Raw genomic sequence first — 72,089 nt, forward strand, 5'->3', positions numbered from 1 at the left:
GTAAGTGAAATATATTTGTGTAATACAGATGAAATTTAGATTACTTGTAGTAAAATATATCGTGGATAGAGTAAACACAGGAATGTTGAGGGCAAAGCGTTTGATGCGGTTGGCTCGGGTTGGCGCTCGCCCTTTATCAATTACGGCTAAACAAGAAAAATGACCGCCCGTAAACCTACACGAGGCTAATTAAAGCAAGTAGGTAAATTTCGGCGGAGCGGTCGTCGGTGTCCCTCTGATCCTGTCTCACCCCTCGAGTCGTGTTTTGTTCCCTCGGAACAGGTGGTTATGTTATATTATATCGATATTCATATTATATATTTGATCAAGTAAAGCATATAATTTATAACCTCAAATACAAATACTTATTTCAGTGCAAATGGCGCCGTCGAAAAAAAATTACATCTTCAAAATCTCATGACGATTTTACACAATTTCATTGAATAGAAACGAATAAATACTTAAGTTTCAAAACCGAATTCTCCTTACCTAGTGTATTTCAAAACATCGATAAATCATTCACGGTAGATTAAATAGTAGTTGACCTCTCCCTTCGCGAAGCAAACACCATTACAAGTAGTTTAGGGGCATTCGCTTGAAAAACTTCACACTCACCTACCGACCTACGTATAGCTATATAGTACCTATATCCCTTGCATATAATAATAAAATGGGCACTGATAAACTTATAGCAAAATACGCCACCCGACTATTTGTCGTACATAAGTTTGCAAACAATGTAATTTGGCCTTTATCAAAATAACCACGCTATCGAAAAGCATATCAAATATTGAATCTGCGGCGTCGGTATACCAAATGATAATCTGATACGGGTCGCTATTTTCGAATCATCTTTTTTATTGAATTCAGGTATTATTCGTTTTCAATTTATATTAATGCAGTAGACTTAGAGTATTCAGGAGATCGCGTTGTGAATATAATAAATAAATAACAAATAATTTCACAAAATCTTTATTATGAGTAAACACAAATATATTGCAATAATTCATTTCGATAAACCAAATGTCACGCGCTTAGAAATACGATATGTTTATCTTAAATTTAAAAGTAATTCAAATGCATCGCTTCACTAATATATTTAAATAAGAAGATTCATTACTAAAAAAACACACTGTAATAAGTTTTCCGTAAATAGCATAATGATTTTCATATACTTAAAGTCCAAAACTGCATAACTATCTAATCGCATGCTAATGCACAAGTACTTACGTCAAACAGCGTACTTCTAATTTAAATGTCCATCATATGAATTTTCATAACAAATTACGTGACATTTTAGCGCGAGTCAAACTAAGTAGGTACTACGAGCACGAGGCTGGCTGGAGCGGATTAAAACTTTCTCATAATGGATTTCACACCGAAAGTAATAAAATATTAAGTTACAAAATTTATCTCTAACTAAATCATAGAATTATCTTTGCGGCTCGGCCCGCTTGGGTGTTTAAGAAGTATCTACATGTAGGTAATGTTTGTTTGCAGAAAAGGAACAAAGCACGCGACAACGATCCTCGTAGGCAGTCATACGCCAGTCTCAACAACGTCACCTACTTTGCATCATAATCGAATTTCCACAAAGTAAAACAAAATCTCGTCATCACATTAATATTCAGTGATAGGGCTCAACGCATCGCCGCCGGATTGACGTTTAACATGCAAATTGCAATCTGAAAATCTAGCAAAATTGTGTGCCACTAAATATTTTCGACATTATTAATTCAGGACACAGTTGTTTGAATCGGCGGCTAGAATATAATTTAAATGTTAAACGAATTTGTGCCACTAACGCTAAATTAGGCTGGGGTGGCGGCCGCCGGGAATTTAATCGGACAGGTGAATCTACAAACCATATACACTCGTTGGGTGACTAATTTATAGACGTGCCAAGCCGGTCAATCATACATTCTGATTGCGCCTGTTAATACCATAAACGATAATAATAACATACTAATATCAGCTCTGTATTATATACCGCTCTACTACAGGGAACGGACCTTCGCTACTACTGGAAGTGATTAGGCCTTAGTCCACCACGCTGGCATAGTGCGAATTGGTAGACTAAACACACCCGAAATTGTTTTATAGAGAACTTCTCAGGTATGCAGGTTTCGTCTCGATGTTTTTCTTCGCCTTTAAAGTAAGTGACAATTCACAAAAAATAAACACATAATTTTTTAAAAAGTCGGTGGCGTAAGCCTTTGACATTTAATCCGGCGGGCATTCGTCTCGGGGCAGTTTATTCCACAACCAAATATGCATCGCCGCTTTTTTTTTACCAAAAACGTTAACTAAATAATATTAATTGTCTTACCCAACATATGAAAGTAGACATAAATAATTATGGTTTCTTATTTAAAAGTTAGTTTTCTTATTAAGGATGTGTTCTTAAAAAAACTCCTCTCACAAAAATATAATTTTAATCAGCAATAACTGTCTTCATTAAAACACAATAGCTCCTGTCGATATAAAGAATGTATGAGCTACGTTTATTACTACATTATTAACATTGTCTCTTGAGTTTGTTGTCTTTGTGAAACTTGAACCTCGTCTCGTCTGGACTACTCGAGACGACTCCCTATATATTTTTGTGGTGATATGCGTTTAAAACAACTTATACCACGTTATTTATATCCACAAATTTCCCACAAAATAAGTTATGATATTAAAAAAAGTTTTGGTCGAGCCGAAACTGCGAAACGATTATTATGAAAAAGGGGAGACAGAACGTCTCAGCTGGGCACCGCGGAGTGATGGATACAGAAAATAAATCAGGTGACTAGCACTCCTCTGCGACGACCAGATGTGCCCCTTGACTAATATATAGCTGGGGTCAAGCCATTTTTGCAAATTTTACAAGATTCGTTTATTAACATTATAGTTACCTCAGATATATGTAAAGCAAAAAACAGTTCTCTTCGATTACCAACAATATTTTACATGTAAATATCTGGAAAACAACTACACAAAATAATACCATAATAATTATAAATTAACCATACAAAGTGCAGATGACTAGACTTAAATGACGAGACGGACATGCCACTCGCCTGATACACAGTATCAACACGATACAATACTGAATTATATAGTAATGTGTAACAAATACTCCACTGTGCTCGCCACCCTGACACATAAAATCTTGAGAATATGAATGAATGTTTAATATATTCAATGATATATTTTGTAATTTTCTGAGGTCTAGTGATCACAAAACACCAGTTGGCTATCTGCATCTCAAATAGGTCACAAACGTAACCGACTTTATTTGCTTACTAAAGCTACTTGTAACCGATTTGTCCAAGCTGCAAACTATTGAGATACGATATACCTCTACCTGAGTCCAATATAATGAATTTAACTAAACGTTTTCGTATTACTTTAACAAAACAAAAATTAAAATCTAGAAAATTATAGTCCATAATATTTGGTTTCAAAGTATGTTCGCGTGTTATTTTTTAAAATTAAACATATTTATTGATGAAACTTAATCGATTATAACAATATATAACTATAGTAAATACACTTTTGCTTGGCTTAATTTAAAAACTCTTGTTTTACAACATTTTTGCGAGACGTTTCGCAAAAACGACTATATTACAATTATTCATAGAATGCCTGCATGGATTACTTTACGTATCAAGAAAACACTCAGATTTCGATAAACTTCTTCTGTAAATGTAAATATAGTAATAACAAGTGACCGTATTATACAGATCGAAACCAAAAAAATAAAAGATAATAAGTATTCATCGTTTATTACTGCCTACGTCTTATCACTACTTATAAGAGTGACGTGCACTTAGCAAGGCTTAGTATATCTTACACATGTTCCACCGGAGTTCTCCATACACTGTTAAAACTTCAACAAGCCAACAATACATGTATTTTTGCATGTTCCAATTCTTCATCCTCATAAATTCATATAAAGAAAGCTTTTGAAAAAAAAAATATGTTCAATTATTTTTTGGTTATGTGGGTAATATGAAATAATTGTCTTAGAGGCGGTTGTTTTGCATGAGCGGTGCGACAACACATAAGGTTTCGAGTTTAAATCCGGGGTCGGGCAGTGTTTTTCTTCTCTAACAGACCGGAGTCTGGAATAAGACGTCAAGCTCGACTCCTATCTCATTATGGGATCGAATACACAGGCAAAAAGCCAATGCCCTGTTTGCACTTCTGCCTTCTCCTTTGAATAAACAGCCGTGATGTGTGGAGGTAATATAAATCTGGCTTTGAAAACATTTGATTAACCGTCAGACGATAAAAGAAACCATAGTAAAATGACGGGCACAATTTTCATTCATTTAATAACAACGAATACACATAGGACCACAGCAACATACAAATATAAACGGGAAATGATTCATTCCGAATTTCGACATATGCTCGAATTGAAAGGTCGGCTGCGAGTGACGTATTTTTAATTACCTTCTACCGCGTAGTCCGTTCGGATATGTATGTATTGAATTCCTATAGTGGACAATAAATAAGTCGAGATCCACCTCGGTCTCGATTTTCCTGTTAACTAACCGACTCGTGTGTAAACGGTGTGGTAATTAAAATGTCATCTCTTGCTATAATCTCCATTGGTTTCGATACGAGCCAATAAAATTGCGATTAAAGAGCCCCAACTTATTAATAGCAATTTTGAAAACAAATATAACGAATTTCAAACTAAAATTGCTTTCGGGGTTTACCTGCGAAAAATCCGCCTGAGGGTTGAGCTAATACAGGACGGACTGTTTGGATCGTGTTTAGGTAAAAAGTTAGGTATTTTAATTACCCCAATCTTGATCGAATCACCGTGCGAGCTTGATTGAATTTCCGGACGAAGCTATCTCTCGTGTTTGCGGAGCGTTCGTTGTGGGTGCCCACCACGCTCGCCCGCCGCCCGCCGCCCGCTAGCTCGCTACGGCTCACTGGCCTGTGACGTCACACTGTCTATTACTTTTTTTATTATTTGCCACTGTAAACAGCCGCTCATAAAGTATTTTCTTGTGTTCTTTTTATAGTATGGCTTCTGTGGTAAATAGAAATGTTAAATATTATAATGTCAGCTAGAATTTTTTCAATAAATTATAAAGTACAGGAACATTATAGAAACTGTTTGCCAGATTAATTAAAATAACTATTTAATATAACGAGATACGATGAAAGGCATGAAAAGGAAAAGATCTATAACACTCGAAATTTGTGATTGTCCGAGATGAAAAATAAATCCGTATTAAGATTTCAAAAAACCTAGAAGAAAAAGATGAAATTATTGTATATTTTTTTTCTTCTAATTAATGAGTAGGTATATAGATGTACGTTCCGTTTTTCTGCAATCATTCACGTATTACATGACAAATTTATTTCTAATTATAAAACAATCTGTCACCACCATCTAACTCTTCAACCAAATAACTAATCATACAAATCGATACGAAATACTTTCATCAACGTCATTTGCCAATAAATCACATTCACAAATGCATCGGGTGCGGTGAAATTATCCAGACGGCACGTAATCTTACACTTTTGGGGTCCTATGATCGATGTGACGGGTAATAAGGACAACAAGTATTGCAATTTGTTTGCTCTTATCGCTTTAATATGCCTAAGGAAGGCGTAAGGCACACGAGTGAGTCCTCCCATCGTATTTTATACCGATCAACAATACAAACGTCGGCGGCCACCGATAATTGGAGAAACGTCCCCGAGGAGCCAATTTCGCTGATTCTGCTTGAAAAACGTGGCTTTCTGTATCTAGGGATAAATTATAAATGATTGCTCACTTTGAGCTAACGACAGACGGCTCTTGGAATTGTGTAATAGTTTGTAATTATTTACGTTTATTTATTTCAGTTGGTATGACAATAATTAATTTTAGCTAGGTACTGAGAGGGTAATGCCATATTATTTAGAAATTGAACAGAGATTACGATTTGCGTTTCGACTGAATTATTTAATTTTCAAACATATTTGATATTCGATGCAATAACATTACATTATTCTTTTCTAAGCTTCAAAATTAGATTTTATTTTTCTTAATTGAGTGTTACACAAGTTCTATGTAAATTTTATTTTACTATTATGGTTTAAACAGCTAATGTAGATAGTACTTAATGTAATATTTTATTTGTGAGCATAAATTATAGTTTGACTTATGTATTTGTTCAGCTTATACATCGCGTGATATAGCATTTATTATTATAATAAAAGTTAAATAGGTAATTAAAATCGCAAAAATAAGATATTGCCTTGATATCGTGTTAAATATTTTAGACTATAATCAATTCTATTTCGTTAATTTACAAAACAATGATAAATTTTCACTGACGCAATAAAATATATAACGTTTATGTTTAAATCTCAGAATAATAACTAAAGCATTAAAACTTCATTATTTCAACTGACAAGAATGTAAAGAAAAAATGATTAAAAACATCAATCAACCCATATTAAAACCATTGTTCAGTAAAACGACACTTTAAAAATTTACGTGATCATTCCAATTCACCGGCTACACTGGGCATACGCATATAGCATAACCATGTCGGAGTTTTTCGGGATGATCAATATTGTCTGGTGTCTTCGGGGTCGGCACGTGTGCGTCATAAACTTGCTTTACAGGGACTTTCAACCCGCCCTATATGGGTGAGGGCATTGCAGTGAATATCGCCCGCAGTAAAAACTGGTCGACTGTTAAAAACTTTACACATTACAAGTACTTATCAGGTCATGTCCAGGTCAACCTAATAAATTGAGATATAAAGGTGTGTTGTAAAAACCGCATTTACGACATACTTCTAAAGATTTATCACCAGTAGTAATAGCTTTTTTAAATAACACTATAGTTGTTGTAAATAAAAAATACACTAATTCCTAATGGTTGGTAAACAAAAGATTTTTTTTATAATGAACAAGAACAATATCATAATAATATTTTTTCTTGTCTCTTATCTTATTATATTACAAACCTTACAAATCATATTGAAAATGCTAAATAAACGCTTCACGATTTCCATAATACGTGTTACTATTCCTTTCTAGTAATCATCTCTATTCCAACACGATAAGGTAATATTAAACATAAACCTGCCTCATAAGATAACACTGAGGTATCAGGAATTTTCATCGGCGTCGTCTTGCAGCTGCCTCGGCAATATAAACGCGACGCTCACCGAACAGAGACAACAATGTTTTGCCTCTATGCCATCTGACCTTGGTGGGAGAGAAACAACTGAAACTTTCACTCGTACGACTTTAATTTCTGAAGGTTTTATTGCATTCCCCGCAAGCTCAGACGCTTAAACTTTATTGCTCTAGGATTAAAGTAATATTTGCAGCAACTAAATGATGTCGAGGCAGTTTCATGATATTAAAACCTGTCTATATACAGTCTGAGGTCAATAGTTTGGTGTTCCGTGGTAGTTTGTGTGGAAACCTACGGGGAACTTTCTGTCGTTCGCATTCTTGGGCGCCGACGTGCGATAACAATACGTTCAACTCTTCAACTATTCCCCGTAACTGCATAGTTCCATCAAACATTTCTCACTTCGAGTTTCCTACTTGAACGCACGCAATGGATGCGTTGCGTAAAGATGGAATTACTCGGAAGTAGCCAACGTTTCCTATGCGTTGTTTTACTATTTTATTAAAAAAATGTACACAGATTACAAAAACATTTGCCTTGATTGATTATCCGTAAATAAAGATTTGAATATGAAACCTATAAAAGGGGTTTTAGAAATTATCTTCGCCGCACACTTAATTTATCAATGACCCGAAGATAATCCCCATTCAGCTACTTTAAATATTCAAAGTTATCCAAGGACGATCTTGAGTCAAAAATAAATAATTATATTAAATAAGATTGTCGATTAAACAACTTTCGTTAAATTTACACTATATCTTCCAAATTTGATCATATAAATATTGTTATAATAATTTTCAAGGTGCTAAACAAACACTGCTCTTGATTTAATGTTCTAAAAATTATATGTTTTATTTTATGGAAATTATCACACCTATGATAAGTTTCTTCGAAATATTCACATCATTTATTCAGATTGAGCGCAAGTTGGTCTTGCAGTTTGTGTGTAGTGGCAATATTTCCTCCCCTAGGCAGGGCATAGGTAAAATTCGATTGAGATCGCTCACTTTCCGCCATGACTTTACGTCCTAGACGTGACGGATTGCTATTGATTTGCCGCAAACAACATCGTCACAATTTATTAGCATACTTTATGTATATTATATATCTTTTTTCGGTTACTTTGTATGTCAATATAAATAAAAATAATGAGTGAACAGAATGATGTGATGTGTAGATTTGAAGCAAATTCAAAAGTTAATACCATTGCCGATTACTTTACTTTACACCCTCAGTTTATTTGAAGAATTTCCAAAAAAAATTGACGGTGTACCTACATTTACGTACCCAAAACATTTTTACAAAAATCTACATTTGTAAAACTGTTCTAATTTTAAAAATACATTTGTTTTAAAGAAACCAAATATATTAATCCGTTAATGCGACACGCTTTGTTAGAGACAGTGGACTGAATATCAGTGCGTTCCGTAGAAGTTTACAGTTGAATGGCTTGGCAAAATTTTTCAGTGAAGCATCGACAGATAGCTCTGAAAAGCGCCCTGGATGCAAGAGGCGATGGAAAAGGATTGGAAATGTACGCGCATGGTGGAGTGCATTCACTATTGGTGTCGTTTCCGAATGTGATCGCTGTAACAAAGATTCATTTTATGAGCGCCCATACGTTCTGCTATACAAGCCGAGCTGTCGGATTTAAGTCGTATGTTGCTCGTATAAAAACATCGTTGGGACGTTTTTGCTATTTTAGGGGCAGTTAAAATATACAATGTAGTTGTGTCATATAAAACTAAAAGTATAGGTATATTTACATTAACTGCGTGAACGATTCGATATAAAAAATAATTGAAATTGGTCAAATTTCGCAATTTCTATATTCAATGTATTTATAATCACAATAAATAATACGAAGAAGGCGTTAAAAATAGGTATAATACGATCATTAAAAATAACTTCACAAAAAAAAACAAGTAAAAATTAGCGTCATGTACAATTGTCAGGAGCGTTTAAGATGCAAGGAAGGGAACACTCAATCGATCCGCTCACACCCTCCAGATATGATTAACAGCTAATTGAATCCCGGGGTGAGAGCCGTAGTTTAGTTTTCTAATTTACAGGACTCTCCTTTGACTGGCGGGGTAAAGGGTTAAATTTAATTATATCCTTGCTGATAGCCCTCAACTAAAACTCTCAAAAATTGGGATGAAATTGCATCTCAATTTGTGAAAACGCTTCTTTAACCTTCTAGCAGTCATTATTTCGATTTCATAATGCACCTCGGCAGACATCGCTCCGATTTCGCCGAGATGGCAAGCCCCTTGATTCGTTATTGCAAATTGTTATTTGATATAATAAAAAAAGAAAACAACATCATTTTGAACGAAATATTTGCTGGGAGAACTGTAAGGCGCGTTGTAAATTTGTTAAATTTATTTCGCTAGCAAACTTTTTTGTATATAAATAACTATTTTTATTATCGAGTATAACTTTGCTGTATATTTTTATTAAATGGAAAAGAACTAAAGTCTGTCTTCAATGAATTAAATAGATATTTTAAAATATTTACTACCTTATATTTGGTATTCGGTGCATCCACGACATCGTTCATTTAAAAATGATGAACCAGAACCGACCATAATCTTTAGATAGTGTTGTCATTGTAATTAACTTCTAAAGGTAGATTTTATTTAGTTTCGGTTTTAATTAAATTAAAACCAAAAAAATTATTGATCATAAATTTATAATCAGTAATAAATAGCTCACTATATCGTAGCTATATCTCGATGATACAAAAAAATTGATCTCTATCATAGTAACTACTATCAGTCAGATTAAATATTAGTACAGGACAATTCCTTATTATAGAGACATATACTTCTAGTTAACATGGAGAAATACCTTATCGTAATTTAATGATATTTCACCGAGATATGGTGGTTCAAAGCCGTGTTCTCATATACATATAATAAACGTTAATATTATACGTATGCATGTATGTCATACGACAGAATGAGAAATTTAATAAATCGCCTAGCTGAGTCGTGGAACTAAGATATTCTCATTAAGCTCTATTCAAATAGTCAATGTTATCTTTTAATGTTTGAATTGCAAATGTTTAGGAAATTCATTTAACATGTTTCTGCACACATAATAACACTTTTTAAATAATAAATACTCTCGCATTACACGAACTTATTTAAAGTCATTTTTTACTATCCACATTAAACTATTTATGCAAATGCATAGGCTGTAAAGCTTTTGAGACTTTGGAAATGCAGAACAAAGCGTTCCATTTTTTAACACAACGTAACGACATCTTGATAAAAACTTGACAATCATTTTAGCTTTCTTTATAAAATACGACTTGACCATTAATCAGAGAAATTATAATTGTGAATGTTTTTTGCCATCGCCTCATTGATTTAGCGATAACGAATTTGGGTTGTAAACTGTGATGTTTTGGATTCTATTTCCAGGCCGTATAACTAATAAGTATTCGTTTAGAATAAAATTATATAAAATTTCCGGTATTCAAATTTATCCATAAGATGGAATTAAGCCCAAAGAACTGTGTGAGTCCTAGTTGTGTCGCTACCTACCCCTTTTAAGAATAAAGAAATTACGATTGCGTGTTGATTAATAATTAAAAAGATAAATTGATAACCGTGCTATTTAGGATGTACGTACCTACGACATCGGCTATTTAATCTATGCTGCAAGTTACGAGTAAATTTATACAATAAATTTAAATATTTAAATAAGTACAATTTGCAAAGGATTCTTTCTGTCTATCTATATTATCCCAGTCTTAAAACTTTCATAATCAGATCGTATTTTTGCATGGAATCCGTTGATAATCACATTCAACTGTATTCGACGGGCGTGGACCGATCCCCCTGCGCTGTGAATTTGATAATGAAAGGGCTTCACTTGTGTACTGCAGAGATAATGTAAATAAGTATGCAAATTATACACCAAGTTCCATTCAAATGAACCTTTGCGGCTCTTTAAAGTTTTGCTCAAAGCTAACTCTAACAGTGTGATATATCCACCGTCGCAAAGAGTTTCACCCTACATTTGAATATTTTGAAATAAGGAAATGATGTACAAACAGCCGCGGATTCATGTCGGAAAACTTTTCCGTCCAATTCTATTTACGATGTTATGAGTTTCGAGTCTGACGCTGCCAATATTGAACAAAATACATATTATAATTATGTTATGTTTTCAGTTAGGGTGTTTATGTGGGAATTTTGAGATAATAGAACATGTAACTTTCCTTCGTAATATAGTCAATTAATGCGTAAAATTATGGACACTGCACTGTATAAGTAGGATAATCAAGAAAATAATAAAGAGGAAGTCAAGCAACAAAAAACAGCTAATAATAAACATTTTCTATCCAATTCCACACAGAAGTTGCGAGTTGGGAGGAGACTCTATTTCGCTAAAGAGTAAGCAGAGGTACTATGTATACTCTCAGTGCATCAAAAAGTAATAAGTATATTTTTCTGGTATGACAAAGTGAAGTTGTAACTGATGCTAATGTTTTATTCCTCACCTATCACCAATATGCCGGCAATAATCTTATCCTTACACAGTGCATAGCCTGACCACAGGCATAATTAGAATGAGGTTTGACAGCACGTATACATTATTCGTTATCTTGTCGATACTTATTCTATCAGACACATTTCCACCAACAAAATTCCAAAGGAAATGACTAGGCATTTTCAACATGTCATCTGAGTCACGGCATTTTCCACGCTGTGTGTGAATTTTCTTCATTGTTGCTAAGTGAAAGTCGCGCGTGATAGAGTGCTGTGACGTCACTCGGCCATCAATCATTTATCCGAGTCGCTTCCGTCGATACCGAAGAAAGCTTTAAAGCAACGCCACATTTATAACGTATCACGGGTAAAATCAACTTTAAAAGGTACCCCACCGCCTTGTTATCCAGTAAAAGCAAACATAAATAGATTGATACGATCTGGTAAAACGCGTCTTGCGTTTTTTTCTAAAACGTTATTAACCTTCTATTGTGTAGGTACATTGAAATTTGCAACTTGATAACAACTGCCTCCATTTTAATGTATGATGTAGTCGCATAAAGGTTTAACTTTGCAATTTATGTAAAATGTATATGCTTGCAGAAATTTACAGAGGTTTGGGTATTTGCCTAATTTATTGCTTATTTCTAAAATTATTTTCAACGTATCTATTACCTTCCTTAAAAAATAGTTTTGTATGTATATTTTTTTATTTTAGTTATGGTTTGATTTGGTATGATTTACTTAGTTCAGATAATGTCAATAAAGTCAGACAAAAGTGTCATAAACAATGTTTCAAATTATATAACAAATACGTGTTATTTAAATAAAATGTAAAATATTGGAAAAAGTATTTTAATTATATATTGAATTAGAATCAAACTTGAGAGCTTAATACGTTACAATTTAATATATTACAAGTGTAAAAATATATAAAATGATTGTACTGAAACAGTAAAATAATATTCAGAATGTTATACGAATCCATATTATTAAACTTACCAATCTACGCTTATATTGGTACCGTTAAATTCAAAACATTCCTGTCACTCGACATTTTCCAGGACTATTCATATAAAAAGTTATTACTTTAAACGCATCTCATAATTGCATACTACCTCATGCACCAGTCAAGCAAGATCAAAGTAAATAGCTATATCAAGCGAATATGAAGCAAATAAACGTGCGAAATCAAAGACGTGCGATTCTTGCATTGCCGGCTGCTTGCACTTAACTACGATAGGTATTATATTTCTAGTAAATGCGATCCAATTTGTGCAAGTTCAGCGAAACGGGCCATCTCAAACGGCAGCGAGAAGAACATCGTGATATACCATCGTTCGCACCGATACAACGAGCTCTCCCTTCGCATCGATACCGCGTAAATTGGATTATCAATCAATATTACTTTCCCATGTTCAATTTATGTGGAAATTCTTTATGTTTCACAACTTGTTCGCGATCATTGACGTAATAAAACTTTTTGTTACGTACCCTCCGATCTTTTACGGTGTAGATACGTCAATGGGTTCGTAATATAAAATATAATGTTACAATTGACAAATATGCCTTTGTGGTTTATAAAAATCGTATAGTATTAAACTGTACCAAACCATATTTAGTAATTTTAAGATTATGCGTCCCCGGAAAAGTAACATATAAATTTTGATGATCAATAAGTCAATCAAAATTACGCATTACAGCGCCGTATCCTTTATTTACGGAATTTATACAAATATGATTATGCCACTTCATTGGATTTCTTCTTATACTACAAAATAAAATGTCTTATATATTTAATTTAATATAACTTACGATGATAACGTATGCCGATTAGAACAATTTTATATAATATCCTTGCTGTTTCAGGAAGTAGATACATTAAAATCTTATATAACCATCAATGTCCTTGAAATATGGAGTTTTTTACTAATTCGTATCTTAATGATCTCTTATGTTTACGCGAATGTCATTGAAACTAAACTAATTTTCCGGATTCTATCGCGGTTTTTTGTTTTTTATTTTTCTCCCAACGTTTCGAAGACTTTGCAGCCTTCATAGTCAGCCCCCCACGTGACCATGAAGGCTGCAAAGTCTTCGAAACGTCGGGAGAAAAATAAAACACAAAATACCGCGATAGAATCCGGAAAATTAGTTTAATTTCAATGTAATTCGTACCTTATCACCTTTTCCACTAGAATATAATTTGCGCCTTCTATTATTCCGCATTCCGAATGGAGAGGAGATAATATTATCTTCATTGCGTAGGCAAATTTATTAAGTTGAATGTGGCCGGATCGTAATAATGTTATTCGCAATATCAATGACAACATCAACAAAAATATTATTTAATATCATGCATTGTCACAAGTTCAAACTACAAAAGCTACCAAAGACCAACGGAAAAGAGAAATGAGCGATCCCGTAATGAGCTTTTTGCAGTATATTTTACACACGATTAATGTGAACGGGGCGGATCACAGTGGCAAGAACTCGGACATTTTCCAGACGCCCATAGTCCTCCGACTGGACTCATTTTCTTTATTAAAACGCGGAATAAATTGCGAAATAATTGCGTTACGTTGTACTGCGTCGCGTCGGCTTTCAGAGAACAAGATATAATTAAAGGGTGCATTTAAAAACTCCACAGTTATTCATGCAAATACCGTGGAACATTGTTAAACTTACAAGGATTAAAGATTGCTTACTGTTGTACTCAATGTTTCTTTCTTTAACTGCGTAAGTCATTTCTTATTTATAATATTAACATTATTCACTAATATTGTATATTGTGAAGATGTCTGCCTAGGTGGTCTAGTTGTATTGTCTGCCCAATATGACACCGCTGTGTGGTGCTGGATTCGAATACCAGGTTGGGCAAAGTTATATAGGGTTTTTCAACTCAGTATCCCGGAGTCTGGAATGTGTGCCTGATATGGCAATAGGCTCGCCCCCTATCCCCCTATGGGACGGAACAAAGAGGCGAAAAGTAGATGTCTAGGTTGCATCTTTACCTACAGCTTTCGTCTGTGTATATAAAGCTTCCGCAACACTATTTGATTAATTTAATACAGGTAGCTATTTATCATTACTACACATATAAGAGAAAAATCGTATTCTTACCTACATAGCTTAAAAAAATTCTAATTTTTATGATTCATATAAAATATTTTAATAATACAACCGCTACGGATCATACCTCGGATTCTGCTTCTTGTTTACATTTTGAGAACATCATTACAGCTTGATATAATTTCCTGCATTTAATTTTCAACCTTACAAAGTTTTCAAAAACATTTATGATTTCATTATTTGAAGTATTTTCTCATAAATAAATCTTTAACATTTAAAAAATAAATAAACCTTTGTAAACAGTAATAAAATACAAATTATTTCTTGAAGGTGCGATGCATTGAGATCAATACGGACCAAATAAAATGTACGTGTGTACATTATGCGTAGATATATGTGTACGTTCACAGCGCTTCCCCTCGCATTACAAACTTCGTACTCCATCAGTGTGGGCCAATATTGTTTGGGGGACAGACTGATTTTATAAAACTAATTGCCATTCTAGTCGACCCTATGCGTACGTTAATTCACTCTAGAACAAATCGTCTCATGGTCTAGTGGTAGAGGATGAGAATTGCAAACCAAGAAGTGTCAGATTCGGTGCCAAAAATGATTTTTTTTTAGACTAAGTTGTTAATATGATTCAAAATAAAAACTATATGAATTATAAAAAATCTGCTGCGATTCAAATTTGATAAGACCCGTGATTAGAAAGCTTTTATACGTTCGAAGTAATTTGCTAAAAAAACCTTAGTATGTACTAGGCTTTCCAAAACTATGTGAAACACGATAAGTAAAACCATCTATTTTAAGAACATCGTCGCTATTGATATGCAGCTCAAATATAACTGTCATGAGTCGATTTTTTCCCGAGAAAAACTTCCAAATAATCCTGATCCATCGTTACATAAAACTTATAAGTTGTTCGCGTCTCGACGGATAATCGAGTTTATACTTGGAGGGCCTCCATCAATCATTTATCCCGCTCGCTCGGTCCACGAACGGATCCGTACCGCTACGTGGAAAACTTTAAAGTGTTCCTAGTTACTGTGACGTATCGCGAACTTGCTCATACGCTTATACCACTAACATGTTTACATTAGACATTTATTAATGTCGTCATTCTGACAAAAAAAAACGTTCAAAGTTTGTTAAACTACATACATTTAAGTGAAGGGAGTATTTGGTGTCGTATTAAAATAAATTGAGATAAAGTGTCGAATTCAGCGACAATATAACTCGTAATCATATTACAGTATTCTTAATTGCATACCTATTTATAAAGTGCAATTGATATTTTTTGTAGACTATTTCACATGACAAGTAATTGTATTACCAAATGTCGAGAGCATCACACCCACTTACATCGCAAAAAACATATTATCTACAACGAACATTAATTAATTACAATTATTAATTCTACAACGAAATATCAAGGCATGTTCCATTCTATATACGAAGCAAAACGCCCGCTACACGCCACTGCAGGCCAGAATAAAATAAATTAACAAAACCATATTTTTTAGCAAGTCACCGGCAGAAACGCAAATAACACAAAGGAGTGAATCTATATGGATACTCGTATGAGTGTTTTATGAGCACTTAAGTGGCTTCCGGACGAGGGATGTTTAAAACTCGTCTCTCTGCAGCCAGATCGAATAGGTTCCACTCAAAACACGACAATGTCGGATTTGATCGCGAATGGGGTTAGTTTTGTAAGCAAAGTGCTACATTTGTCGGAATATTGTGTTTTTGCAAACGATTTTAATGCATAGTAGTAACTAAATAAAATACTGAAACATTGTCGTAACTACTATAATAGTAAATAAATTATCATTAATTAATTTCATACAAAACATGGAGAAGGAACTCAGTAACGTTCTCACAAAATTTTGTACTGTATAGAAAGTAAAATATATGACTGCCATTTTTATAAATGTCAATCTGAATGATAGAAAAATATGACTATTAGGCATGTAGTCTCATTATCTCTCTTCCACGTTTTAGATTATAGACATTTGACAGCTAGTTCTTAAGTTAAGTAAATACCCTTGTTTATTTATAACTTTCAAAGAAAATGTAGATAAAATTCACAAAATTGACAGCCAATATATAGCAGCAAACAAGAAAAAGAAAATATATTATCATATTCAAACGGTTATTTTCGAATACTGAAAATTAAATATGTATCATAAGTAGTTACCTACTAAGTAAATGATCGTAGATAAAACCCTGTAACACACTTGAATAGTTTCAGGATTCCGTATTCGTCATCATAAGAAATGAAGAGAAACCTTACCGAACCACATCCTTGCTAGGTTATCAGCCCGGCTGCCTGTCCAATGTTCATCGTAAGTCACGTCAAGTTGACTAAATATAGCTTGAATGACCTAATTAATTGTAATCAATGTGAATATTTCTGTCATGTAAATATTGTCGAAATATCCTCTTGCTGTGGAGAATGTTGTAAATGCCTATTATGGGTGTACATATCAGATAATAATATATTGTGTTATGACAACTCTGTCATAAGATATAAGAAATTGTAACTAGTGAGTAAGTAATATGTATACTGTTGGCGTTTCTATAAATAAATAAATAAATATTATTAAAAAAGCCTCTGTCTAGCAGAGGAACAAGTTATATTATGAAGATTGTTTTTTTTTTAATTCCCTAAGTGCAAATCCAGTAAATGTACGCGACAGCCTCCAATAAAGTTTGTTGGTTAAACACATACTTATACATCTACAAAAAAACATGTAAGGGTAAAGTGCCGCCAGGGTGCACGTACTTGACCCGTTTTAAAACATTGACGTTGTTTCAAAACCATGCTTTTAACTCTCGTGTAAACACAAGCAAGTTATTATTTTCTAAAAAATAACATGAAAGGGCGATTTTTTTCTTTTAATCGACCTATATTTTGTCGATGACACGATAAGTTTTAATTATTTTAATATAGAAAGTACTCCCTTACGTTTTTATTGCATTCATATTATATATAGATATGCCAGTCTTAATAGCACAATAAAAACGCGATATAAAACGAAAACACCAGAAGATTGTCCTAAAAAGTCCGCCAAATGAAATAGAAGAGCGGTAACAAAGAATACGCAGAGTTATATCAATTTTACCGCGATGTTAAACGTAGTAATAACATTTTTATTTCACCATAAGGACAAAGAAATAAACAGGACCCCTACCTCCCTCTACCTACGATGCTACTCACGAATCTTTGTTAACGATATCGATTGGAGAATATTGTATGTCAAAATGAAAAAAAATCATATTAATCTTTAATTCATATTATACATAATTGGTCCTTGTTTGAGAGGAAACGGGAAAACTTACTCCTTTCGAGAGCTTCCATTGCGCGCACTGCGTAGAAGATTAAAATTATGCAACGATCATATATGACAAACCTGCGCCTATCTTAAAAAATTCTCTAAAACATAATATTATTATAACACAAAGTCCCCCGCCGCATTTGTCTGCCTGAACGCGATGATTTAAATAACTACTCAAAATTTGGTATGGAGATAGTTAGTGACCCTGGGAAGGACATAGGTTATTTTCTATCCCAGGAAAATATATAGCGGGACGACAGAAAATTTTCACGCGGACAAAGCCGCGAGCAATATTATAACGTTATATCTATATACTCAAAACTCTTAAAGAAATTCTAGCTCAAAACATAAGAGCTTATTTCAGAAAATATATGTATATCTGAGTCTTTTTACTGACTTACATAAAACTACACGGTTTTTGCAGTTGTTTCTCATACTGTCAATGAGGCTTTAGACCTTTTACAAATCGGTCAAAATTGGAAACACTCCCTCAATATTTCAGGCATTGCGTGTCTACACACGTAATGAGTAGTAGACACATGCGTGTTAGCTTGCGGAACCATAGCGTCATGGTCTTCTCTGCTTTGGCTCGGACAAAGAAGTTTTAAATTTGTTAACTTTGCCGTAAATTATAGCTTTAAGTGCAACTTTCCCGCGCATTTTCCTTCCTTTTTATAAAAGTGTCCCTAAACGGACAGCAAAGAACCAATGTGACAGGCAGGCGTCATTGTGTCGATTTACAAAAACTTCATATTTATGATCAAAAATTACTTCAGGATTATTAGTAGTGATGTTGCCATGTGTGAATAAAGACGCACACAAAACATATACCATATTTTAGAGCTGTGTAAAATACAATTGAGTATCTCCTTTATAATTTCGACAGGTAAGCGAGATTGTTGTTATTTCAAACAAAGAATGTTATTATAATGGACAATGACAACTGCTTTTTGAGTTTAACAGCAAACAACATTTCTTGCGAGCTCCAAGAATACGGCATCGTAAAAAATAAATTACGGTGAATCTCCAGGGAAGTTTCAATTTGCAAGCAAGTGGCCGGTGAGACAAACCTCCAAGCGCCGAAATAATATTGCATCTGCAAATAAATACAAATCTTTCACGCTTCCTGCTCAGTTTTCAAATGTAATTCGCTACAAATTAGCGTAAACAAATAAATAAACACAAATTTCACGATGTAAAATTACGGCTCACCTGAAATTTGTTTTAATAAGAGAAATGTAGTAAAAAGCTCACAGCGACGGCGAGAGGAGGTAGGGTAAATTAGAGGGAATGGAATATAGTTTACTTTAAGTTAAACTTATTACGGTCCTCGAGAAACAAGCACAGGGAGGCTCGGTCGGTGCGCGGGTCAAGTGCCCAATTTGTCACCCGCGCAAACTTCCGACTACTCGGGCCAGGCCCTGTTCGATTCCATTAAACTTTCAAGACCTTTTGAAGCTATTTTCTTGTTTGACTCAAGATTTGTCTAATTCATTTCCATAGGAACTAACTTTAAAAAACTTATTCGTGATATTTGAAGTTTTGTCGACGACTCTCAACGTAAAACTAAATATTGGTTGATTTGTAAATCATAAAGTTATTTACGACTTTATTGGCGTCTGCGCTGTGTAATGAAACAAATCAAAATAAAAGTCTCCCCGGGACACTCACAATGCGCTATCATAAAAATTAAATTACGGTAAGAGTTTCTCTGTAAGTGCGCGCCATTTTAACGGCACCAGGGCTCGATGGGGAGCAAGGGGCAGCCACATCAAAGCGACTCATCCTGCGTCGGGCTATAGTCCAAATCAAATTTAGCAGCTTTCTTCTACCGCCACAATTCAGATATACGCAACACGCTTTTTTATACCATTTTATGCAAACTAAACCATATTTTGCCGAAAAGAAATGAAAAAATATAAAAATCTTTAAAATTACATAAAACCTAATGCGAGATCGAATGGCTAATTCGTCAGCGCGAACAAACTTTGTAGTACTTGGATTGCCGCGGACGATGCGATTCGATTAAACTTCAAGCGAAGTATATACGAAAATAAGATCTATTTAACGCGTTTGTATATTTAAGATGGAAGCTTAATTAGATAAGTTCGCGGGAGAAACGAATCAAATCAACTCGTGATATACTCAATGATATCACTTGAGAGAGCTCTGAAGCCTTATTTACTATAAAATAAACTTGAGTGTTATGTTTATTATATTTTCTTAGAACCTAAGTGAAGTTTTTCCTTTACTTTTAAATCAACGGTGCGAGTCGTGTCTAGTTATTATAGCCTTGAACTTATTTTAAAATTTGCAAGGATTTGTTGACAGCTCGGCCCGCGTTCCAGAGCTTGTTTTCACGTGATAAAAATATATTTTGTCATTTATCTAGAAAATAATGTAATGGTAGTCTATCTATCCCAAATTTCATTAAAATCCATTTAACTTATGCGTTAATGACACATCTTAATAAATTTAAAGATTCACATTTATTAAATTTGTAATAACCTAGAAGTGAGTGATTTTCCTTACTTCCCAAGATCAATACGTTTAAATAAACAAATGTTATGAGATTGAAGCTATTTGCAGGACCATAATAATCCACTTAGACCTTAATTCTTATCAACTTAAGTATTAACGTATTACACATACACTGTTATAAGTATTAACAATCATCAGAAAATCAGATTATAATTGAACACATCAAATCTTATTTTGTGAAAATCGTTAGCTAAATTATACAAAGCAAAAACATACGCTTTATCACATTATGCTAAAAATTAATAGCTGTCTGCCCTTCAGTCACCTCTTGGGCTCTTTAATAACCATAAAACGATACTAAATATATCTTCTCAGCATTTTAGCTCGAATAAGCTGCGTAACTAAAATCAAAACTGTTTCGCTTGATATATATTAGAATTTGTTGAATACATATCAGAATTAGTTCTATAGAGGCCTATGTTCAGCTGTGGACAGTTGTAGGCTGATGAGATGAGATGCGATGAGATCAGAATTAGTTACAGTTTAAAAATATATAATGTTTTAGAAACAATCTCTTAAATTATCTTACACCTTTACAGGAAATGGCCCAATGGAAAATAGATTTACAACAGAGCAAAACATTTATTTATATATTTTTCGTGATCAAAAGTCCCGCTATATATGTTTCCGGTATCGATAAAATCTGTCGAGTTTTTTTTTGAGTTCATAACATTCAGACAGGCCGACCGATGCAAGGTTTATAATATATATTTTTAGAACGTTTTAAGGGGGGTAATTCCGTAATATATATTTGTTGCGTAATTTCAACCGTTTATTCAGTGCACACGCGGAAGCTCTGAAAAAGAATTTATTTTCCCGTTTTTGCAACATTTTTTATTAATGCTCGTCTCCTATTGGTCATAGCGTGATGTTATATAGCCTTCCTCAATAAATGAGCTACCCACCACTAAAATAATTTTAAATTTCGATCAAGTAGTTTCTGAAATTAGCGCGTTCAAACAAATAAACAAACCGTTCGGCTTTATATAATAGTATGAATAGATTAAAATATTTTCTTCCTAAAATAATATAATCCGTATTTAATATTATTATTGGGTCGGTCGTGATGAGTTCTATTGGATTATCAGTTCGAACGTTAGCGGCGCTCACATTTAAAACTCATTAACAAAGTTTCCGTTATCAGACATCTGACGAAGACAATTATCGATTTATATTGAACACTTTTCACGTTATATAATGAAAGCCCGAGTATTTAATGACGTATTGGAATTAGTTTTACTTAACGACAAAAGAATTAAATAAGTATATGATTTATCCTATTTGAGCGAAAGTCGGAACGCATACATAAAACAGCAATAAACAATTGTTTTGAAAAACAATTATTATCACTTTCTAGTGTATGTGGAATTTTGCAGATAGAATTAAATGTTTCAGCAACAGATATTTATTACATACCATAATACAATTCTGTTTTAAAAAGACCTTTGCCTTTAATATTAGCTATAATATTAAAAAAAAATACTGAATAAAAATTCGAAACAGTAAAGCATTCCATTACGTTCCAATTAGTAATAATATCTCAATTTACATATCAATAAGACTTACCTTCAGACAAGTAGAGTCGATCAGCATCGTTGTTCTGTTCGCAGGGGCGGTGTCGCAGGGTGACGTGGAGCGAAGGTCCACGAGGCGGCACCTCTGGTGGGGCCGGCTCTGGTGGCGACTCACATTCACGTTCGCTCGTCTGCCCACTCACAGATGTTGGATTACCTATGGCATTTTAAAAAATCTTCGAAATCCATTTTTTTATTATAATCATAATCTTTTATTTGCATTGAATGTAGGTACAAAAACATAGGAATGAAACACCAATGGGTGACGGAACTAGCCGGTTTACCTAACGTTAAGCGAAACGACGAGTAGCAACTCCATACGGATATTTTATAATAAACCACTCTCTGGCATTAGACTGCGCTCGTCACCCCGATACATACATACATACATAACATCACGCATTTATCCCCGAAGGGGTATGCAGAGGCGCAACTAGGGCACCCACTTTTCGCCAAGTATGTTCCGTCCCATGATGTGATAGGGGGCGAGCCTATCGCCATATCGGGCACAAATTCCAGACTCCGGGCTGATACTGAGCAGAAAAACCCAAATATCACTTTGCCCGACCCGGGATTCGAACCCAGGACCTCAGAGCGCTATTGTACCGGACATGCAATACAACTACGCCACCGAGGCAGTCCCGATACATTCTATGTTGAATCTAATAATGCCCGGTATTTATGCTGGCTACAATGTCTTTCAAACCGGAACACATCGGTGTTTGTACATTGCACAAAGTTACTTGACGGTAGAAACAGACATTCCAGCGGCCTACTTATCTCCCTACCGGTTCTTGTATATGAAACAGTTACTACCCTGTAAACTGGAAGGTTAAATCTTTACTTTTTGTGCATATTAATGTAGACTGCCTTTACAAGAGCTCCAGTGCAAGCGCCAAGCAGTTTAAATGTAATTTTGTATTGCAAATGGAACGTCAAAAGTGTCTTAACAGGTGCCCAGGACATGATCCTGTCACCCACCGGTCCTTTACGACTTTGTGTTATCAAAGTTCTATTAGACAATCTTTTATTCTGTGTTTAGTTAAAAATGTGTACTGAAATCACTAGCACCCGTTAATTCCAAACATGTTTGTAAAATTTAGTCAAATTATGTGAACGGCATTTCAAAAATGGATACACATGAAATACCATTCCAATGCAAACCATTGGAATGTTAATCTGATTATTGGGTAGCACATTTCTGATATATATTAAATTGCTAACATAATTCACAGTAAGTAGATTATGGTAAATTACGTGAATATAATATAATATTGTGTAGATCTATATAAAACATATTATATTATACTTGTCTTTATATAATCTTCAAACTATAACTTTGTAATATTTTTTTATAGTCGCTCCTTCTTTCTTTCTCTTAACCCTATTATGGCTGGATACTAGACTGCTATACAATATAGTTTTGTATTGTTTATTAAATTTCATGGAACCCGATACAGTACTCTCTCTATTTGGGTAATAAACCTACCAAAGAGAGATGACCTTATATTTCCGATACTAATGGAATTAAATTGTAGGTGTATCTTATCGATGAATGTAAGAAAATTCTAAAACAGTAAGACATTACTGTAATTACTTAAAACATAATGAATAGCTGGAGATGTTCAATACTCCAAATTATTTTTTGAGATTAAGAGTTCATATCAGCAATGTAATCATTTATGTGACTATGGGTCTCTTTCACAACTTCTTAGTAAATTTAACTCTTCAGATAAATGTTTAAGCCGGTAAAATACAAAAACCAAGCTCCGATCTATAATCCGTAATGTATGGTAATAAAATGGGTACTACCTACATTAGCGGTTTAATGCGATAGCTGAGAAATAAAATTTACTTGAAACTTGTGAAAGAAGCACTAAATTTATCTAAAAAAAACGCGGTTCCACATAACATTTTAAGCCAAGTTGACCTCGCAGGTAAAGATTATAATATTCGAACGTTAAAGGATATCAGGAGTGTTTCTAGACGAGTGAATAGCTACGTACCACTCACGTGCGTCAGGGAAACAATGCCAAACATCCTTATCAAAGGCATGCACCCTCCTACGTATTAAGCTTATAACTACATTATATAGGTAGTGCAGAATGCTAACAATAACTCGACAGGAATGTAAACCTAAATACATTTCCTATTCAATTACATGCCACTTTTAAACATTTTAAATAGATATTTAATGTAAAGTAATATCCTGGTATTACTTTGTTGTACATATAAGTTATATACATACATACAGATGTATATATAGGTCGATTACAGAACCTCCTTTTTTAAATTCGACTAGAAATTACCTACATTTATTCTAGTATACGTAAAATTTGATGATATTTGATATCTATGAGGTTCCTGCGAAATGTATTGGTGACAGAGAAAGCTTTAGTTTGAAATTTTGATTTTAACAACTAGACATGCCATAACTATTGTATAAAATTGGCAAATTTTATACGTAGTGAAAAATTTATTGCATAACTCTCAAATGCGAAAGACCGTCTAGGTATCTACCTAGATACCACTGCAATATCAATGTCTATCGCCAAGCAATTTGCATGTGCTGTTGTTTTCCGGTTTGAACAATATTGTAGCCAGAGTAATTACTGGACATTATGAGACTTAATATGTTATATCCCAGGGTGAGCAGCGGAGTACTTACTACTTACTTTGCAATTCAAAGTTGAATTAGATAATGTCAAGTATCGGGATATATTGTATTGCTACTGTTTATTTAATTATTAAAAAGATACACATTATGAAATACGAACTACACTATAAACAATTTTGTCTGCTGCATAATTTGGATTGACCGGGATATTATCACCGTCGTTTAGAAAATCAAGATGAAGTGAAATTCTTTCGCTTTGCGAGTTATTATTACGATTTCTGAAGACCCAAACTTTTATAAGGAACATACTAAGATATCGTTTTAATGTAAAAAAATCATTCATTGAATTTTATTTATATTGTGACTCTTTGTGTCCAAATCCAGTTTGAAAACATATAGTCGGTTTTAAAATATTCAATAACTAAATAAATTACTCACAACAAAAAACTAAAAGGTAACTTTAATTTAAAGTTGCATTTTACCGTTGTTGAGACAAAGTCTGGCATTTCTAACGTTGTTATCGTGCGCAAAATCATCGCGACGACGGCGTGAGAGAGTACCGCCTGTCTCCCCGCTGAATATTTCTTCACCTAATGGGCAAACAAAATAAATACAGTTATTTTGGCTCATTCTGCTATGCCAAAGCTATGTCTTAATTGTGGAATGAAGAAATATCTACGTACTTTTCAATTATCTATAATTAATATTGTCACGTTCTAAATAGAAGATCTATTTTAAAAGAAGGTATTAATTTCATATTTATTATTTACATTATATTTTTATTCTGTAGGAATTTTATACATGTCGACTATTTGAATATGAGTTCAAACTAAGCAATAAAAAAAACACTTGGAGACCGGTAACGCGTATTTCATTCCGCTGAAATTTAAATTCCGTGATTATTTACTAAGAGACTTCGTCGCCTCAGTTTACAGCCTCTTCTACATAAATATTACTACAAACATTGCGCTCGCGCACATTCGCTTTATGTGAACTCGACCTTATAACCAATATTAAATTCAGCGCTCACCTTTAGAGTTCCTATTCCTTCTGTAGTAGCGTCGATTGGTACTCTCCAGCGGGAAAGGCGACGCTTGTCGCTGAGGGCTGCTGACGTAGCGCGGAGGGTCTTCGCCGCACTCCGACCCATAGATGCGTCTCTGTTCATCTATAACACAATGATGATATTATACAGCTGCCAATCTTGCCATTACATTTATATACCTTATATATCTTATTATATACCTTTATTTTTTATTATTAATACTCTACTATGCTCTAGCCTCGGCTATATAAACGTGGTTTGAATGAAAAAGCATAACATCTTAATCATTGAAAAAAAGAATGAAACACATTCCTTGTAATTAATATTTTAATGTAAATATTGTATATTACTTAATTACCCTGATGTTGGTTTAATTATATTTGCTGGCATTTATATGCCTAATTTTATAAATGTAGGACGCCTATAAAATGAAGGTCAGAGAAACAAACTTTGAAATATGTATATACCTTTCTACCGTAGATAGCCGATTGTTAAACTAAGTCTGAGAAATATGTACGTATAAAGGGCCATGTAAGACTGAAAATAAAATACCGCTTTTTTGAATCCTTTTGAGTCTACATGTTGTTTAATCTAATTCAACTCTAACAGAAAAACCGTAACTAATCTCCCCGAGTTGATGGGCAACGGTGACTTTTTAATGTTGTGCGTTAAAAGGTAACCATTCTATTTTAAAGATCAAACATTGCACAAATATATGGTCCAAACATGTTTTTTTTTTGACAAATATTCCGTTTAATTCATTAAACCATTTAATTTTAATTTTAATTAAATTAAATTGATTCTAAAATCTTAATTTGATCTCATATCTAATTACAAAAATATTTAAATATGCTACAGAGTGAGTAAAAAGTTCTGTATAATACCGTTAGCTTTGCTTTGTAATACTATGTAATAACAGTGTGTACCTAGGCCGGTGGAAACAAGCAGTAAGTTTAGGGAACGCAGCCCGAGGCGATGCCTTACTTTAAGCTTAAAACACATACAATCAAACTAATAACATACGCAAATATTAACATAAATGTTCAGTCAGCTACCTATAGACGTGCCTACAAAAAGTGTAAATTGTTTCATGGTTTCGATAGAAACTAAGTACACAATAAAAATAATTTTAACAAAAAATTAAACCGCCTTCAAAAACCACTCAAAACCAAAAAATAATTCCACATAACAAGTATATATTGGATACCAATTTTAGAGTCGGTGCCTAATTAAAATTGCTAGTTAGCTATATTTGTTGCATAGTCCATCTATGATCTAAATTTCTTTCAAATCAATTAAAAGGAGTAGGTTTGCGTTTACTACTAACAAATATACACAGTGAAAGATGTAATACCAAGCACATGTATGGTGTTTCATCTTTTTATTTCCTCTTTTTTCGATGCAGGGAGTGTAATACACCCACATTTGACCAGCTATATGTAACAGGGGAAGAATTTGGGTAGTGTACAGTTCACAAATTTAAATATTTCCTTAATAGCTTTCATTTGCTGTGCTGCGGTGGTGTGTTTATCTCCGATGACGATCTGACTTGCTGACTTTGTACGCTGGCAGCACATTGTTTTCGTATATTCGTTAATGTATTTATCTAGCTTAACTAGCAATTTTAATTAGGCACCGACTGCAAAATTGGTATCCAATATATACTTGTTATGTGGAATTATTTTTTGGGTTTAAGTGGTTTTTGAAGGCGGTTTAATTTTTTGTTAAAATTAATTTTATTTTTTGCTTTTTTGTGTTAGTAAAAAATAGACTGTCTCAATGGCATAGTTGTGTTTCGCTCACGATACGACTATCGCGCTGAGGAGTTACACCTGTGAATACCACTGAAAAGGGGAAAAGGTGTGATGCTATATATATGTATGTAAGAAATTAGATTCAAGCAAACCTAACGCACAAACACAACTGATATATTTGGCTCACAGTACAACTATCGCGCTGTGGTGTTACACCTCTGCCTACCCCTGAAAAGGGGAAAAGTGTGATGCTATATATATGTATGTATGTAAGAAGTAGAGTCAACTAAACCCAACGCAAAAACACAACTAATGTGTTTCGCTCGCAGTACGACTATCGCGCTGAAATGTTACACCTCTGCCTACCTCTGAAAAGGGGAAAAGGTGTGATGCTATATGTATAAGTATTTGAGAAGTACAGTCAATCAAACTCAATGTAAAAACATAACTAAATACGTCACAGGATACTAAATTCGCGATTTCGTTTTCTTGGACGACATAATTATTCTAGTTTTTTTTTTATTTTAACACCAAACTACCGAAGCGATGTTGAAAAAAATTTTATGGGACCAATCTGGAGAGAAATTCTTTCGAATAAAAAAAGAATTTTCCAAATCGGTTCATAAATGAGCGAGTTCTGAGGTAACAAATATACAAAAAACAAAAAAAAATTCACGTCGAATTGATAACCTCCTCCTTTTTTTGAAGTCGGTTAATAATAGGTATTACTTATTATAAGCTGCCTGCTACGATAAAAAGGAAAGGATAAAGAATTTCCCTAAAATAAATAAAGTAGGTTAACCACAATAATTTGTAATATGTATTTTATATAACTAAAAATACCTTGCTTATTTTTTCTTGTAAAATAACAAGCAAGTGGGTGTACCTGATGGGAAATGATCACTGCCACCCTAACACATAACTTGTTATATAATAGTATAAATTTATGATATTATGGTATTGGTATCATAAAAATCCACCATAATTATGTCGGATAAGATTGTAAGAACACTCCAACTTAAAGTAAGTGCAGTTATTTATATTGCGAGATGGTTTAAAGTCTACACTTTGTTGAACTTTCAAGAAAAGTTACATTAGAAATATTAAAAGGCCAAGTTATGTAATACTTACACAATTTGTAGTCAACGATAACAAAACTCTGAGAAGTAAAAAGTAAATTAGTTACAAACAAAAACAAAGCTAGTTGGCCTTATCTTTTGCAAAAAAACGTTAAATATTGCTCACAATTCATAGTGACAGCAAATTTGATAAGGAAAAGCCTTTCTTTTAGTTTAATGTGGACATACTTAAGAACCATATTGTGAACTGTATATGTAGAATGAAATTGTAGTCACTTAAAGAAATTACACATTGTAGAAAGTTTATTTAATTTCTGGAGGAAAAATAATATAAATATTATGCATATTAGTTAGCAAAGCATATTCAATGAAATATTCCTTTATTTTAGGCGGAACCGAACAATGAATGAATCGAACCGCCAATGAAAGAAATAATATATTGTTATTAATTTACATCTCATATAAACTGTGAATAAGAACTTTTGCACATTTTCCTAGAAAATTCGTCTTTAAAAACAGGTTTGTGTATCTATTTGGAATAGTCCGCTCCTAAATTCAAACTAATAAAAAAATAAATGCCCTATAGCTAATTGCAACATTTCTTTTCCCTGTTAAAGTTAACCACAAAGAATACTCGCATTTCATACAACATAGTTACAAGATATGCACATTGCGTTGGAAACAACAATTACTTTCCGTTTTTATTTGCTGTACCCTGCGTTTGACATTTCTTTTATTTAACAAAACGAACAAACGAAATTTAAAAGAGTATCCTAACTGGTTTATAAAGGGGTCAGAATTTAGCGTTAAATGAAAGTTAAACGCGCTCTGGTATGTAGCCAAAGGCTGTATGAAACTAAACACCTTGTTTTAGTTTACTCGACGATTTTACAAACTCAATTAGCATTACAACCTCTGAAAGTCACTTTTGGTGAAACAGCATAATGTAAACGCAAAATCTCGACTACGCTAAAAGCCCCTTAACCGCATACCTATGTTATTTATACGCTTAACTGAAACAATTCACAATATGGATTTATCCGTAATTTTAATTACACTCACATCATGTTGGATAAATTTATGGCTTTATGTATAACGTTTCGTAGAATCCATTTATTTTCTGCTTTTAAACAAAATTATACCCTTACGCTAGGGTGGGTTACGTTAGATCAGTTAATAAAAATACTGTTCCTATTATTCCGAGCCGAATACTTTTGTGTTTCTCTCGGATGGAATTTTTATAATTGATTTTACATATTTAATAAATTTTATTCATCTATTAAACACAAAACAACCTTGTTTACTCTGAATTAAATTTTAAATGTGATACCGAAGTGTAATAGAATTTGCAGGCGGCTATTTATTTACAGACGCGGGGTGCGGTTGGGGTTTTAGACTATGAAATATGGGTAAAGGTGGCTATTGTATAAAATATTTTGCTTGTTCTCGGGACGGGCGGGGTAAACAACTTGTCAGCCTGTTTACAAATGCAATTTTATGACGACAGAAATGTTTATGAATTGGAAACGTTATCTGCTTCAATAAAATGATTCATATTAGAGAACCTATTTCGCTAAACATATCACAGTGGAGGGACCTACGAAAACTATTTCCAACAAAGTAAAAGCGCCGTACAGACCTTATCACCTTGTTGCAGAGTCGTGTCACAAATGACGACTACGAGCTTCTGTCAAAGTTTTGTTTTTATACATATAGTGTGTCAGTGACAGTTGACTTACACGATTGCTAAATTGTTATATACAAATATAATTTTCTTGTTATAATATGTAAATCGTCATCATGATGATGATGATGATTTACATATAATAATTCTAAGATTAGTGAAATTGGAACCTAATCATTTCATGACTGCTATAAAATGATAACTAATTATATTACAAATAAACCACAAAAAAAAAACTGTAACATAATCAATTTCCTGGTTATCAATTTTAAAGTCAGCGCCTAATTAAAAATTAACATTGTTTCGCATAGTTTTTTATGTATTTATCTAGGTTAGCTAGCAATTTTAATTTGTTACTTTCACTAGAACTGGTGACTAGTCAGACGTATATTATACGGCAGTGTAACCATTACAATACAGGTAATGTTAATATTTTCTTTACAACGGTTTTATTTTGTTTTTGCATTCGTAAAAATAGACTGCCTCGTAAATGTAGCAGTAGTATTGCATACACGCTACGACTATAGCCCCAAAGCCTCGGATTCGAATTCCGGGTCGGGCAAAGGGCTATTGGGTTTTTCTACTCAGTATCAGGCCAGTCTGTAAGTGTGCCCGGTAAATGGCGATAGGCTCGGCTTATTACTTGGGACCTATAGTTGGCAAAATGTGAAAATATAACCTCTCTGCTAACCCATAAAAAGCGTGATGCTATGCATGTATTTATATAATAAACAGGACTCAAACAAACCAGCACAAAAAAAACACTCACAATTGAGAACCTCTTTTTTGTTTAAAGTCGGTTAAAATTATTATAATAGTTGTAAACACAATAGCTATAGGATTCGTGCCAAATTCACTCGGGACTGCGTACAGTATTTGGAAATTCCAAGTACTTTTTCTTATCATAGATCACATACATATTTAACTAACGTTTACCAATCATCTCCTGTGATTCTCTACCCTACTTGGACCTCCTTACGGTATAAAATCACGTGCATATCACTCTGGTCCACAACCGAGATGCCTCCCTCTAGTAAACAACTGAAGATTGAATATGAAAATTTAATCGACTAATTTAATCATAATATCATACCTATCTTCGATAGGTATTTGTCAGGTGCGATATTAAAAGTATTTATTTAACGTAGTAAGGTTCTATAATGGTTTATCGCTAGCTTGAGCTAGTAGCAGTATATATAGAGATTGTATTGAGACTTTCTAGGTCGATTTGGATATTGAGCAACCCTTCTTGTGGGTTTTTAGTACAATTTGCCCGGAATAGAATTCAACGAACTGTTTTGCACATGCTATATGTTGAAGTGGGCTAAAGCCAAGTATAACAAAGAGTGAAAGTATGTTATACAATATAGGCCAAATTGAACCTTATCGTGGTGTCTATAAGACCGTATGGGGGAGATAATGCACCGATCTTTTTTGATAATTCTCCGGTTATCATACCAATACCTAAACAACGTCATGAAACAGGTCCTACGAAACTAAAATAAAAGCCGTATTAATTCACATTCATATCTTCAACGAAAATATTTGTATCCACTAAAAAGCACACCTAGTCAAAAGTAAAAAGTTAGAGAGATATATTCTCCCAATTAATTCCATTATCGCGGGAGGTTGGAGAATATAAATTATTTCAACACACTATTTTCGTGGAAAATATGACTTCACGTTAACATGAAGTTAGATGCAAATTATTTACAACTAATTCAACTGATCTATAAAACGCTAGCGTATTTTTTACCAAGAATGCTGCCTTTTTGTCTAACTTTAAACACAAAGAGTGGGTGAGTTTTACGAGAATCCTAGAATAATTCCGACTGAGACTTAACATTCATTTGCAAAGAACCAAACTTTGACAAGTTAGGTTGCATTTAAATGCCAGGGTGTGGCGGTTGGCACCCGACGCCACCCCTTCGTAATTTGCATTTTTTAAAGTCTTTCGTACCTTAAGTTCGCGAAAATAGGTTATAATTCGATTATATTTAAGAATGTTTGATTATAAACTTCGCTAATGCATATAAATATTTTAATGCTACGTAATTCAAAATAACAACGCTACAAAATTAATTATCCCAATTATAATATGTAGATTGTAACACTATTAACCATTCTTTATAGATATTTTATAAAAGAAAACCATGCAAAACTTAGCATTAATAAAATTTATGACGTGTAGAAAAGAGATTGTATTTGATGCCGTTTTTTAAAAGCGTCATAAGCAGTAAAAGTTTTCCTACAAAAATTGCCAGACTTCAAGAACTATAAAAGTTTCATTCCTTTTCGCTTAATAACAATGAGTTATGATAATATTAACAACTACTAACAGTTGTTCAGAGAGCAGGAAGTCGTGCTCGGCGTGAATAGCATAAAATGGAAACTATTGTTGCCCGCTCTCTGCAGAATACGTAATTGCTAAAAAATTAAATACGAATACATTTAATACAAGTTTAAATGCGCCAACGTACGTGTATTGTTACAAAACGATGAATAACTTTTCTGATAGAATTATTCTTCCGAAACTAGGTCAAAATGTTTGTTGAATAATAACTCTCTTCAGGGAAAATAATAGATTTCTTTACTCTTGCGATGAAAATGACCTGAATTAAATTTTCACATTCAATCGTGGGTTGTTTGCCCCTGAGAGCGATGGCAGCCCGCGCCGCGCCACCCGCGCCACCCCACCCAGCTGTCTGCCGTTTGTCATCATACCTATTTTTGTTTTCGTTGATATAATGGGGAATAAGCTCAATGTAATACTTAGCGTTAACATTTCAAAGACCTAATATGAGCTATGAAAATTTTTGATAATACGATTATGTTTTATTCTTCAACTTTATCTAGAGATTAACACTAACTTGTTATCTGCCTTGTCACACTAACACCATTAGAAAATTTGAATTTTAAAACACTGCATAGCGCTGTACTGCGCCCAAAATCATGACGTATCAGATTTTAATTTCCAAAATGGACTAAAAATATATTATTTTTACTATAGCGTAGGCTGGCGAACATACAAGTGAGTGACCTGTGCTGCCCTATATACACGCAAAATACTAGAAAATTCCTGGAGGCGCTCCCGGCCCATATGAAATTTGAAAGGAGAGCGCTTTATTAGAGCTTCCGCAAACTGTCAGTGAAGCGGTGGTCCTAATGTGATAGACTCGGTCCATTCATACAATATCATTAGGTCTACAGCATGATTCTATCATTTTTAAAATACTGTCCATCATGTAATAATTAATGAATTGATTATATAAGCCATACATTGTCCCATGAATTATAATATGGATTTCGTCATCATTGAGTCAAATACAAAAGTAAGCCCATTCATCAAATACTAATTCCATGAAGATTCCACGATACGCTTTCCACTATTCAAAGTGGTCAAATAAGTTTTTTCACTCACACGGCAAATTAAAACACGCTCACGCAACTTGAAACTTATTAATTAGCCGGTTTTGACAGCATATTTTGGTACAAACAAGACAAATTGAACTTGAGTTTACATTTTACAAAGTCTACCATTAAGCGAAGCCTGATAAAATAATAGATGCCACAAAAACCACTTAGAGCTATTTCCCTAGGATTGCGTGACAGCAACACTTAATTTACAAGCTCCATTTAATTTGAACTATTTTGAGGCTCAGGCTGGAATTTAAATATCTGCAGATAAGGAGCTCACGCGAATTGTACTCCGCCGCAACTGCGGGGCCCCGACTAAATTACGCTCTTAAGGAATAAATGTTAAAGGGGAAATTTTCAGCTTTTTTGGGTGAAATGCAAAATACTATCTTCGTGCACAGCTCTGAACCAACGTTGTTACTTCTATAACGTGTGTTCGGAGTTATTTTTGCATTGAAGGGATGGGCCAAGCATACGGTTTAAATGTCTTTAAAATGAGGGTATGGATATAATCAAAATTAATACGTCCATTTTCCAAATAATTTCCCTCAGAATATTTCAAAAAAATCAGTAACTATGTAAAGAGACGCTACTACTGCTACCAACACGTTTAAAAGAAGCATTACAAAAACAATCAAAACATATAAACAATCTATTTATTCAATTTCAAACAACAATCTATTTATTCAAACCATCATGTAGGAAAAAACAAACGACTCCGTACCAGAAAACGGCATTAATCTAGCCACATAAATATAACGAATTATAAAAATTACAGAATCTGGTATAATAGGTCTCCACACGTTTTTATTGGCGCATGGCTCACGGAGCAAAGTGCTGAGATTAGACACCGGCCCCATCAATTACGAGTAATCCGAGGCACGTGCGTACCGCTCATCGCAAACCTATGGGGATTATTGAAATTTTATCTACATACACGCTACATGTACGGATCTGCCTACAGCTCTATTATCTGACGTAAGTACCCAAGAGTAATATATTCATTTTATATCGAACTCAGTCTATGGGAAAAAAAGATAAGAATGTATTGTTGAGTGTGCACGTATTCAACTGGAAATATTCCCAAGAAATGATATATTTGTTTACATGTAAAATTTATTTCTGTAGGTCCATGTGGTTAAGGTAAAAAATATACAATTATTTTTTCTTAAATATGGGCTTAAATTAGCATAAATCATTTAAAACATTTTTATGGCTTAGATCGCGTTATAAATAAATCGATGTAATTTTGATGTATTTGTTTTAAAATATAATAAACTTTATTTAGTACCAGGTAAATGTTACAATTGACTCTACTTATTACTTAAAACAAAACATCTTATCTTCCATAGCTTACCTAGAACAAAAATAAACAATTTATAGTGGCTATCGTTGTACCCTATTTAAAGACAATACTTCGTTGGATAATATTTTTTACTTAAAGATGTTAGTGGAGGTTTGCCTCAATAACATGAGTGATAATTAAATATGTACTACATCGCTAAATCCACCCGGTTGTCCGCTAGGCAATCGTCTGAAATATTCAATCAACCCTGTTGGGTAACTAAACAGAATTACCAATTACCTACTCACCCCTGGTTTTCATTAATGAATAAGCGTTAATATCCGTAATGTATGTCATGTCTCGCTTGTTAAAATAGTAACACGGTATTAATTATCACCTCTTTATTTGTATAGTTACTATTTTTACATTTACATAATAATCAAGTATTATACGAGTTTAAATTAATATTTACTAATCCATTAACGCTTTCTATTTAATTGTAAATGTAAAGTTCACGGGAGCAATTCAAAACTAACATTAAGGCTCACACAGTGGAATCGCATTAATCAACAGGAAATCTGGTTTTGTAAATAAAACATAATTGAAATGTTAATGACCCGTTAAAGTTACTTACCTGTTACCCCCATGCTTGCGGTTTCACGAAGTTAACTGCGAGCGCTCTGGTAAAGAGAATAAATGAGCTCTATAGCGCCCTCTCGTGACCTTCCGGCGAACAAAACGACAAAGAGAAGTACGGCAACATTTACAGAGAAAATGGCCGCGGGGCAGCGAGTCGACCCTCCACCCTTTGTTTTCTTACAGAGTCGCCGCACCGCGCACGCCCAACTTGCCTAACCTTCCACAAAATTCATTGCGGACTTCGGTATACATTTGAAGCGAATTTGATAACACGTTTATTAACTTTGGCGAACTTTAAACAATGTTAATAGTTCGCGCATGAAATTAATCAGCAGCATAACAATTATTTTCCACTTTGTGATATGTAATAACGCTTGAGATCGTATGCGCATGCACGATTTTCTAGCTGCACATCACGTCTATTGTGTGTTGCGGCAAGCTAGCGCGAGTTCGAGGGTTGAGACGCGACGCTAAGAACGAAACCCACAGCAAGAATTTCTAAATCTTCATAAGATAATGGATCGCTTGGTGAAAGAAAAGGACCTCTCCGTCTTGAAACTTTGTGGAATTCCTGACTCGTAATTAATAAAATTACTTTTTGGGAGCTTTACTCGACTTCAAAGAATTTTAGCATAAAAGAAAAAAGTTAAGTAGATGAATTATTTTTGAACAGCAAAGGGAATAATTTTGGATATTTATACACTTAGAAGCCGAGTTATTTCGAAGATAATTTCTTTGTCGTTAAGAGTAAAGCGTACTGAAAGAAATTAGATTGCTAAAGAATAGAAAGCATGTTTGAGGCAATATTCACAAGCTATAATATATTCAGCTACTTTAAATAATATTTACTTGCACGAAGAATATTAAATGTGAGTATTGTGAATACCGGTTTCCGGATAAAATAATTGCAATCGAGTACTCCTGGAGAAAGCTGGAAGCCGTGCTAGCCGTGCACAGTGTGCACTCAACAACGAATTGCATTTAATGTAGACTATCCAGAAAGTATTTATTTTGCAATTGAAATCTAAGAGATTTATAGAATCCCTCGACGATACTCTCGCGAGATATTCTTCAATTCATTTTTCATTTCGAGTTGCAAATAAGTGTTAAAACAAATTTAACGATTGTATTCTTTTTCTTCCTACGTCTCCGTCTAAATTTAAGCATTTAGTTATATACAACTAAATGCTTGTAACAACATGGACAGAGGCGCAACTGGTGCACTCATTTTTCGCTTTATAGTCCGTCCCATGCCCATAGGGGGATTTTAGGTTTGTTTACGTTTGTTCTAGTTTTTGTTTTTTATGTAATAAACAACACATAAAAAGTGTTATTTCTTCATTATGCGTATACATTGCAGTTTATTCTTCTTATCAATTATTTAAAGCTAACTAAAAAGTAATATTTGCTTGTCTTGTTAAATAAATATTACCTACATTTTAAATGGTTATAAAAGTTTTATGCTATTAAATGGAATGAAATGTGTCGTGTAGTGGAAGGTTAACTTATCTATGGTTTCAAGTGATAACAACCCGCATAGTGATGTTGACAGTAGAGTTGGGTCTACATAGCTAAATTTACGTAAAATTTTATGGTTTTGTTAAAAGATATAATCAATTGTGCCATTCTATTAATTGGTTAACTTTGTGAATCTAAAAGTGACTAGGTTTTACACCGAAAACCGAGTTGAAAGATCAGCTTGTACTACTCTCTTATGCGATATAGCTAGTTCAAAAGAAACTCCACACACCACCTTACTTATAAGTTATAGTAAATAATAACTATCACATAGAGCACCCAATATTAACCGTTTTTGTATACGCATCTGTACAATTTAATAAAGCGACATATAAATAATCATGCTATTTGTTGAAATCAAATAATATCATGTCAATAAGGTTTTCAAAGCGCACCTCGCCCCCAACATCTACTGGCAAAAACCACCTGTCACGACGAAAACATTTATCATAATTCTATAGAATATGGCTCGAATCAAACGTAAAAATGTGGTGACGTCATAATAACACATTCGGGGACATTACCGCCGCCTCCGTTACGGATTCCTATAAATTTTTATCAATAAGTTATGCTCACGTACAAAAAAGTTCATGCTTGCACGTTTAGGGGTCGGCTCGCACTTGACAGGCTTTTTCATACGTGCCTTCAACACAAAGGTCCGCGTGCTCCGCTTAATTGAATAAACCTAACTGCTTGTGATTCAGGAAAGGTAATATCAGGTGCCTCCCTCCGCTTTTGAAAAACAATAACCTGGGAACATTGCGCGGAAACCTTTATACAAAAGAGTCGCTCAATGAAGTTGCACGCCGAAGAATTTCCATGCAATAACGGGGCCTAGCTGCGGTGAGGATTCTTGCGGAACGCCACAGGAGATATTGCGTACTTACTGGGCTTCCCTCTAATAACAACGCCGCGTCGATACCGTTTGTGTAAGGAGAAAAATACGAAATGAAATGGGAACTACCTTAGCCAACTTGTGGTTTCCAATCTTCGCTTACTATTGTGCTGGTACGTAGACATTTTTTATTTACCTCTGTCTGGCGTATTAAAAGCTTATTAGCATTCAAATAACTTGTAATAAGAGTACTTTGTAAATATCCATGCTGAGTTATATCCTGAGGGATTTGTTCGTCCTTCATAGAATAACGAAGGCTTGTACAAAACCTACATTTATTTTTACTTTTATTAAATTATGTTTTGTTATAAACTTACGTAGTATTAGATCATAAAAAAATTTGAATGTCATTATTAAAAATTAATAAATTAATGTAATAAAAAAATATTGTAGTGAATATCATGTCCTTTACTATTTATTTAATTATATATTTTTTTTCATTTACACAGGTGCGATAACATCACAATTATATCCGTTACATTACATTCTAACTATATCCTGAAATAATTATTCAATTATTTATGATGTTATTTTTTTAATAATGCATAAAAATACACATTAATTAAGTGTTATATTATTACATTGATTGAATTAAATTATTCTCAATACGTTAGTATATCAGCGCCTATACACGGCTGAAACCCATCTGTCAACAAGAACACTGCGAACTTGTATAAACTTAATCCGTATGTGCTTCTCGGTCTCTCCTTAAGAATTCCCCGGCACGTAGTTGCTCTTGCAACTAATTTAATTAATATTAGTCGGATTGTTCGAATTCTGTGATATCACTTAGGTGTTCAATAGGCACACTTTTATGTTGTTTTACAATACAGCTGGATTTATTACGCTATAGAGTTATTTCTATGAATAGATGTTTCTAACGGTCATCCTAGTAGTAGACTTCTTGTGTGCATCTTCGTAAATTGTGATTACTATACAAATACTGTTAACTCTATATATTGAATCATTCGCGTGATTTTATCTTCTCTATATCTATTAATTTATCAGTTTCCTTGGTTCAACCAAGTAGGCCTGTTCAGCCCTTGGTTGCGGAATATTGTATATATATCCCGCAATAAAAACGCAAATACGTAAAGCTAAGGTTTCATTTGTACCAAAATGCGGCTCTATTCTATGTCTTTATAAAAAAATATAGATAAAACATTGAAATCATCGCGCTGTTTCAATAAACCAGTATCTGCGGCGCGTAGTTCATACGGGCGTGAAGTGTGCACCGTATCAGTGATAGAAACGCGCCGCCCGAGCCAGACGATCGATCGCCAAAATTTGAAAACGCATTAATGGCCGGTGTAGTAGTGCATTAAAGCTCGGCAAATACCGCCACAGGGCGGGACTAATCACATTAGTGCACATCGCCAAAGGTAATGCTGGTAACAACCCTAAAAAGCCGCCATTTGCATGTCAGAACGGAGCCGAGGAGCGCGCCCGCACTGCAACCTACTAAATTATTCAATCTCATATGAACCTCATCGGAGCCGGCTCATAACTGCCAGTGTGCCGGACAAAAGGCGTGTCTGACTAAAGAATTAATCAAAAACATACATATACTTTCCGCTTCACGGTGCTGATTCTAGTAGAGTCTTACGCATACTTATCGCTTCGTCACTCTTTAACCAGTTTGTCTTAAGATACTCACATAGCATCAAAAAACATAATTATAATTCCTTTTACACAATGCATCATAATAAATTAAGCGAGTGTATGATATTAGATATCTCGAAACAATGAATAAGCGTCACAGTTATTAACAGAGTTATGTACACATGCCTACTAGATAAAAATTTGCAACGGTCATTTTCGACGCAATTAGTGCAGTAACGGATATCACGTTAAGCCTCAAGAATGCGTAGGACTGTCAACGATGTTTCCAAACTACACGAACTTTCGCATTGAAAGATACTTAAACATACGTGGCCCCTTTACAGTGAATGTGTCAGACGGGAGTTCTCACACGGGAGTGTTCTCTAAACTAATATCTAAAGATAGGTCACCAAGCCACTATGGTTCTCAAGCTTGCGCTTACTCCTTACAAGTCCTGAACTTATTAATACTTCCTGTATCACAATGTTAGAATTTACACACTAAAGTAGGAAATTGAACAGACATTGAATCCCTTATAAATACATTATATTAAAGAAGAACTGAAAGCAAAATAAAGTAATGTAACTAGATTGGCGACTAATTCTCTAAATCTATTCTTATAAGGAAAATTTATATTTAGAACAATGCGGTGCATATTTAATATAAATAAGAGCAATTACCCTTGTTGTAATATACATTTATTAATTCATTTGTGTTACAACATAGTTATGAAACTCAGCTTATGCACTAATGGCGAATATTCCAGGAAGTGCACAAGAGGTATTTCAGACAGATTCAAAATGTATTAAAGTACATTATTTTGTGAAGTTTAACAACTTACAAGGTTAATTATTCGACGCATTGCTTGTGCTGATAACAGCTTAAAAACCGATTGATCTAACCATACCACAGGTTAGTAACCGAGGGATACTGGGCCTGTACTTTGCTTTATGGTAAACAACGTTATCCGGCTACGGTTGTTTTTCTTCTAAATGAGGGCACATGTTATTGAAGCTATGTATTACGCACACACTTGTGCACTGTAATATCTTCTGCGTACCTCGCTGATCTCCGTTGACATTGGCTGCAGTGACCGAATTTCAGCTAGAAGAGATTCATTGATACATTCATATGTAACGCAAAATGCAATAGTGTAATTTACGTATTCCATTCGCTTATTTTTATATTAATGTACATACATCCTTTACGCCCAATGTATAGCCCAATATATATAAAAATGTACGTATAAACGTAAGCAACTCTTCTTCTTATTTTTCTTTTTCGGAATTAAAAGGATCATTTGTCATAGGTTGTCGTCGTAGATTATTCAGCTTGAGTTACACAAACTAGAAACTATTCTGTCTTTAACGTCGTGTAACTTATAATGTACCAAAGTTTCAATAAAACGACATTTGTTATTGTTAAAGATAGATCACGCTTTCCACGTATATTTTATTTACAGAGTTTAGCTGGGTGAAAATTTTGCTTAGTTTTTCCCTTAGTCATTGATCATTGAGTATGTCAAGTTTTGAAACCTGTTAATACATAAACTTATATAGATATAGCACCGTAGTATTTAGGCAATTTTTTTTATTCTCGACCTTAAATAAAAAAAAGTGTTGTCAGAAATTATTAGTATCTTTTTCTTGGTACAAATAGTTTCAAAATTCGTAATAGAATATCGAATGCTCATCTATTCAATAATAAAAATGTAACTAGCACCAATATTGAATAAAAGAATTTATTAAATTCACGCTGGTATGCGATTTATTCGGTAAATAATAGGATTTCATATCTGATTCAAGATGTATTGAAATTATGCGTCGGTGTCTCATAGCAGATTTGTAAAATATTTATACATTTTCACATTTAGCCTAAAACCATTTCTTTTTCAACTTTATCATTCCTTTAGTACGTAAAATATAATGACACTAACAAAATAAATCTTTAAATAAAAGCACAAGATGCCACTGAAACTAATTAAAACAGTAAGCAACGTATTATTCCTCTTAGCTTTTAATAAGTCTCGACGAGTTGGCCAAAAGTAAGAACTGCGATATAACAATGACTCTTTGCGAAACAAACAGCCTGTTAAAGTAAAAAATAAAAAGATGAACAGAAAAGCATCCATCGAGTACGAAATGAATGCGTCTAATAGAGCCACTTATACACGGTTTACAGAGGGCAGAGATAACGCTATTGTTGTTATTATATAGAGTGAGCTAAAGAAGACTAAACGCGCAATATCTGAGCCGCAATAACATGAACCTTTATGATAATGGACCTCGTTGGGGTAAATATTTGTACGTATACCTTTGCATATCGCGGATATATTAAAGTGCGCTCAAGTAAAAGATAGAGCGCGATCAGGCAAATGCTGGACTATTAAATGTTTGCTTGAGCGACAATTTTACTTAACTTTCTTTCACCTTCATACATTGCTTGTCACTATCGCATTACAGAGCTACATTAGTTCGGTATATCTAAGGGGAGCGAATAAAGAAATAACCTTTAAAATTAAGATTCACATAAACAAACCTAATGTGTAGCTACAGCATATTGGTTCGAGAAATAATATTACCTACGTATTGGTTGTACAACCAAAGTTCCATGTGAATAAAGAATATTGTATAATTCAAATCATCGAAATAATGTATAAAATAACGATACGTTCTAGTGAGCATAATAGTCCCTGTCGTGTTTCTTTCCGTGCCTAATACGTTCATATCACGGTCATAGTATGATTCGGTTATATATGTAGGCAGACTCCTTTAAGTTCTAAATCATTCGACTAAAGATTATAAGCGTCAAAGTATATTTACTTTTACTATGAAGATATATATTTTAGTGTTCATGTATATTATAAAGAGAATATAAAGGATTAATAAAAAGAAAAAGCAAGCTGATCGCCTAATAGTAAGAGTCTCAAATTCCCACAAACAGTTACAATATCCTACATCACAAAGGACATACAATTTCAAGGAATTGCACTGCAATTTGATAGAAAAGTATCTTTCATTATACTGGAAAATGTTAAGACTCAGTGCGAATAAGTTTTTTTAACTAACCTAACCTAAGTAAAGCATGAAGTGCACGCGGCTGCTCAACAAATCAAGGGACGAAATTTTACTGCCTAACAAATTATACTTCATTTCGCATACAGATGACCTTACCACGCAAGAAACACCATTTCTAAAATGCAAGGTTTGACCGTAAGCTTATAACTCGAACGGCGAGAGACCTTTGATGCGGTTTTCCACAAGGAATTTACAATATAAAGTTTTAGTTTATGAATAGTCTCAGTTGGTGAACTTTTATAGAATATTTTTCAATAAAATTTGCAAGTACGCCAAAGCAGGTCGGCATGCGCCCGCAACCGTCGAAAAATGCAACGCCTTTCTTTAGTCAACATGTAGATTTCATTGTCTTAAAATGTTGGAAAGCTTAGCATCGAATACAATCAAATCACGTCCGTAACAATTTTTTGTTTTTGTTCAATCATTCAAAATCAATTTTTATTGTCGAATATAAAAATTTTAGAGATTAAAAATTTTGTGCGTCAAAAATTTACAATATATTGAAACAATATCCGTTTTAGTGGCAGGTCAATTTAAATAAATATTTGTGCAATATCAAACGTTAAATAAATTCTTACTTAAAACCTAAATGTATTGTTTTATAAACATATTTTAAAAATAGAACGTTGGAAATAAAAAACATAGGCCTAAAAAATTGATAGTTTTTAATGTTTGGTAGTGTTGTGAAAGCGTAAAAAATTGTGAGATTTGATGTAGATGGTAATCTCCGGGAATTATTGGTCGTGATCAGAATCTTTATTCTAAGAACTAACACCAAGAATGGACTTTTGCGGGTCAAGACAGCTTATTTCTTGCAAAAACTACACCTAAAATCACCGAAAAACATAGATTAAAGTAATTTTAAAATAGATCGTTATTAAACATAAGCAATGGAATCAAAAGGTCATAGATAGTATTATGTATTAATTGTAAATGAAATTATAATATGTACATTTTCATATAATATTCTTTTATTACAATGACAAATGTCAATCATACAATTTACTTTTTAGTGACCATAGAGTGGCCACGAACACAACAGTTTCCTCCCCCTTTACTTATTCTTTAGAACGTAAGTCCAGGATCTGGTCCACGTGACGTTTGTGTACTTCGCCACTCTCTGTTCTGATTAAATAGTGTAGGTGACCTAGGACTTTCTCGATTCTGCCAAATTCCCACTTGTCACGGCCTGTGTAGTCCCTAAACTGCACCTTACGTCCAATCTCGAATTTCCTGGTTACAACGGAATATGATCTCGCCGTCTCTCTCGCTACCTTCCCTCTGAATTTGACATGTAGAGCGGTGCGTACTTCTCTACCGAACATTAGCTCGTATGGGCTCTTGCCACTGCTGACGCTAGGGGTCCTTAGCAAATGTTCCTTAATGTCTCGTAGCTGCTCATGTATTGTACCAGGCCCAAAACGGGCAGCATGCAGTGCCTTTTTAATCGTCTGTACGAATCTCTCTGCCTGTCCGTTAGTAGCTGGATGGTAAGGTGCTGACGTTTTATGTATGACTCCCGTATTCTTCAGGAATGACTCAAATTCATTTGATACAAACTGTCGACCATTATCCGATACTAAGGTGAATGGTACTCCAAATGTTGTGAATAAATCCTTCAGTTTATTTATACACCATGAGCTAATGGTAACCTTCGTCGGTATAATCTCCACCCACTTACTGTATGCATCAACTATTATAAATAAGGAATATCCTTTAACAGGGCCCGCAAAATCGATATGTATCCTCTGCCACGGACCAGATGGTTTTTCCCAGTGATGTACTTGTACCGGTGTTGGTTGGTTTTGGTTTAATCGGCATTCACGACATTGACTTACTAGACTTTCTATGTCTTTATCTATATTTTTCCAATAAACATAACTACGGGCAAGTAATTTCATTTTAACAATTCCCAAATGACCTTTATGCAGTTCGTTTAGTACTGTGTTTTTCAGACTAGCCGGTATCATAACCCTGGTACCTTTTAGTATACACCCATCTTGCACAGTAAGCTCGTTGTCATTATAACCATATCTTTTAACACTTGTGCCCGTCATCAGTGCTTTCATCAGTGTATCATAATCCATGTCTTTCGTGGTTTCTTCAGCTATCTTTTTTCGGTCGATTGTAATGGTGTTCATTTGGTTTCTCTGAAAAACGCTACAAGCGTCAATAATATTCAAGGCTATTTTATCTACCGGAAATCGAGATAAGTAGTCTGCGTTACTATTGCCACTCGATGTTCTGTATTCAATCGTATAGTCAAAACCAGATAGAAAATGGGCGTAGTGAAAAAGCCTCATAGTACTCATTGCCGGTAATGTTTTATGGGGATGAAATATTATAGTGAGCGGTTTATGATCTGTAATTAATATGAACTTCCTTCCGTAACAGAAATTGAAAAACTTTTAAGTCCCCAGAAGATAGACGTCGCTTCCTTGTCAATTTGGCTGTATTTCTTTTCACTTGATGTGAGTGAACGAGATGCGAATGCGATTGGTCTATCGGAGCCGTCAGGCATTCTATGTGACAGAATGGCGCCAAGTCCTGTCGGGGATGCATCTGTAGCGAGTACTACTGGTTTATTGGGATCGAAGTGCATTAGTACCCTTTCACTGATAATTTCTTTTTTATCTTGTCGAAACTCTCTTGACATCTCATGGTCCAATCGAATTCTGTACCTTTTCTTTAGCAAAGAATTCAAGGAAAACGAAATTGAAGCGAACATTGGTATGAATTTATTATAATAATTTGCCATGCCTAAAAATGATCTGAGTTCGTCAATGTTTTTAGGGCGTTCGGCGTCCAGAATTGCTTTAACTTTGTCTCTGTTTTATGTAACCCATTTTTATCAATCGTATGTCCCAAATAGTTAATGCTCTTCTTAAAAAAATGACATTTCTCCTTATTTAATTTTAAATTATATTCTTGTAATTTTTGAAGAACTTGACGTAGTCTTGCTAAGAGTTGATTTTCTGAAGATCCTTGAATTATGATATCATCAAAAAAAACATTTTACTCCTGCCAATCCTTGCAGCAATCGATCCATAAATTTTTGCCACAAGTTAGGTGCTACCTTAACACCAAACATCAAACGGTTAACTTTGAATGAACCCTTATGTGTACTTATTGTCTGCATCATGGCGCTCTCCTCATCCATCATCATGTGTAGGTACGCCTGGCTGACGTCCAATATGCAAAATATCTCACCACCATTCATTTCTACGAGTATGTCTTCAATTATCGGTATTGGGTATTGGTCGTCTTTGATGACCTTATTTAATGTAACTTTGTAGTCGGCGCATAGACGTATACTTCCATTTGGTTTAACTATCGGAACTACAGGAGTTCCCCATTCAGAGTTGTCTATTTTCGTAATAACTCCTTGTTGACACAAGCGATCTATTTCCGTGTCAACCTTTTCCTTTAGAGCGTACGGTATACGTCTTGGTTTAATAAAAATTGGTGTAGCTCCCTCTTTTAAAGAAAAATTTGCCTTGTAGTTAGGTATACAGCCAAGAGTTCCATCGAAAACCTTTGAATATTCAGCCAATAATGAGTCAAGTTTCGTATCAATATTAGATCGTATATTGTTGATATTGGCTAAATTGAGATTTGTAAGTCTAATCCATGATCGACCAAATATAGGTTCAACGTTTTGTTTGATAATATATAGCTTTCCGCTGAAAAATTGCTGTTTATATTTGCATGTCACGTATACTACTCCGACCGGTTTGATTAATTCTCCTGTATAAGTTTTCATGATAATGTCAGTTTTGAATATTTTTGTATCGAGGTTTAATGCCTTAAAATCTTTATAAGATATTGATGATAGAGCTGCTCCCGTGTCTACCTCCATCTCAACAATTTTGTCGTTAATGTGGATCTTAATCATATATTTGTCGTTGATGATTGATCTAATGACGTTCATGTTCCATGGTATACCAACATCGACAATCGACTCCTCGTTCATATCCTGGGCTACATCCTCAGCATGCACCTCCACGTGCTCAGATTGGACCAAATGGTTGCCCCTGAACGGGTGTAAACATACACGAGCTAAATGGCCCTTTCTTTTACATTTATAACATGTATCGTTAATACATCTACAATTATTAGCTCTGTGGCCTTCACTTCCGCAACGAAAACATTTCCCTTTTATGTCTTTTACTGTTATAACTTGTCTTTTGAATGGGGTTTTCTTATTTAATTGTTGCATTTGATGACTTATATGAGTAGCTTTTGATATGTAAGAACTGTCACACTTTGCTGTTTCTATAGCTGTTGCTGTACGTATGAGATTTGGTAAGTCAGTTACATCGGTACTCTGAAGAATTTTAGCACGTGCGTCATTGTCTTTAAGACCTCGGACAAATTGAAGTGTGATAAAATTATCAGCAATCGATTTATTGCAGTGTTTGCATTTAAAATCACAATCTTGTGCTAAACGTTTTAATTGTGCTGTATATTCTATAATCGATTCATTCTCCTCTTGTGTCCTTGTAATGAATTTGTGTTGAGTTGCCCACATGCTTGGTTTTGGGTCCAAGTAATCATCTAAAATTTTAATAAGTTCGGCGTAACCGACATCAGATGGTTCTTTTGGTGCACATAGATCGTATGCTCTTTGATGTAGTTCTGGAGGAATAGAACTTAAAAGCATGTACATTTTGGTTTGGTTGTCATGGCAATTATTTAAAAGCAAAAACATTTCTAATCTTTTGTAAAATTTATAAAACTTTCTTTTTTCTTTGTAATGGTTGAAACATTATCTTCGGTACTACCGTTTCACTGCTTCGAGCGTATGTAGATGTAGGTGTTGCGTAGTATGGTGTAGAAATAGATGTTGTAGGGCGTAAATCCTGTAACCTTACTTGTAGCTGTACTATCAATTCTTCAGTTATATATCTTTCTTCTATTTCCACCTCCACCTGATCATCACATTCTATTATCGATTCAATTTCCGTTTGAATTTGGTCGAACTTCTTTTGATAAGTTGTCAAATGTTCTAGTCTTGCTTTTAATTCGTAGTCTGGAATTTCTTGTTCATTTTGTATTAAATAGTTTTGTAATTTTTTAAGCTGCCCCCTTATAGAGGCTCGTATTCTTCGAAGTTTTTGTAGTTCCATATCCTCGTCGCCAATATTATGTATTAATTGTAAATGAAATTATAATATGTACATTTTCATATAATATTCTTTTATTACAATGACAAATGTCAATCATACAATTTACTTTTTAGTGACCATAGAGTGGCCACGAACACAACAGATAGTCATAGAGAAAATGAAAAAGCATATAATTACCAAGTATCAGTGTAATATGAAGGTCATCCTAAATTGCTTTTGCTGTAGATATATGTAGGTGCGTACATCAATAGCCGAGGATATTAAAAGGTCCACGTGACACGACCCCCCATCAAATTATGCATCTCGCTCTATGACTTCATCAGAGCACCGCGGCCTCTAAGGTTTCGCAGAGTTTACGTGTAAAGTTTTCCTCACCGCAGGGCGCTCCCCTATCAATTGCGGTGCCTTACCCCCCTCGCCCCGCACACCGGCGCCCCCGCTCGTATAGAGATCTACTAATGACGCCACTTGTTACGGCTCAGAGCGGACCTTCGGCCGTGTCACTCAGTGAATAACAAATTCCAAGCTGATCCTACTACGCCTTAGGTGAGCAGCCCCTACTCAAATGTTATAAGCCTCTGTTTTTTATTACTACCTTATGTCCTTTCCTCTTTTAGTGATGCCTGCCCCCATAACGGTAATAAGATGTAGATAAAAATTATATATTACTTTCAAATTCAATATATTAGAATATTTGAATTGATTTTTCTAAATGTCCCACCTAGTTTGACTATCGACAGATTTCATATCCCATAAAGAAGGCTAAACAGATTTAAGTTTTTTTATTAGTTAAAATGGCACCTAGTCAACTGTAATAAAGTATAATATCGAGGCTTATAAATAACTTACTATCAAACTGCTGCGTGGCCTGAGCGAGGAGCGAGGCGAACACCCTGTCAGCGAGCGGCGGCGGCTGCGGCGGGCGGTCATCGTCACTGCTGCTGTATCGGTCGCCCCCCCACTCCAGCGAGCGCTGCCGCCGCACGCCGTTCGCCGTCGGCACGCCGCCCGACAGACCACTCAGCGAGCCCGTCTTACCGCGTCTACCTGGCCTCTCCATTCTCAACGTGCTCATCTCATACTGTCACCACATCTGAAACAATTGAGGCATACATTAAGAGTGGCGTTAATTGAAAATTTAAACAAAACTAATACTTTGTTACAAAACAAAAGATAGTGACAAGAAATCATGTGTTTCATTAAATTAGATAATAAAGAACAGCTGGACCTGATGTGGACGACTAAGGAAATGGAAAAATATACATATTTCTAGCAATACATGAACGTTAATTCAACAAATAAACAATGTTGTCCGGGTAGAGAATGTCGACTAAAGTTCAACATATTACACGTCTATCAGGTAAAAACAACAGCGAGACCGTAAAGTTCACTAGAATAACTTCAAAGTTATATTACCAACAATATAATTTAGTTTAACATTGTACATGCCAAATCACGAGCAAACGGACCATGTTAAACCCGTGGCCAAACAAAACGAATCGAGGCGATATTTTATCAAAACGGTAACAACATCGTGAACGGAAAAGAACAACTGTAATAAAGAGCCTACAAGCCGTTTGGTTCGCTACCCAACATAAATAGGAAGTTGGCTTGGGCGACGCCGTGCGTGTTGGACACCTAATCCAGTGGATTGCGCCCCGACGTCGCTCGCCTACCACTCGTGCCTCCGTTCAACAACCCTAGCACCATCATTTCTACTATTGACTCAATATTCTACCAGCTTTAATGTCTTATACAAAGCAACAACGAAAATACAATAAATGCCAGTGTCTTTCATCTGAAAATTTTGGTAAAATAATAATTATTTTTAATTACATGAAATACTGACGAATACTCGTACACTTTGATACAAGCAATTGATAAGGTTTACTGCATTCATTTCTCATTTCGTATCGGCAGAATAAACAGAAGCGGTTTCATTAGGGATTCTCCGACATTCCATAGACTTATGAAATGTTTAGACAATATTACACGTAATAAAAATTGTTTCATAAAGTTTTAATATAAAAATACTTTTACGGGTTTCCGTACACTCGGTATCTACATTGTTATTTTTATATTGTTTTACTTGAACTAAAATTAAATCCTAAATTACACATTTTAGATACTAGATGATTTTTTATATTATGAAGGTAAGATTGTTTAGATATATTTCAAATGATTACGAAACTTATTGACACTGTAGTCTGTAATATGGAAATCTGGCAAGTAAGTACAACTCACATAACATTTTCATTATAATACGTATTTACTCTAGTATGTATATAAAAACGAAATATGGTATAGGTAATATACATTTCTAATAGCTACAAAATATGTTCCCAAGAAATTGGGAAAACCTTCTGTACTTTTATTGTAAACCAACAAATCTACAAAATAACCACATCACCGATTTACTCGCTACTAGTGAACGTTAATTATTGTGCATAATAATAAGCCGATTAGTAGTAAATCCCGACTCGTCCGGCGAAAGTAAAATAAAAAGGCGACACAAAATTAATTAGCGTCGTGTCTACTATACAAATATTTGTAAGCAGCTAGTCGGCGGGCTAATAGCGCGTCTGATGGACCGCTCGGTTTAATATAAAGTAGATTCCCTGTTTACCCGCCTGTGTCGCAGCGTTAATAAATACGCCGCTTCCTTTACACTGTCGTCTGTTTCACTTTTCATTCAATATTTACTGTCATTATACACGGTACTATATGTTAATGGTACATTTCGTTTTTAATTAACTTTTCTTTGATTTTATCTTGCTCATTTATTATGCGCACTGATGTAAGTATTTTTAAATTACTTTGCGAATATTATTAAATATCTTTGATAAATTACTTACTATGGTGTGAATAGATTTTATGTATTTTTTTTTGCAGCTCTGGAACATCCGTGTAAAATAACATATTTTTTGTTGTTATGTACATTAAGTATTTACTAGCTTTTGCCCGCAGCTCCACCCGCGTGATAATGCCTTCCGGGATAAATATTTCCCGGGATAAAAAGCAGCCTATAGCACTCAGAAGTAATGTAGCTTCCTATTAGTGAAAAATTGAGCAGTGCCAATGATTAACCCCTACAAACAAAGTTACAAAATTTTCCTCTTTATAATAATAGTATAGATAATTTATGGTCCAGAGAGTGACGTCTGCTAACTTTCATCCTAAATATTGCACAGTTCCTGTAATGGCTTTTTCACTAAAATGACTTTAACGTGACCGGAACCGCGAGCAAAAGCATGTTTAAATAAATATTAGCAGGAATTTCCAGCAATCGTGATACATAGATTTTTAAATGCATGGTGTGTGAGTTCGTTGAAAGAATTAAACCTCTTCCTTATTACATCGGTAAATCCTTACTGGAATCATCATAATTGTAATCAAAAGAAGTTTTAAAACTCTTTTATGGTATATTTGTAATTATTTCCATATAAAATGTATCCATATTCATATAGTTAGTAAAACCTAAAGCCGGACTCATCGGCAATGCATTAAGTGCATGTATAACGCAAGTAATATCTTGTAAGTGTTGTAGAGATTGCGGTTCCTTGTCACGTATAAAATAAGCGTTAGGCCAATAGGGAGCAAGACAAGCATGTGAATTACGAGTCGTACGCCTCTCGTGGACCTGTTTTAAAACTGCATCATACATGTACTCCGATTTCCTTTTTTTGGCTGGTTTATATTTGAATTTCTCGTTTATTCCACTTTAGTTACTTTACATAAACTTTTATACGAACTATAGTTTACTTGCGGCATTCTGAAATAAATGTTTGGCAAAATGTTTATGAAAATTACTTATTATGTTCGCCAGAAGTGATCCCGTGGGATAAAAATTAAGAAGTGAATAAAATGAATTATTATGCCAAAAAATTCGACGAGAGAGATATAAATAAATAGTAAAACTAATTCTAACCTTTGATTCAATTTCTTTCCCAGCTGGTTTCAAGTAAGAAAACAAAATTACATCTTGCAAAATACTACAACTCGAGCAAAAATTCAGATCGGTTAAGAACATATCTTCGGTGAATCAGTAAGTCTCATCACGTGTGGGTTAGGTCGGACAGGCATCAGCCGGGTCGCGTGCTGAATTCGCTGCAGCACTGCAACCGATTTACCGAATCCCATTGACCTGACGTAACAACAAATTACTTACACTCAAGCGGTACATTTAAACATTTAGACATTCGATAGCCTAAAAATATGGACATAAAAAATTGACTTTGATACCACAATACAGAAAATATGAATTAAACAGGCCACATTTTAATTAAACAGTAACTGCAAAAAGAACATTAATACCAAATTCATTATTGTAACCATTTTTTAGTATAGTAAAATTAGTACACAATACAGTCCAATGCGTGCAAAATATAAATTCCAACAGCAATGACAATTCAAATTTACCTAATAGAAATAATACTGATGCATAACGATAAATGAATATTAATATGATCAAATTACAATGCAATTTTCCGTATGTAAATCATGCGAAGCATCATGGACGAGTGAATGCACGAATTAACCAACCAATGTTGCGTGTGTGACGGGCATTGTTGTGTCGGTCAGGGCCCGAGACAGATGGACGCCAATACAGAATTAGCAGTTAATTAATTTATGACGCACCTATAATTAGACATCCAATAACGTAGGCGGGATTAACCTGGCTTCATGTAAGCAATAATTACTAACTATGTAAATAGTATGCATAAATTCTATGATATTGGATTAATATGAAATAGTTTGATTTACTATTTGAAGCCGCATTAAACAGTAGTGCTTTTGAGTAGTAATTGTTGACTGGAAATACGGTTTCGTTGCTGGCAAATGAATGATTTTTAAGTTAGCATGCTGACCCTCTCCTTTACTTTAGTAAAAGTAATTTATTCAATTCGTAGATGTTAAGAAAATAATATTACTTGACGAGACATGTTGTGGTATCTACGAAAGAAGCGTTTGCAGAACATCAAAATGTGATTCAGTCTTAAAAAGCGCAGGTGCATTTAACTGAACTTAAGAGAAACTTACCTAATGCAGGAAATTCATAAAAAATTAAAGCAACTCAACTGTTGCATATTTTATAAAGATTTCAGAATTTTAAGAGTAACACGTTACAGAATAAATTCACGCTGTTTTCCTTTTTTAATCCGGGCCACGTTGAAACTAATATGAAGTTCAAAATATTCTGTGCACTTTCGTGAATTTTAATACTGACAACGGCTACGTATCTGTTACAGATAAAAATATCAGCAAAAATATTATTTATTTATGAAAATAAAGCTTTTTCATTTGGATATTTCAGTTTATAAATATTTTATCTCATGAACATAAATGGACCAATGGATAAGATAGATAAGTCACTTGCTTGATTCTACTCTATAAACAATATGACCTAAAACTACGAATTACAAAGTTCGGTACAAAGAACACAGAAGTTCGAATTACAAAACACTTGCTGGTTTGAAAGTTGAGCTTTAAGTTACGATTTTGATGTTAAGTTGGAAAAGTTAAGTATGCTATGTAAACCACAACCCAGACGATAGTCACTGTGAGAAGTAAATTTACTTACTGATGCTTTTACGTCTTTATGATGATGATAAAGTAACAAAATGTGTATGTTTTCATCCATACCTCGAACATTGTTTGTTATAAATACGATACATAAAGTTTAAAGCCGAATATATAATTGTAAATCTAGGCGAATGTAATCAATGTGTAATATCTATACGCCGTTAATTAGTAATATCTCCCTTTATAATCTTTTTGTGAACGACTTTGTTAAATGTTAAATTCCTTCATTTAAATTTCACACCTTTTTAATGGTGATGTGCCTGTATTTGCTTATATAACTGTTGTGACGTTGTAAACTAAAAACTAATCAATGGAAAAGTGACCCAAGAATTTCTTTCTGCCTTTCTTCTTCGTGTAGTCATCACTTAGGCAATTAGTGAAACGTTAGTAGGTAAGCTGTGTTAGTACCTATTTCTCCCCACTCGTGAGTACCTAACCTAGACACTATTTTATTAAATTATAGGTATATATTTTCTCCTCTTACCTCGCAGCCCAAGCTGGCATTATAAATTGCATTTTGCTATGCTTTTTAATTTTACCTCTATTATTAAATGTCTTTAATGTCCGTAGTTATATAAGTAAGTCTTAATTATAGTTATCATTGTCGAATATCTTTAGCCGTGATAAGTGTTACTACATACGTTGGCCAACATGACTAATACATTATTTTATTTATTTTAAAGCGCCGTGCAGTATAGGTCAACTTATTATAAGAAAATAAGAACACAAATGGCGGCAAATTTTCAACATTTTATTTTATGCAATTAAAATTTACTATGAAACTGACAACTATTTCACATAATGCATACAAAACTCATGATATATTATGTGAACTTGTAATGAAACATTAAGTAAAAAGAAACAATGAAAAAACTAGTAGAATCAGTTACTTCGTAAGATGACGACAGAATATATTGGTTAAAGTCGATAAGCTACTAGAGTAGTTTACGAAAATTAACGCAATAGTTTACACCGACCATACATAATACTTGGTGAAAAACAAGTCGCACTTCGGGATCAACCTGCATACATCTATAACAGTGTAAGAAACCGATATATTGCAACTCCTAAAAACATACTAAAAACATATGACTGCCTCGGTGGCGTAGTTGTATTGCATGTCCGGTACAATAGCGCTCTGAGGTCCTGGGTTCGAATCCCGGGTCGGGCAAAGTGATATTTGAGTTTTTCTGCTCAGTATCAGCCCGGAGTCTGGAATTTGTGCCCAATATGGCGATAGGCTCGCCCCCTATCATATCATGGGACGGAACATACTTGGCGAAAAGTGGGTGCCCTAGTTGCGCCTCTGCATACCCCTTCGGGGATAAATGCGTGATGTTATGTATGTATGTACTAAAAACATAACATAGAGTCATCTCTCATTTTTATAATGTTAGAGATTTTTGTTTAGTTTCGGCACTGGTTACTAATTATACTTGTCTATAATGGTAATTCTCTTTATACGTTCAAACGTATGCGTCTTTCTGTAACAAATTACTTTTTTTCCTTTCTTGCTTTCTCTCGTTAACAACATTGTACTTGAACTACACTGGATTGCATTATAGTAATTTTATCTTAATTAAATTTAAAGACCATACCCAAAAGACGCCCATCTCAGAACTTATTCACCCTGCATAGTGCTTAATCTAATCGCCACCAAACGTAACATAAACAAACAGTAGCCGATAATTCAATGATAAAGTACGGAGTTCAGATTAACACAATCCAATGAACCTCTCACATAGAAATTTCAGCTGCCGCTCACCCGGCATTAGATTAACAAGCTGAATATTCTGTCCTGCAGTCACGTCTACTTAACTACCCACTTTGACTGAAAGTTTTTAATGACTAAAGTAGAGTCGTTAAATACACGAGCATCTAAAAAAACTGTTTCGGACATTATTTTGCATGTAAATTATAATTAAAATTGGAAATAATTGTTCTTTGACGTGTAATACCCGTAACTCTAAACAATTATTACCCATTTCCGCAACAAGATTAGCTTTTCAAAGCTCAGATTGGAATTCGAACCTTAGCGACTAAGTCAATAATTCCAATGCTTCATGATTAAATATGTTAAAATATATATTCATATTAAAATAAATTAAAACCTCAGACAAATCAACATACCTAAACTTCAATTAATATGATATGTACGCTATTAATATGTTGACGAATCTAATCTACATGACTATTGAATGGCACGGTGATATAATTGGATGGATATTAGATATACGAGGCGATGGTATGACGTCCACTAATGTAATCCAGTGAGGAGCTAATCTGATATCGAGCCGAGGCAGGCACGGACTCCGCGTCATGCTCGTTTAATTGGGTTGCGTTTAATCCGTACAATGCAACTTTGGACCCATTTTCGCTGTCAAATAAACTTGTTAGGAAATTATGCATGCAATTGCACTAAATGCTTCGTTATTACCTGATTTTGCAAATGTTGCACTTTTGAAATTGGAATTGAAATACTATGCTGGTAACAACAATTATAGATATATTTTTTATTTAACCCATTATATTACAAAAATCTGCAATAATATACAAAAAATATACCTACTTGACGTTCCCTTTTTGGATGAATCCATGCTTGTATCCGCTAAGGGGTAGGTAAAACTTATAATAATCTACCCACGATTCACCGAATTTATTTCTGACTTATAACTAATTACCCATCTAAATAATAGGCTAGCGTATTAAGCTATGAAATACGATTTCCAATATCCGTATTATTATAACAAAAAACTTACACACATTGTAGATTGCCTGACCTGGAAATCGGAGCTAGAATGTCATATTAAAATCTAAGTACGCTCTTGCTAAGCCGTTGAATCGATTTATATCCGGCTAATAATATCAATGTGCCTTTAAATGACTATAGATATAATATTAGTGTAGCACGTATACTCAGGTACTCGGTTTATTATAAAGTTTGAATATTTTTGCGACCTCGACCGGTCCCAGGTGTGATCACAGACTAATCCATCACCTTATTGGACACAAATCATGCATAAATTAGATTACACTGTAATAAGAGGGTACATTACGTGAGCAGCGGCTTCATTAAAATATTATATTATCTGACAAAAATACTGAAAAAAATATTACAGGCAACATGAATAATTATATTATTAAAATCAACTTTTTAACTAAATTTATTCCAGTAACTTCATAAATATGTACCAAGCTAAATATAACTAAAAAAAAATAAAACTTGGCTTAAAATCCTTTTGCGTTACGCTGTGCTTTCCAAAACTTGATTTTGTATTAAAATATTTCGTACGTGAATACAGTGAATTCGCAAGAGTTTCAAGTAAATTACGACGTCTTTCAATTTCACACAAAATGGGGAATGTTTGAAAAAGTATTGCAAAGTATAATTGAATGTTTTTCGTATTCAGTATTTAGCAATTTCACGCTCAGTAAATGCAATAATCTACGCCACGGTAGATAATTCAATTCCCGCGTAAATACATGGTCCGTTACCGAATTTCCTTTGAGAGATGGAGCGTACGCCGGGCCCACTGCGGGCCAGCACGTCTCTCTGAACTTTGGAATTCCAATTTTGAAAAGTTTCCCAACAAGGGCCCGATATTGACAGGCAGTGTCAGAAGGACAGTTCGGGCTGCCATGTTTGTTACTTCGCATCAATGTTCAGTTCTCTCTTCTATCTGGAGACTGAACGTGTCTAAAGTCACTACGAGATACTTCATTACAATTTGTTTTATGAACACAGTTTATCTAAACATCTAGTTATTATAATTTAAAACAACTTCCTTATACTATGTATTATACACTACCGTATTTTTTTACTTTTGTCTACTACTTATATTGCCACTGTACTATATTATTTAGCTGTGGATCAGGATATTCTATGTTCGATTCATAGGTTATAGAACAATACTTTATGTTGGTCTAATTGACACGAAAGAAAGAGTGCTTTTTAGATTTATTTTTAAATTGAAACAGAAAAAATGTAAGCTGTTTATATTACTAATATAATTACATATGTACCTACATACTAACAAAATCTTAACATCTGTAAACATAAAGTGAAGAAATGACCGAAATCTAGCCCACTATAATTTTTTTATTGCTCAAAGTAAATATTATTCATAATGGTGTTGTTATCGATGTTAATGAATTCGGAACGGTTATAAGAAATATCCGATATCAATAGTCTAATATTTCCCTTTAGTATACATTTAATCACGATTATCTTCATTCTCATTCACCTCTCAATCCCATTTCCATAAAAACAGTAATCTTAAACGCCTTTTCGGCGAGAAAATAAAAGAGAAATGGGCCAACAAAAAGTGTCTTGTAATGAAGAAGGAGCCTTTTGTGATTGCGTGCCAAGTGCGGGATAACTACGTCCATGATTCATTATACGCGACAGAACGAAGGGGATCTAAGTTGGATTAACTTTTTAAATTAAGTCTGTCTCTAGACAATTAGATACCGCCATGTATCAGAAAGAATACACAAAATAAGTTCATTGAGATAAATTTAAACGGTTTTTATAGAATTATTGCATAGCTTACAAGTATTTATAGATAATAATAATACACTTACAAGGAATATCCTTTTAATTATTAGTATGTATCATAATAATTTTATCAAAGAATAAATGCACACGCGGACACCATATTGGGCTACATTACATACAATTATGAATGATTTTGCTTTCGATTAATTTATACATGCTAATAATTAATTCACTTATTGAAACATAGGACCAAGAAAAAATTTAGTACGCAATATTAAACTAAAAAAAACGAATGCTTAATCCTAATAATCCTGGTGTTTACTGTTTAATAATAACAAAAAAATATATCCTAAAAGCGCTATCTTGCGGAAACCTGTGTAACTTCAAAGTGAGAAGTAACGCAGCTAGCGCCATCTAACGGAGGGTGAATTTATTACGACGCCATCTATATAATTTAGCCAGAACTTCGTGCACATTACAAACCATAAACGGCGTTTTAGTGAAACTGCGAAACTATCAGATCTAGCGTATCATCATGATCTTTAATTGCTAAAGCAATGCCTTATTTCGTTTTAATGCAATACATACCTATATTTAGTAAATACACAAACACATTTTTATTATGGATCTTGTAAAGCATTATTTTTTTCTAAATCGCCGACTACATATTTACAGATTTAAATAAATTATTTCATTTCATTTCGTGACAGGGTTTTTTATATTACAATAAAGATGCATTTTTGACAGAAATAATTTATAACCGAAAAAAAACTAAACAAAAACATTCGCGTAAACATAAGAAATCTTTAACTAAACAAAAATTGCCCTTGAAACTTATATAATCAGTCTATTTATCGTGACTCTGTAACAAACATTTGAAAATGCAATAACACTATCGATTTTCGATATGTTTACAAATAATGACAAATATTATTACAACTAACCACTTCTAAAAACGAATATAGGTATCCTATACATTCCATGAATTATTATTTTTATCTAATAATTAGAACTGTATTTAACTTAATCAAAATTATATCAAAGGATATAGACAATAAAAATAATATCCTAAAAAATATTTAATACATGCGAAAAAGATAAAAATAAATATATTGGGAAAATACGAGTGTTATTTTAACCTAGCATAGCCAAGTCACAAACATTCAAAGCCAGCTTATAGAAAGTACGTCGCAATGAATCTAAATATAATAGCAAATAACAAAAGGTATTGCGTCTCCCAACAGTCGCCAGAGTTATGCAAGCCTATCGTACTGAATACACACCGGACATCCATTAAACGCGAGATTATAGAGGGTTTTTCACTATATGTAAAAAACTTGTCGCTATCCTCTACATAGCGAACACTTTCCCACTAACAAAACTGAATATTTGTTACATTACGTTAGAGAACATTTCTATGACAAACAAATGTTCATTTGTGACTACAAAAATAAATGGCTATATAGAACCATTCGAGCAGATGTTTCAAATCGAGTGATTTCCAAAAGCTGCTAAACCAAGCGTGAAGGTTGTAATAAAGACTGCGGTCGAGGCTCGAGATTAATTAAGATAGAGGCCCGTGGAGCTTCAAGAACATTTCTACTGACCACGCCTTACAGAGTTTGCTGAACATATTGCGGGATTCCGTGTCTAATTAACTGAAAATGATTTGGTGAAATATATGTCGTTGTGGTGGAATGTAGATTTATGTGTGCGTCTTTACGTGTTTTGTCTTAATAGAGTGTACGGAGGCTAAATGACTTTTGAAAGCGTCAGAAGAGCTATTAACTAATCTACTTAAATTATGAATTTATTAACGATTTTAGGTAATACATCATTTCCGGGTCAAGAGTCTTAGGTTTTAATCTTGATGATCTTAATGCTTGCTGATCTTGAATGGTCATACCTACACTTACAACCTTATTTTGTGTTTTCGAAGAAGAAGAAAAAAATATATTGTGTATTGATGTAGATTATGCTGTGGACGTACGTACCCTCTCATTCCAGATAGATAAGCGGCATAGTGACACCGATATGCAGACTTAGTAAGACATGTTTACACGATAATACATGATCTGCATTAAAATCATTATTGAATTAAAAATAGGCCATAATTTTTATAAAATAATGTTGTCAACTTTTTCTATTCGTAGAGTATAATATGTTCTGAAAACTGTGTAGTCACAGATTCAAATCCTAGCTTCGGTAACAATTTTGTCGATTGTTCCACTGCGATTTCATAAAATACGTATCATAAAACTGAAGCTGTTCAAAAATTCCAATACCTAAAACACTGGCTACCCAAATATTAGGATTATCGAGTCTGGGAATGTTATTTTTGTTCATTTAACCAACAGCTGGCGAGTCACCCACGCTAGATATGGCGCTGGGTGCGAAGATTTAAACATCCCCTTTCAGATCTACGTGTGTGTTGGCTTAGCTCACACTGAGTTGTTCTATAAAATCAAAAGGAATTTCTTATTTGTCAAAATATAAATAATCACTTAAGTGAATTATAACATGATTTAAAGGTTGGTCACATAAAAAAAATTACTTCATGATTAAACTCATAAGTCTTTATTATTTCTATACAACTCAACTTATTTGACGCTTACAGTGCTTACGTAAATTCGATGAAGTGAAATATTATTATATAGAAATTTAACAATTGAAACCTTCAACATCAAGTCTCTATACATAGGTACAAATGAAAATATGTAAAATATGTCGTCCAATATCCACTTAACAGACGTTTTCCGCTCGTAAAACCGCGAGGAACTGTTTATAGCAACTGTTTGAACATTTTCCATGCGCAAGCTACAATTAACAAAGAGTTGTTAACAATATTTTTTTTTATTAATTCATTAACTGTTCAACTAAAACTGTTTTACAAATTACGTGTGCATTTATGGCAAACTATTTTTCTATAATTTATAACCAAGTTACTTTATTAATATTCTTCACAGACCAGCCCTTAATAAACATAATACAATAATTATATTTACCTCGTTGTTATAAATTTATAACTCATTATTTAATTAAATAGGACCCCAAAACCTTTGCGTATATTTAATATTAATCCAAAAGTTTTAAATTAAATTCACTGGATAGCTGTCATGGAAATATACGTGGATGTACAGGTACGTGTCCATCCATTTCCAATATAATATTATGAGTTAAGACATTTCTAGAGATTATTTTGTAAAAGAAAATTTCATATTAAAACAAAGATTCGGTACATTACTAAATATAACTACTATATTTTACCTACGCGTTTGACTTCTGAGCACTTTAATAATATATTTTTATATTATATAACGGATTAGTTAACTAATTTTGATATCATATAATCTTTATACCTCATTAGAGCCAATTGTTTTGCCAGTAATCTTAGAAAATGCATTATCATTATAACAAAGGATTTCGAACCATAAAATAACAACCTTTAATACTCACTATTCTATAAACTATACGATTATTCAGGTATGGAACATATTTTTAAAATTTTATCGATAAATAAAGAATATAATATTTTATTGCCTGGCGCGCTATACTGTACATAAACCGTTCTGTTCCAAATGTTTACTAAATATAACTATCGATTGTATTCCCACGATATGTTACCAACAGTCGAATTATAACTAGCTTACTGTAAAACAAAGGTTTACTCACGTCTCTGCTTGTATCAAAGTATTGTTTGGGAACAAAATTCTCATTGTGAATTTTCCAATTAGTCTAGATCAATCCTTGAATAAGTCTTAATTTCTTTAAAACATTAAACGATATAAATCAGTGGCCCATATAATATAAACTAACATAACCATAATATACTAATAGACAGTAAAACATTCATAATTATATTAAAACATCGTCACAAAATTTCACTTTATAATATTAATGTGGTCCCAACTACGTTCGTTCAAGAAGACATCGGTGCTCGAGTTGATAAGCTAACGCTGAAGCACTTCTTTACGTGTCTCTTAATGCTTCTTAAACATTCAACGATTTCTTATGCATGCACGCGTCGGTGGTTAGTTCTCTTCACATTACCATCGGGTAGTACACTAATCTTCGTACGTCAGAGTGAGAGCGACTTACCCTTCTTTCCCCATTTAACCTAATATATCATCTGCTTTTGTAAGATAGGCAGTGCCACTAAAATTTATTTTTTTATACTTTTGTCTATCACAATGCTTAGAGATGTATTTATTCGTCGATAAATTATAGGATTGGTTGATTGATCAGTGTAAGCATGTTTCTTTACATTCTAAACGCATTTAGCAAGTAAGAAAATACATAGCGAATGATATTTTGAATGCCTACCATAAAATTATCATTCCCGGTCGTACCATTTGTACAAAATTCCTAGCATATCATTAATTAGCGCATGAATATATTTTGTTTGTTATTCTATAACGCAATCCGTTTGATATGAATATGTACCGCAAACGTATGAAATGTTTCATTCCATTATTTACACGTTTATACCTATTCTCGTGTAAGCGATCGAATTGGATTTTTACACCGCATATTTTCTAAAATTCCAGACTAGTTGATTATAATTACTTGTATTATTTCATTTTCAATCTCTCCATTAAATGTATGTATGATCTCTAATGATCTGCAAAATAAATAACAAACGAAAAAACTCCGCTAGGTCAAAATTGGCTAAGGAAAAATATATATCTTAAACATGAATAGGGCTGTCTATGAATCTATTTATCAATAACATGCCTACGCTAGGCGTCGATCTAATGACAAATAATGAAAAATCCTATTCACGTCTTTAGACATTCTCATAGAATAATCAGGAACGTGACAGCGGACACGCTACATTTTCCATCTTGTGCGCACATAAAAAGAGTGCTAAAGAGGTTCATCTCCATGTCGTCCAAAAAGAAGCTTATTTTTGGTTGGGCTGACAGCGCGATAGTGTAAGGCCCATTAGAGGCAAATTATGGCCGCCATTATTGTCCGCGTGTCCCGCGCGCTCACCGCCGTGAGTTACGCCCGTTCTGGGTCAATGGGTTTTATATAAGAAATCCTTCCAGAGCTATCCGTACGATATGTCCCGTTTACAGAACAAATGAAATATTCTGTGAAGCCAAATAAACAAAAGGCAGCGGACAAACTGCTCGCACGCTCTACATTCTCATCTGCCTCAAGGAAAATGTTCGCTTTTGACGTTAAAAATTTACTTTCATAATATCTTTGAAATCAACGGCCTGAAGAGGCGTTCTTGTGTCGACTACTTTCATTTACAATTAAAGCTATCAATCTCATTTTATCTTGAAAGACTGGCAAGTTTTAACATTATTTTAGATATTGAGCTCTATTTATAAAACAGAGAAAAAAGTGGCAGTATTCGTCAAGCCTTAATTATACTATTTAAATCGTGTGTAGTCTATGCGTTGTCAGCTTTTAAGGGACCCTAATTTCTACCATTCAATATAATCTTTGGAATCTGTAAGGTTTTGTCGATATTCAACCAGCTTATTGGATAATTTAACGTCAATCTTCGTTTATATTCTCTATCAAAATATGTCATACAAAGTAAAAAAAAGGGTTATAACGAGCCAGCTTTTACATCCTCTTCATTCTTCTTCTTTATTCTTCAGTATCATTCAATATTCAATATCAGGTGCAAACTCTCAACTGCAAATAATGTGTATATTATTTCAACAAAAAAATCCCATACAGCGTTCACTCCCTAACAATTAAAACTATGATGTCGCCTGTTAAACAGTATAATAGCATAATAATAATATCAACGTCACAATTATGCTGACACACTGCTGGCACAACTCTTTGTTACAACCGGTTAGGCCTTCCAACCGCCACGTTTCCTTGTCACGGATACCACACGAAAAATCTACGGAGTAAATTATGAGAACCCCCACCGCGTACACTGTGAGTACCAGGGGGTCTCTGGGCACCCTGCCTCTAAGTCTTACTAAGTTAATCTATTAATAATGTAACTAAATCACTCCTGTCACTACTGCTCTGTTTCTAAATCATTTATTGCCAAGAATATAACTGTGTTATATGTAAGAATATGACAGCCTCGGTGGTGTAGTTGTATTGTATGCGCGGTACGGCAGCGCTCTGAAGTCCTGGGTTCGAATTCCTGGTCGGGCAAAGTGATATTTGGGTTTTTCTGCTCATTATGAGCCCAGAGTCTAGAATTTGTGCCCGATATGATGATAGGCTCGCCCCCCATCACATATGAGACTTAACACACTTGGCGAAAAGTGGGTGCCCCGGTTGCGCCTCTGCATATCCCTTCGGGGATAAATGCGTGATGTGTGTTTGTTTTTTTTTATTTGTTTTACATAACTGTGTTAAGGTCATGTCCATTTTAACGTCGCGTTCGGATGAATAGGTAGTATTGCTTATTGGAACAAAACTGCACCTACCGCACCTGATGGTAAGCAGAGTGGGGTTCAATAGAATGTCGACTGGCGAGAGATGATTACCTCGCGGCAGTTGACACAATTGTGCCAGCCTGCTGGAACCGGACGTACACAGGCTGATCTCGTACATACTTACATGGGCCACTATGGCGGGTTTTGACACCTTGTGTACAGTGGTCTCTATCCGTTCGGAACATAATATTTCACTAGTATAAACAGCATATCATAAATTTGATGACAACGGCATACAGTTCAAGTGCACTCCAAATGCGATGGAATAAATTAAATAAAACAAGGTAAGATTTTTTTGTAATCAAGCTAGTTATGAAAAATAGCATTCGCCAGTTGAACTTATATTATATAAATGCGCAAACGAAGTTATTTGCCGTCCGCCAATTGAAAAGAAACTTGGCACTAAATGTTTATTACTTTGTATTGTATCTGAACAAAACTAATCTAATTCTCGATAAAGCGAATACCGTCGCAGCGCTTCATTAGCTACAAATGCTAGAAACATTAGCTAATAATCCCATATCGACTTTGTTTAAAACAAAGGAGTGATTACATCACATCTATCGAGTTAACAACTTAAAAGAGGCAATTGTCCACTTTGATTAACAACGTACACGGATGCGCAAAATAGAACACGCTTAATACGATACTGAGATCCCAAGGCGGCTACAAAGCGGCATGCAGCCGATTACAGTCAAATTATTGCTATAATTACAGTCCGAGCTATGGACTTCGGTGCGATACGGGATAATCACGCGCGGGTGTCTCATTTAACTACCGCTCACTTTACATTTTCTGCTTTAGCAAGATACGTAATTAGTGCGGGGATGTTGTTAATAAAAATATACGTACGTGGTTCTACCGTATACGAGAATTTACCTGGCAACTGTGCGAGGCTCAAATTAATTTCAGAGGCTAAAGTGTACAGTAAAACATAAAAATCTCAACTCAATATTGTCTATTGTATATACTAATTTACAAAAATAATTTTGCTTGCAATATGTATAATTTAAAACATAATTCAAAGTACTAATACAACTTAATTTTCATGAGTGATTTTCATTTTAGTTCAACGAACAAAATTGAAACGTTTGCATTTAATTTAAATCATACTTGTACTTGTTTAAAGATGTTCTATTCATTAACACGATTAGGTTTGAAGTTAGGGATACTCGTATGCTACGAGGCTACTATTTCTAATTTATTTACTCTTAATGTTAGGTTAGTCTATCTGCTATGAATTGATTATAAGTCCTATAAACTGATTTTTTTCCAATACAGTCTGCATAGAACAGCGGGGAGATAAACCCTTAACTAATGCTTATGTAATCATCAAATATTTATACAAACATATTTTTATATCGGAACTTTCCAGTGTCCGTGGTACAACTAATATACCAACTTTGCATCAATATAATTTATGTCTCATACCGTAATACGCATCACATAACTGTATAGATATAAATTTGGCTTAATTAGCACGCAACAAAAATTCTATTTCACCTATAACATAGCCATCGAATCCCCAACTTTCCTACCCACCGGTTGCAAAAGCCTACACATCGGCCAATCGAATAAGGTAACTTCGATCTTTGTACAAAAACAACACGATTTCCCGTAAGTATAAGAGTACAATATGGCAACAATCCTAAAATAACAACAGTCAATTTGAATAGGCAGTATTACATTCCCACTAGACTTACACAAACTATTCAGCAACTCGCATATACTAACATAGCTTCAACCAACACTTTCTCATTAGAGAAGGGAAACTGTGTAAGTACTGTGCAGTGAGAAACAGTAAGGAACACTAATACTTGAATACATAAAGTAAATAAACTTCTACATAAGTCTAACTAATATTACAAATGCGATAGTGTGTGAAAATGTATGAATGTCTGTATGTTTAGGTGTTCGTTAGAAAGAAACACAAAAACTAAAAGCTAAAAGGTTTTGAATGAATTTTTACATGGACATATAATTTCTTTGATTAACACTAATTCACTACAAAATAATAGCATGTTATTATCTGATTTTTTAATAGACTGCGCTGGCATCATACAGGTGGAACTATGAACGGTGCTATGTACGGTGCGTACTGTATTTTTTTGATAGAAAATTAATATTTTAAACACGTTCATATTGTGATAATGAATACGCGCGGAATGTTTGCAAGACCAAATGTGTACTGACTGGACAAACATTATGGTACTACGACAATTCAAACTGCGAAAAATGTTGATCATACAATTTGTACATGCTTGTATAGGCAAGCAATCACTATAGTGTTTAAGCGACTTTTGTAGTGGGAAAGACCTTTCACGGGGGAGAAGCCGGAAGCAGTTGCTCGTACTCACTTGAAACCGCTACCAAAGATCTAGTTCGCCGAATTATTAAAATACACTTTCATAATAGCAAATTAGGCGATAAATTATTCGCAAGTCTGCGTAAAGTCTGTTTCCGGAAAAAACTATCACATAAAGCACTCAAGGATTATGTAGTTTCATATTAATAAATATTCATAATCGGAACAATAGTTCCAGATATTCGATCGTTCAGGTAAACAACAAACATAAAAAAAACATAGGTACAGTCGAATTGAAAATCTCCTCCTTTTTTAAAGTCGGATAAAAAAAAATCTTCAGATTCTTAATAAGTGAATAACAGTGTTAAGAACAATATTTGGACTTCACTTATCCCCGAATAAAGCGTTGTTCTAGTCGTAGTGCACCAAACTAAAAAAGTATTTGTTAAAAGACCAATAGAATTTTGAACTAGGGAATACCTGAATTTTCACAATTGATTTTAGTTTCAGCATAATTTTTAAAAGTTATCATCTAAGTCTGTCCGTAACTAAACGTCAAAAATTTTGTTAAATCGAATTATTTTTGCCTCTAGGCTCAAAATTGCGTAACAGAGAATTGAATAGTGAATACGAACAAACAGAAATAATAACGCTTTCAACACAAGTTTGAACTTATGCGATCGTCGCTGAGTTATGACGACTCAAGATGTAAAATATGTGTGGTACGTTTTTTGTTATTCCTACATATTCTGTTATTTTTGTAACCTATATTCCTGCGAAAACATTAGTAACATTTTTGTATTACGTGCCTGACGTCTATTCCCGTTTTCCCGCACATATTTACGGCCACTGGCGGACAATGAGAATCAACAATACCTAAGGAATTAAAATTACTGGCGTTATCTTTTTCGTAATATTTTTACAACTATACAGTTACTGAATTTTCAAAGTACGCGATATAATCAAATAGCCGATACATTCATAGCGAATGGCGTTTATTAATATTTAAATGAAAATTTTGTGTGCGCAGTATGACACCGCTCTGAGATCCTGGGTTCTAAAGGGAGACCTATCACATCATGGGACGAAACACAGGTGAAAAGTGGGTGCCCTAGTTGCACCTCTGCTTACCTGGTCAGGTATATAGGTGTGATCTATATGTTTTGTTTAACGTAGATATATATAGTATAATCTTTCTCAGTAATACATTTTTTTTATTTCATCATTAAAACACCTTCAAGTCTCAGATTAGACTGGTTATTGATCTAAAACTAAATACACATGGACACTGCTCTAAATGCCAAAACAAAAATATTAAGATAGGTCAAGCAATCAGTGGCGAAGTTAGATCTCAAGATAGTGTTAAGTCTCGCTCAGTCAGCGAAAGAAAATTACCGGTCGTTTAGGTAACGAGGTGGCCTGATTGACACACTCCACACCCGCCCTGATTAAACTGATTACTTTTTGCCTCTTATGAAAAGAAACCGATCTGTGTAAGTGACGTCCAAAATGGGGAAGGTTGTAAAATTTGTGGGGCGTATGAAATGATTCGATTGGTCGCGTTCGCAACTTGACGTCTGGTGCAATACCCTAATGTTATGAAGCACGGTTATAGCTGCAATAAAACCTTTTACTCGTGTTATTCTAGTTCCAATAGCAGGTAAAATATATCACAGTATACGAGATAAATCCTTGTTTTCTGTTTTGCACAGACTTTTATTATGGCTGTTGTTTTAACTGTAAACTGATATTAGATTAAAACATACAATTCGTGCATTAATGTCTTTAAATCGATACGCGCAGTCGTAATAAAAGTGTAATTTGAAAACAATACATTGTTACTAAAGCTACAAAGTGTGCCGTCTAATGGAATGGGGTTCGATCCCTTTAATGTAATTGGATCTGTCAGCAACAAGCAGGCAACCAGGTAATTACTAGCTGCTTCCCAGTAGGTAACGAAAATAACAGAGCGCGCCGTGCTAAGACATTCGATGCCTTTACTTTGCCGTACACATCTTGTTTATACAACAGTAAGCTTCAATTCAATGGAAATCCACCTTTACGTACGTTTACACAAACTTGCCTCAAATGTTACGTTTAATTTAAGATGGCTTTATATATTCATCAGTTTTGGAATATAATATAACCAGGTAACGAAGGCCTTGAATGCTCACCTTATTTTTAAATCTTCATAAAAAAGTTCCTTGAAAAATATAAAGAAAAACTCTAGATTAAATTGCACATATCACTACGTAATATTATTGAATGTAATAATAAAAGAACAAAAACTTTGAGTATCTGTTTGCAATCGGTACAACATCAAAAAGTACCACAAACATGGATGGTGAGCCTTGATAGGAAACGGGCTTTCTGCAGTAACGCTACCTTACGTATGCATTAAAAGTATGTTAAATAATAATTCTTTAATACATATAATTTTCAATTTATACAAATTTATTATACGTGTATAGGAAAAAAATTCAAGCGTATCCGATGAATTATCACGTCAAAACACATTTTAACACAGATAGATTGATATCCTATGTCCACCCAATAACATTGGTTTTACGATTTTTTTTTAATCGCACATGGAATGAATTGTCCTTTGTAGGTTCTTACGTGAAAATTCTGATTATACAAAGACGTATGAAAAAAGCAGTGATTATTTAGTTTTATTATTACTATTAGTTAGTAAGGTAGTAAGTAACTCATGAAGTGTATTTTGTGAATAGTAACAACATGGCTATGGCATGCCATTTTGTGTTGCTAAGGGAGGTTTTTCGCGCACATTCTTTATCACAGCTTCCTTAAAAAACCCCGAAGTGGTAGTAAACGCACTACTGTTATGAAAACAGGTTTCCGTTAGGTTTTACAGTCTGTTTAACATTATTTCACGTCTCAACCTCAACTATACGAACCACAGAATATGCCTCAGGTACCTTAAACATCCAAGTAATGATATAACAACTACCCATTGTTATAAATACACAGATTTCATTAGAAATTTGAAGATAAAACTTTTAATGACTCCAGTGTTAATTTCTGTTACGGACATACTTTATTATGGGAAATTTAATTCCTTAACTTTAACAACTTTTACAGAGTAATTAGAGCGTGTAGTGCTTCAGCGGAATTCCTCAATCACAAACTTTCTATACATATAAAATTACCTGACACTGAAAACTCGAGTCATTAAAATTATTTTGTTCAAACTTTAATCAGGGTTTCAATGTAAAAAAGTTTGTCATATTTTAATATTTAATTTGTTTGACATCTTTTTTCATAAAATAATTTTTAGTTTGAACGGCATAAAGTCTCTTTTAAAAAAACCCACGTAGTTTTATCGCCAACTATTCGAAATAACATAAATGACGACCATTTGACTGGATCCAGGAAGGCAGTTAGATTTGGGTTCCCTATATGAACTTGGCCGACATGTGTACTGGAGCTAATTACATAAGGGTAATGACATAATTACATAGTGTCTATCATTACGTGATATGATACAAAATCTTCCGCCACGTCTGCCTGAACGCGATAAACTATAAAACTATTAAACGGATTTCGGTGAAATTTGGTACGGAGATAGTTTAAACCCTGAGAAGGACATAGGCTACTTTTAATCCCGAAAAATACATAGCAGGTCTTTTACCCAGATAAACCCATTCACGTGGTCGAAGCCGCGAGCAGAGGCAAGTTTATTATAAAAAGAGATCAATAAAAAAAAATGTGTGTCAACTCAGACGCACGACTGGAGTTTACTTCTTAAGTGTCGTCTTTGAATATTCAATAGGCAAAGGGAATAAATAAACGCATCTCTTATAATACTGAAAGCACATACTTTCAATATATGTATTGTTATTCTATTATCATTTTTTAAAATGTGTCGCTTCGGTAGCCATGTCCTTTTAATATTTGCACTTATATTTTGTCACGTATGTTAGTGTCAAACCGATAACATTTTGATGTCACATGAAAAAGATAAATTCGATATCCAGGTCAGTGAATATTGACAACGTCTCGCATCGGGCTGCAGCCGCGGTCGATCGGTATAAATCACGGAACAAACACAAAGAGCAAAGTGTTTACCATAACATCGCACGCGCGTCCCTAAATCATAACACAATAAAATTTATAGCGAACGGAAGGTCCGGCCTCAAGTACTGATAAATCAAACACATTTTCTTCGTGTGACTGAAACGGAAAATCTTTCTAACAAATATAACGTCGAGGTTATTATGCCAGGTCTCGCGACCCACTTTCTCACCCTTACGTTTTTTTTAATTAATAGTACAACAAAAGAGAACAATTTAAACACTATTGTCGATTCGCGATTGTTCACGATAGGTCGCAACTCGCAAGGAGGGTTTTATTACGAATCCTCATTTCACAGTTGTTAAAACAAAATTCAACAGTGTGATGGAATAACAATTTTTAATATTATTAAATAAAAATATTATGCTTTTTAGTAACCAATAAATATTTTGACCGACGAATGAATATTTGCTGTGTAAAAAATACAGCTTGTTTCAACCAGTTTAAAAATAAATTATGTAAACATATTTACAACTGAACAAATAGGTACATATTTATAGCGATGTTTGTAATTACAAGTTGATTAGAATCGTTCAGCATTATAGGTATTCATACAACGGAAGCTATATTCATTACACGGTCCATCGACGGAACTTATTTCCGAGAGGAATGTATTAATCATCAACAGTTGTTGTTTTCTTTCACTCCACATTTATCCTCCAGTTTTGGTCATTTAGACCTCTGACTCCGACAGAGATCATTATTCCGTCGATTTGAGCAAGCTGAATGGACAATATTGATACAATCTCCATTTCATCAACACAATGACGAACACAATAAATTTTAATTAATCCATTAATTTGATATTCTTGTTTATACGACGTTTTATATCAAAACAATTATTGTTACTTTGATTTCATTAATCCACGGGCGCTTCATTAAAATTTACGTACAAACGTTTAAAAATTATAACATTTAATCGTTTACATACCGTCAGCATGTCGGTACAGCGTACCTTAAATAATTTCAAAGTTATTGATAAACGGTAGATATTAATTCCCGGCAAATGAAGTCGTCGACTATCGTTTGTAAACAATAAAGTACTAGCTGAAGGAATGATAAAATATTAAAACGTACATTAAAACAAAACCGTAATTACTTGTCGATAAATTTTAATATCGTAACAAGCGAAACAAACTGCAAAACTTTTTGCTCACTCATGAAAACTTGAGCGTATAATGAATTCAGGCCATTAGCTACACCGCCACGAAAACTTATTTAGAAATAATAAATTAAATTAACAAAAATGT

General features: G+C 34.1%; 1 protein-coding gene across 1 annotated transcript; it reads right to left on the reverse strand.

Annotated features, from left to right (window-relative positions):
* Positions 1-21,758: 21,758 nt before the first annotated feature.
* LOC115448877 lies at positions 21,759-49,013 on the reverse strand. The gene is made up of 5 exons (XM_030176466.2): positions 48,783-49,013; positions 25,840-25,977; positions 25,292-25,399; positions 22,185-22,349; positions 21,759-21,766 (listed from the first exon to the last, which is right to left on the reverse strand). The coding sequence occupies exons 1-5, from the start codon at positions 49,006-49,008 to the stop codon at positions 21,759-21,761; spliced, it is 645 nt and encodes a 214-aa protein (XP_030032326.2). The 5' UTR covers positions 49,009-49,013.
* Between the last annotated feature and the right edge of the window lie 23,076 nt (positions 49,014-72,089).

The sequence above is a fragment of the Manduca sexta genome, chromosome 22 (genome assembly GCF_014839805.1).
Source record: "Manduca sexta isolate Smith_Timp_Sample1 chromosome 22, JHU_Msex_v1.0, whole genome shotgun sequence".
Taxonomy (NCBI): Eukaryota; Metazoa; Arthropoda; class Insecta; order Lepidoptera; family Sphingidae; genus Manduca; species Manduca sexta.

Excerpts from the sequence above, each read along its gene's own strand:
- LOC115448877 (XM_030176466.2), bottom strand. The coding sequence starts at position 49,008 with ATGAGCACGTTGAGAATGGAGAGGCCAGGTAGACGCGGTAAGACGGGC. Across the intron at positions 25,400-25,839 it reads AAGGAATAGGAACTCTAAAG|GTGAAGAAATATTCAGCGGG; the intron begins GTGAGCGCTGAA and ends TTTGCCCATTAG. Across the intron at positions 22,350-25,291 it reads CAGACTTTGTCTCAACAACG|GTAATCCAACATCTGTGAGT; the intron begins GTAAAATGCAAC and ends AAAATGCCATAG.